The sequence below is a fragment of the Dendropsophus ebraccatus genome, chromosome 8 (assembly GCF_027789765.1).
Source record: "Dendropsophus ebraccatus isolate aDenEbr1 chromosome 8, aDenEbr1.pat, whole genome shotgun sequence".
Classification (NCBI taxonomy): Eukaryota; Metazoa; Chordata; class Amphibia; order Anura; family Hylidae; genus Dendropsophus; species Dendropsophus ebraccatus.
In genome coordinates this window covers 83,909,192-83,981,280 of record NC_091461.1, presented here as the reverse complement: position 1 = coordinate 83,981,280, position 72,089 = coordinate 83,909,192, and the positions used below count along the sequence as shown (strand labels likewise).

Here is a 72,089-nt window from a genome sequence, read left to right as displayed (position 1 = left end):
CTGATGTTTTAAAGCGACTCTGTACCCACAATCTGACCCCCCCCAAACCACTTGTACCTTCCGATACCTGCTTTTAATCCAAGATCTGTCCTGCGGTCCGTTCGGAAGGTGATGCAGTTATTGTCCTAAAAAACTACTTTTTAACTTGAAGCCCTGTGCCAAACGGGAGTATCTGTGCCCTAACTTTGCACACCCTATCTGTCCCTCCTCCCCACCCTCTTCATTATTAGGAATGCTCCAGGTAGATTGCCTCCTATTTCCCACCTGTGGCAGCCCGGCACATGGGCTGGATCGTTAAAGGGGATAAGAACGCCGGATAAGAAAAACTTGTTTTCTATTAAAAGTACATTAAAAGTTATATAGATGTGTCTGTACAATGTATTACTGCATCTGTATGGTTCTGCCACACTGGTAGCTGATAGAAATCCAGGAAGTGAAAAAAAAAATGGCCTCTGTGCCAATCCACATTGTCTCCTGCTCCTTCTGCTCTCCCAATTCCACCTGCCAATTCCACCTGCACAAAAAACAAGGCATAAACATTATATCCCATCCCATGTTAGATAGTATCGAATAAGGCCCTTATTGTGGGGCTCAACTTTAAAGATAAAAGATGCTTCATCATAATATGTGTGTGGAAAGGAAAAGGGGAAAATTTTTTAAAAAAAGTTCTTTGCTTTATTCCAATATCAGCATTACAGTTAGAGAATAGAGCGTGCTGTGCGGTTGTTACAGGTAGAGAATACAGTGTGCTGTGTGGGTGGGACCACAATGAAATGATAAAGTACTGCAAATAATTCAGTAACACGATGAAACTGCAATGTGTGAACACAGCCTAGATGTTCTACAACAGCTTTGGGTGGGGAATAGGCAGGGTGGAGGACTGTGATGGAACAGCTGAGGGAAAGCATTGCATTCTGGAACCTGTAGTACTGAGTACATCTGCTCAACCAGGAAATTTTTGGTAGTTTCAAAACTGGGATAGTAAAGGTAAGTAATGCTGTATGCTTCTGCAGAAGTTTAATTTTTTTTTACCTCTACCTGGAGTTCTCCTTTAAGAACCTGTGCAATGTTCAACATGGAGAAAATGTTCCAGTGGCATTCCTAATGAGAAAGAGGGTGGGGAGGAGGGACGGAGGGGTGGTGCACAGATAGTCCTGTTTGGCACGGGGCTTCAAGTTTAAAAGTATTGTTTTAGGACAATAATTGCATCACCTGCCGAACGGAACACAGGAAAGATCTTGGATTAAAAGCACCTACCCGAAGGTACAAGTGGTTTGGGGCTGACCGGTTTCATAGTTTTTCTTGCTTGGCTGAGGTATCAGAGGTCCGTTTGGGTTGTGCACTAACTAGCTAAGCTGGCTTCTCTTTCCTATTTTTGATCAATAACATTTGACATATCTGATGACATGTCAAAAGTTATTTTCAATGAAAGGTACCTTTTAAAGCCCAGTCGGTTCTCATTCTCTAAACTAAATCTAAATTTAGCCTGAAAACACACACACTGCAGTTTTTGTGGCAAAACGTGGTTCCAGCAGAAAAGAGAAGTATAAGTCCCACTTTTTTTTTTTCCATCCATATTCCCCCCCACCCCACCCCCGTGATTTGCATTGAGTACCTCTCCTACTGCAGCCCGAGCAACACGTGTCATCTCGCAGTGAAATCGCCATATCCTTTGCTGCCCTTACCACACCTGCACCACCGAGATGACACCGGGCACTTGGGCTGCAGTCGGAGCTGCCCTCAATGCAACATCTCGGAGGGGGGATATTATGATGCCAATCTAGGAGAGAAGAGGGGGCCCAATGGCCATGAAGCCCCATCTAGGTGACATTGTCCACCAAAGAACTAAATTTTAGATAAAAAAAGAAGACCCCAACACATTTTACAAAGGTATATGTGGATTGTTCTGTATCTAAGCTTGTTTATGGTGCAGAGAACCACACATAGATATTGATAATAATGTTGTGATACCTCCCAGTATATGGCAAAAGGGACACTATAATTATAGTATTGGAGTTAATACTCCATCCCCCCAGGATGCCCCTAGTGTTTTAGTTGAGACCCACACAGGGCCATTAACCCACTATACATCCTGTATTTCTTCCCATTAAAATGTAACCTTTATAAGATCCTGTTAAAATCAGAAAAGATACTGTAAGTGCACAATATAAACATTTGAAAACATGTCCACTAGGTCCTAAGCAACTAAAGTTTAGCCCAATCCAGGAGTGTCTTAAGGCTACAAATGAACAGACCAGTCCAGGGAATGGCATATGATTACAGTTCCACCATTAAACCACTCATTCGGTGGATACTGTCCTAATTGAAAACACAATGGCCATAGAAAATGCCGTCTTCCTACTGCGGAGGACTGGACCCGGGTATGTTCTGGCACGAAGGGTCAGTGGCGTAGCTACCATAGAGGCAGGGTAGGCAGTTGCTATGGGGCCTGTGCAGGAGGGGGGCCCGAGGGAGAAGGTAAGAGTGTGTGTCCTTCTGCTTAACCCCTTTTGTACTGCAGTGTGTAAGTGACCCACTTTTCACTTACATGCTGCAACACAAAAAAGGGTTAACAAGCAGAAGACAGATCTGCTCTGCTTCACTGCACTGATAACCTCTGACCTCTGTTCTCCATCTGACAATCAAGTAGGAAAGGAAAATGTGCAGAGGTCAGGGATTATCAGTGCACCAGCAGTAAAGCAGATATATATGTGCATATATATATATGCGCAGTGCTTTGTGTTGTGCGTAGGGGAGGGGGCCCCCAAATTTTTGCTATGGGGCCCCGTGAATCCTAGCTACGCCCCTGCGTACAGTGTGTTGCATCCTTTGATGTCAACAGTGGGCGCGTTGTGTGGTGGATCTCGTGACATCACTAGTGGGTGCCATGTCTAAAAGAGTCATCTGGCTCCTCATATGATGTCATTGTATGGTCTCCCACTATTGAGTGCCTTATGCACCTGTTACAAAGTTATCTCTCATGTTAAAGTGGTGATGAGGTATAGTTTCACCACTAGGTGTAAGTGGTATATATTTGTATGTATTGCACAGCTGAAGTCATTATTGGGTTAATGTTGTTGTTCTTGTACCATATGTTTGGTATTGACCAATAGTAGGTGCCCTCTCTCTCTCAACCTATCCCTGGTCTCTACACACTCACCCCCTGTAGGAGGAGTTAGTTAGTTCCGTGTGGGAGGAAGTAAGTTAAGTGCTGTCTAGTCTAGACACAGTAGTGTATAAATTCAGCAAGAGACGAGTTTTTTTACAACTACTACTATATCTACTATGCAGTGCTAAGCACTTTAAAGGGAGAGGTCATCAAGGAACACCCTATTGGCTAACAGTACTTAAAGCAATTTGCTTTAAGTTTTTTATATGAATAGACTGTCGCAGGCATGGGGCTGTAAACTGAAACTGCTGTTTATGTACTGTACTTGATATGTAATTGACATTTAAGCAACATATGTACTAAATCTCTGATGGTACCTCTTTTTGTTTTTGTTGTATTTGTTGTTTGTATATTAACCCCTTCACGTCAGCCATCTGTATATATACGTTCCTTTTGCACATGCCCCGTGCAGTAGGAATGTACATATACGTTCCGGCTTTGACGGGGCTTTGTGATGAGAACGGGATCGCTGCAGGGACAGCGATCCCGCTCTCATCTGTGTACAGCACCGAAGATAATGAGGATCAGCTGCGATTCCGCAGCTGACCCCCATTAACCCCTTAGTGACTGCCGAAACGGCGGTCACTAATGGGCCGGTGCCGCCGCTGTATTTCATCTCCCCCCACCGTGAATCCACGGTGGGGGGAGATGAAATAAGTAAAAATCAGACCACAGATCAGCCCCCTAGTGCCCCAGTCACTAACCCCCCCTCCCGCGGCGGCCATCGGATCTAAGATGGCCGCCCGATCACTGTGAACAGACTAATGTCTGTTAGGTAGCGGAGAGCATGGGGCAGTCATCGGGACCCCCCCTGTGGGGTCCCGGTACAAGCGATCAGCGGTATATACTATATACTGCTGATCGCTTGTGCCATGTGCCGCCGGCAATTTTTATCCCCTGTCACCATGAATGATTGGTGACAGGGGATAAAAAGTGATGTCCCCCCCACCCCCCAAGTCGCCCCCCACCCCCCCCTGTCACCCCAGTCACCCCCCCTTCCCCATATACTCACCGGATCCACGGAGCTCCTTCCTCCTCGGCGTCCTGGCTGGTTATGAAGTGCGCATGCGCTCCACAACCAGCCAAGCTCTGAAAATTTAAAGTGACAGAGACCAATTTGGTCTCTGTCACTGAACTATGATTACTGTGATAGAAAATATCACAGTAATCATAGTAATACAGTGAAAATAAATGTATAAAGTACAAAAAGTGACAAACATACAAAAAAATAAAACACACACTTTTTATTATAGTAATAATTGCAGTTTACTCCCAAATTACCCCTAACCCCCCCCCAGATTACCCGTAACCACCGCAGGTTGCCCGTAACCACCGCACGTTGCCCGTAACCACCCCAGGTTGTCCGTAATCACATCAGATTGCACGTAACCCCCCAGATTGCCCGTAACCACCGCACGTTGCCCATAACCACCGCACGTTGCCCGTAACCACCGCACGTTGCCCGTAACCACCACACGTTGCCAGTGACCCCCTCCAGATTGTCCGTAATCACCCCAGATTGCCTGTAACCACCCCAAATTACATGTAACCACCCCAGATTAGCTATAAGCACTTCACTCTATCCGTAACAATTCTAGATTGTCTGTAACCCCTCCAGGTTGCCCCTAACCACCGCAGGTTGGGCATAACCACCCCAGATTGCCCGTAATCATGCCAGATTACATGTAACCCCCCAGATTGCACGCAACCACCGCAGGTTGCCTCTGACCACCGCATCTTGCCTCTGACCACCGCACGTCGCCTCTGACCACCGCATCTTGCCTCTGACCACCGCACGTCGCCTCTGACCACTGCACGTCGCCTCTGACCACCGCACGTCGCCTCTGACCACCGCACGTCGCCTCTGACCACCGCACGTCGCCTCTGACCACCGCACCTTGCCTCTGACCACCGCACGTCGCCTATGACCACCGCACGTCGCCTATGACCACCGCACGTCGCCTATGACCACCGCACCTTGCATCTGACCACTGCACCTTGCCTCTAACCACCCCAAATTGCCAGTGACCCCCTCCAGATTGCCCGTAACCATGCCAGATTACAGGTACCCACCTCAGATTACCTATTAGCACTTCAGTTTATCCGTAACCACAGCAGGTTGCCTGTAACCACCCCAGATTGTCCGCAACCACCCCAGATTGTCCGTAACCACAGCAGGTTGCCTGTAACCATACCAGATTGTCTGTAACCACAGCAGGTTGTCCGTATTCACCCCACGTTGCCCATAACCACCCCAGGTTGCCTCTAACCACCCCAGGTTGCCTCTAACCACACCAGGTTGCCTCTAACCACCCCAGGTTGCCATAACCACAGCAGGTTGCCTCTGACCACCCCATGTTGACCGTATCCACCCCAGATTATCCGTAACCACCCCAGATTACTCGTAACCACCTCAGACTGTCCGTAACCACCCCAGACTGCCCGTAACCACCCCAGACTGCCCGTAACCACCTCAGACTGCCCGTAACCACCTCAGACTGCCCGTAACCACCTCAGACTGCCCGTAACCACCTCTAGATTACCCGGAACCACCCCAGACTGTCCGTAACCACCCCACATTACCTGTAATCTAATTTTTTTTATTGTATTTTAGTAACTGCGCTCAGGCCCGCATCTGCCATGAGGCGAAGTGAAGTCTTCGCCTCAGGCGGCAGCTCCCACGACCCTGCAGGGGGCGGCACTGGCCGCCCCTGCACAGTGAGCTTTCATGCATATATTATATGCATGACCGCTCACTGACTACAGGAGCAGAGAGATCAGCCATAGACTGATGTCTCTGCTCCTGTATGCGTATTCCGGGGCGTGCCACGCTAATAGCGTACCGCCCACGGAATATACGTGCAGAAGCAGGGACTCCAGTGTGATGCCGGACTCCCTGCTTCTGCACTATAGGAGCGCCCCCTGCTGTCAGCTGTGTCTGTGTCCTTATTAGGAGGCACACACAGCTGACAGGAGGCTCAGAGCAGGGAACTAAGAGTTCTCTGCTCTGTGCCATTCACTTCTAGGTCGCAGGCTGTGTTAGTGCTGCGATCTAGAAGTGATCTGGAGCAGCCAGTGATGTCTTCCTGGTCAGGCTGCTCTATCTGTGATCAGCCTGACCAGGAAGCATCCAGGAGGCCACAGGGACTGCGTGGGAACGATTGGTGAGGTGAGTAGCTGCTGGCCTGTTTTTTTGTTTTACTTTGCTGAGATGGGGGGGACACAGGAGATGAATGATACAGGGGGTGATTGTGGGGAGATGGGGGGGGGGGACACAGGAGAGGAATGATACAGGGGGTGATTGTGGGGAGATGAGGGGGACACAGGAGAGGAATGATACAGGGGGTGATTGTGGGGAGATGGGGGGACACAGGAGATGGAGGGACACAGGAGATGGATGATACAGGGGGTGATTGTGGGGGACACAGGAGATGGATGATACAGGGGGTGATTATGGGGAGATACAGGAGATGGGGGGACACAGGAGATGGATGATACAGGGGGTGATTATGGGGAGATGGGGGGACACAGGAGATGGATGATACAGGGGGTGATTGTGGGGAGATGGGGGGACACAGGAGATGGAGGGACACAGGAGATGGATGATACAGGGGGTGATTGTGGGGAGATGGGGGGGACACAGGAGATGGAGGGACACAGGAGATGGATGATACAGGGGGTGATTGTGGGGGGACACAGGAGATGGATGATACAGGGGGTGATTGTGGGGAGATGGGGGGGACACAGGAGATGGAGGGACACAGGAGATGGATGATACAGGGGGTGATTGTGGGGGGACACAGGAGATGGATGATACAGGGGGTGATTATGGGGAGATACAGGAGATGGGGGGACACAGGAGATGGATGATACAGGGGGTGATTATGGGGAGATGGGGGGACACAGGAGATGGATGATACAGGGGGTGATTGTGGGGAGATGGGGGGGACACAGGAGATGGATGATACAGGGGGTGATTGTGGGGAGACACAGGAGATGGATGATTCAGGGGGTGATTGTGGGGAGATGGGGGGGACACAGGAGATGGGGGGACACAGGAGATGGATGATACAGGGGGTGATTGTGGGGGGACACAGGAGATGGATGATACAGGGGGTGATTATGGGGGGACACAGGAGATGGATGATACAGGGGGTGATTGTGGGGAGATGGGGGGACACAGGAGATGGATGATACAGGGGGTGATTGTGGGGACTTGGGGGGACACAGGAGATGGATGATACAGGGGGTGATTGTGGGGAGATGGGGGGACACAGGAGATGGATGATACAGGGGGTGATTGTGGGGACTTGGGGGGACACAGGAGATGGATGATACAGGGGGTGATTGTGGGGAGACACAGGAGATGTATGATACAGGGGGTGATTGTGGGGAGATGGGGGGACACAGGAGATGGAGGGACACAGGAGATGGATGATACAGGGGGTGATTGTGGGGGACACAGGAGATGGATGATACAGGGGGTAATTGTTGGGGGGACACAGGAGATGGATGATACAGGGGGTAATTGTGGGGGACACAGGAGGAATATGAGGAGATGGATGATACAGGGGGTGATTATGGGGGGCACAGGAGGAATATGAGGAGATGGGAGGATTATGGGGGGCACAGGAGGAATATGAGGAGATGGTGAGACACAGGTGGGGGGGATTATGATGAGATTGGAGGATTATGAGGAGATGGGGGACACGGGAGATTATGACTACAGGAAGAGATAGGGGGATTATAACTGCCTGGGGGGATTATGACTACATGAGGAGAATGGGGATTATAATAGTGTGGAGATGCAGAAGGGATCTTCTAAATTGTGGAGCCTAAAATGTCTGTCCAATAGATGCTGCGGGAACAAGTCATGGCTAACAGAAGTCTTCATGATGGAGTCGGATCTGAATGTAGAAGAAAAGAGAAAGTGAACAACTCTGATGAGAGAAGACGTCACTTGTGAGTCACTGGATGTAACTGTACCCTGATCACTATACTGTCACTGTGTGGGGGTAATGCTGGACTCTATACAGTGTTTTTTATTCAGTAGCACTACTGGTGGTATTGATCAGTCAGTGGTGGAATTTTTCCCTTGTAGTGGCAATATTGGTAATAGTATTTAGTCACTATGGAGTGCTGATATGCAGTCATCATGTGGTGGAATTATTTGGTGTTTATATGATGTTGATCTCAGTTGAGGGGGGGGGGGCTATTTCAGTTCTCGCCTCAGGCAGCAGAAGAGCTAGAATCGGCCCTGACTGCGCTATTCTAATAACTGTTACTAGCTGCGGTTTTGCTCCTTCCCTTCTGAGCCCTGCTGTGTGCCCATACAGTGGTTTATGCCCACATATGGGGTACCGTTGTACTCAGGAGAACCTGCGTTACAGATTTTGGGGTAGATTTTTTCTCCTGTTCCTTGTGAAATTTAGAAATTTCAAACTAAACCAACATATTATTGGAAAAATTCAAGTTTTTCATTTTTACTGGCCAATTTTGAATACTTTCCTCTAATACCTGTGGGGCCAAAATGCTCATCCTACCCCAAGATGAATTCTTTGAGGGGTGTACTTTCCGAAATGGGGTGACTTTTGGGGGGATTCTATTCTGTAGACACTACAGGGGCTCTGCAAACGCACCTGGTGCTCAGAAACTTCTTCAGAAAAATCTGCAGAGAAAATGCTAATTGGCACTCCTTCCCTTCTGAGCCCGGCTGTGTGCCCATACAGTGGTTTATGCCAACATATGGGGTACCGTTCTACTCAGGAGACCCTGCGTTACAGATTTTGGGGTGAATTTTCTCTCCTGTTCCTCGTGAAATTGAGAAATTTCAAACTAAAGGAACATATTATTGGAAAAATTCGAGTTTTTCATTTTTACTGTCTACTTTTGAATACTTTCCTCTAATACCTGTGGGGTCAAAATGCTCACCACACACCAAGATGAATTCTTTGAGGGGTGCACTTTCCAAAATGGGGTGACTTATGGCGAGATTTTACTCCGCTGGCACTACAGGGGCACTGCAAACCCACCTGGCGCTCAGAAACTTCTTCAGCAAAATCTGCATTGAAAAAGCTAATTGGCGCGCCTTCCCTTCTGAGCCCTGATGTGTGCCCATACAGTGGTTTATACCGACATATGAGGTACCTTTTTACTCAGGAGAACCTGCGTTACAAATTTTGGGGTACTTTTTTTCTCTTGTTCCTCGTCAAATTGAGAAATTTCAAACTCAACGAACATATTATTGGAAAAATTCGAGTTTTTCATTTTTACTGTCTACTTTTGAATACTTTCCTCTAATACCTTTGGGGTCAAAATGCTCACCACACCCCAAAATGAATTCTTTGAGGGGTGCACTTTCCAAAATGGGGTGACTTATGGCGAGATTTTACTCCGCTGGCACTACAGGGGCTCTGCAAACACACCTGACGCTCAGAAACTTCTTCAGCAAAATCTGCATTGAAAAAGCTAATTGGCGCTCCTTCCCTTCTGAGCCCCGCTGTGTGCCCATGCAGTGGTTTATGCTCACATATGAGGTACCGTTATACTCATGAGAACCTGCGTTACAAATTTTGGGGTACTTTTTTTCTCTTGTTCCTCGTGAAATTGAAAAATTTCAAACTAAAGGAACATATTATTGGAAAAAATTTGAGTTTTTCATTTTTACTGTCTAATTTTGAATACTTTCCTCTAACACCTGTGGGGTCAAATTGCTCATCCTACCCCAAGATGAATTCTTTGAGGGGTGTACTTTCCAAAATGGGGTGACTTATGGGTTTTTTTCTCTCTGCTGACACTACAGGGGCACTGCAAATGCACCTGGTGCTCGGAAACTTCTTCAGCAAAATCTGCAATGGAAAAGCTAATTGGCGCTCCTTCCCTTCTGAGCCCCGCTGTGTGCCCATGCAGTGGTTTACGCCCACATATGGGGTACCGTAGTACTCAAGAGAACATGTGTTACAAATTTTGGGGTGCTTTTTCTCTCATGTTCCTTTTGAAAATGAGAAACTTTAATCTAAATGTATATATTATTGGAAAATTTTAATTTTTCTTTTTTTTACGGCCTAATGGTGAATACTTTCCTCCAGCCCCTGTAGGGTTAAAATGCTCATTATACCCCTAGATTAATTCTTTAAGGTGTCTAGTTTCCAAAATGGGGTCACTTATGGGGGTTTCCAGTATACAAGCCTCCTAAATCAACTTAAAATAAGAACTGGTCCCTAAAAAAATCAGTTTTGGAAACTTTCACGAAAATGTGGTAATTTGCTGATACATTTCTAACCCCCGTAACACCCTAAAAAAATAAAATATGTTTATGAAATGAAGCCAGAATAAAGAGGACATATTGGTAATGTGACTTAGTAACTAATTTATGTAATACAACTTTCTTTTTTTAGAAGCAGAGAATTTCAAAGTTCATAAAATGCTAATTTTTTCAATTTTTCATGATATTTTGATGTTTTTCACAAAAAACACACAAAGTAGTGACCAAATTTTGCACTAATATAAAGTGCCATATGTGACGACAAAACAATCTCAGAATCGCTAGCATACGTTAAAGCATCACTGAGCTATAAGCGCATAAAGTGAGACAGGTCAGATTTTGAAAAATGAGCCTGGTCTTTTAGGTGCAAATTGGCTTGGTCTTGAAGGGGTTAAATGAAAGAAAAGAAAGAATATAATTTTTTTTTTTATATCTATTCCAGGCTGAGGACCACCAGCAGCACGGACCATGCACATCTGGAGCCCAGTAGACACCCTCAAGGAACAGTAAGTATGTGTGCCTGAAATCCTCCTTTGGACCCTACAGGTGGTAAAGTCCATTAATGCAATATTTAATGTGTCTTTGGTGGTAGTTGGTCCTTTGGATACCCCAAATATTGAGATCAATAGATGCAGTAGTTGTTATATCCAGACTTCATGGTGGAGCGTGCTAAGAAGAATGTTCAACCGCATACCCGGATCCTCAAGGAAACCATCCCTGTGCCACACATTAAGGGTACTATTACACGTAACGATAATCGGCCCGATTCGGCCGATTATTGCTCCGTGTAATAAATACAAGGATCAGCCGATGACAACGATCATCGGATGATCGTTGATATAGGTTTGAACCTATATTTGTCGGGCGCCGACCACACACCGCTACGTGTAATAGCTGTGCGCGGCCGGCGACTAGCGATATACATTATTTATCTACGCTCCAGGGCTGCTCCTGCGGTCCGCTTCTCCCCGGGTCCCACACGCTCTAGCTTCAGAGCGGCCTGTCAGCTGACAGGCCACTCAGCCAATCACAGGCCGCGGCGGGACCCAGGGAGAAGCCGACCACAGGAGCAGCCCTGGAGCGTGGATAGGTAAGGTATATAGTTTAAGCAAGGGCTGCAAGGATTTCGTCCCTTGTTAAACAATTATCGGGCCGTGTAATAGGCCCAGTAAACGAGTGCCAATCTAGCAGATCAGCGCTCGTTTACAGGTACTATCGGGCCCCCATTGGCCCGTGTAATACTACCCTAAGGTACATACCAGAGATTATCCCATGACTATGTGCCTCCCTTCTATAACCACTGGACCCAACTATACAATGGATAGACCATTAATGCGTAAGCATCAGATAATACACCTACTCCTAGTTGCATCTATAATGGATAATATAGATTGTGTACACACCTATAAAGACCGCATCATAGACGGTGGTGTATACATCTAAAGAGTTGTTCCGAACTACATCCTGGGTCCCTACGATGACCGTGCATTCAAGAGTGGATCAGTTGTGTGTAGTCCTATCTCTGTTGTGGGCCTACTGGATGGCGGCATACGGGAGGAATGTATAAACCAGAAGGGAGGCCGCTTGACCCGTGGCTCTATTCATCCCTATAGCGGATGGAAAGAGCCGAGAGCGCTAAAAATAGGCCACGAGTCAAGCGCCGTACCTGCTGCTCTATTCGGGAGCAAATTCTCCTCACATACTAACCCGCCTTGGTGGAGTCTGGATATTCTATCTGTGATTCCCGGGCAGTGGAACGCATATACAATTTTTCCAAGCCTCCTTTTGAGTGCATCTGAAATTACTTGCGCATGCGCTGTACTGGGGTATATTCTGTTTGGGGTTGTGATGCGCCTTATTTATAAATCTGCCCCCTGTGCAGTCTAAACATGTTGTCTCGACTTTCTGGCAGTGCAATGCATATTATTTTTCTTATTTATGAATCCACCTGTGGTGTAGTTTGGTTATTTTATATGTGACTAACGGGTGGTGGAACGCACTTCATCCAAGCCTCTCTCTGAGTCCCGAAATCCCTTCCTGCTTTTGGATTTTTTGCGCCGTACTGTTCTACTGTTCTCCACACGCCGCTGCAGCCATCTTTCCTGGTGTTACATGCATGGAGATTCTCCTAATTGGGGTATGTACTTTGATGCTACCAATCTGCTCACACTTGTTGATTATCATTTATAAATTTTGTATGATATATGCCTTACTCCCAAACACGTTACCCTTGAGAAAATCCAGTTAGTGGATGGAACGTGTGGGGTTCTGACTCTGAGACCCTGAGACCCTCTGTTTTACCCCGGTTTTGGGGATATATTGTGTCCTTTACTTGCCAGCCTAGCATGTAGATTGTGTTTAGCACCTGATTCTAGCACTTTTGTGCACTTTGTTGATTTTATACATTGCATATGGTTGTGTATTTATATTTTGGAATTATTTATGCACTTGCACGTTATGCTTCTTTGGCAGGAGTTATACCATATACAATACCATGAATTTTGGGGCATACTGTTGTAACCAGAGGTCTCTCTTGTATACAGTACAGTTTTTTTTTACTCTTGATCATTGGGAAGATTTTCATTGTTTTTAGGGGATGTATTCATTTAGTTTGGGATTTGTTATGCTATATCATTTTATTTGTGATTCCTAATAAAGTATAAATTATATGTTATCGTTCTGGTGTGCCCACCATTTTTTTTTTCTATATACAGTGGTGCCTTGGATTACCAACATAATTCGTTCTGGGACCGTGCTTGTAATCCAAATCCACTTTTAAACAAAATCAAATTTTCCCATATGAAATCACTGATATGGAGACAATTTGTTCCACATCCTAAAAATTGTGATTTTTTTTTTATTCTGAATAACATGTAGAACAGATAAAACAAACAATGAGAAACAGCTGAATATGTGATATTATAAATTACTGTACAGTATAGCAATCAGCATGTGGAGTATAATGTATTGTAACTGCATAAACCTGGAAATACAGCAGTAGTTTGTAGATACAGGATGGAACTGCAGATCCCCATAATGCAGTAGTGTAATACAACAGGCTAGAATAGAGAAGCAGGGCTGCTGTTAGAGGTCTGTGTGCTCACATGACAGCAATGGGGAAGGAGTGTGTGTTCAGCATGGACCAATCGGGAAGTGAGAATCACAGAGCTGTGCAGTAGGACAGTGACAGAAACTTTTCTATACAGCAGTGTGAATGGCTGTAAGTGTAAGTGCAGGCACATTAAAGCAGCAGTGTGTATAGCTGAGTGTGAGTTCAGGTACCTTATAGCAGGAATGGAGACGATGGGAAACACAAGGGCTGACAGATCTGCCATGACTTGAAAGGTGAGGGAGACTTCCTGGGTCAGAGTACAGTGTTGTAGACCACGCTATGCAAGCCATGCCCCTCCCGTACTCCCGCTTTTACCCAGTACAGGGCTCTTAAACCAAAGCAATGCTCTTAAACCAAGTTACAATTTTAAAGAACTGTCAGCTCTTCTTGCAAAACGCTCTTAATTCAAGTTACTCTTAAACCAAGGTATCCCTGTAATTTGTTGTTTTGTTAGCTTTATGGTTTACAGCATTTAATAATGTTGTTGCGACTTCCGGTTCCGGCGCGTATGGGATGGCAGCAGTGTGAGTGAGCTCCTCCACCCTCCGCTCATAATATCGCTCCCCGCTCTGACTCCTGACATTACCGGCCCAGCCGGACCACATCTCTGACTTCTCTAAGTGCCGAGGAGTCGGAGGCACCACTTCATTAAGCGGGGAACCAGTTATACACCTCCCCATAAGCCCTCCTTCATTTACCTCACAGCTCTGTCACAGGGACACCTAAGATGGTGCCGACACGAGGTGCTGCTGCTGAGGCTGAGGAAACACATACCTCACAAACCCCAGTGCCGGACCTCTGTGACACCATAATACCAGGACTAAATATGTCTTGCAAGGCACTGGCAATTCAAGTGTCCAAAATGATATTAAATGACATAAAATCCTCTCTTGAGGCCACTATAGTTTCCTCCCTAGCAACCATACAAGGAGATATAGCAACACATACCTCACAGATTACTGAACTTCAGGAGAGAGTCAGCTTGTTAGAAGATGAAATACATTCTACAAAAATAAAACTACAACAGAATATGAATGTCACAGCTTCATTGCAAACAAAGACTGATGATCTAGAGAACCGCTCTAGGCGCAACAATTTACGTATTATAGGTTTACCTGAATCCATTCCAGCCATGCAATTACATGCTATATGTTCTCTAGAAATTCCCCAAGCCTTGGGTATCCCCGGTCACATTACTGTGGATAGAGCTCACCGTGTGGGACCCCAATCAGCGAAACAAAAGCAAGATGCAAATAAAAAAGACCAGAAACCCAGACAAGTGATTGTCAAGTATCTGAATTATAATGATAAAAACAACATTTTACAAAGCTTTAACCTCTTAAGGACCCATGACGTACCGGCACGTCATGGATCACTGTCACTTAAGGACCCATGACGTACCGGTACGTCAGCCCTTTAAACGGGCGCCGCGGCCGGCCGGGTCCCGATCGGGGGGAGATAGCCTGCTATAATACATAGCAGGCCATCTCTCCCTGTCGGCATGGAGGGTTGTTAACCCCCCCCATGCCGACGATCGCCGCTATTGGCTGATAAGCCCATAGCGGCGATCGGAACCTTTCCGGGCCATCGGTGGCCCGATGACCCGGAAAAAAATGGCGGTCGGTGCTGTCCGAGGACGGCACCGACCGCCATTACTGTAAAAAGTAATGGTGGTCACGGTACCACCGTCCCGATCGCCGTGAACGGCCGGCCAGCCGGCCGGCCGTTCACGGCGATCAAAGTCCCCACAAGTAATAAATACCTGCTCCGGACCCCTCAGCTAGGTAGCTGAGGGGTCCGGAGCAGGTATTTGTACATTACTTACCTGTCCCGGGGTCCTGATCGGCGTCTTCCGGGTTCCCGGCGTCCTCTTCATCTTGTCGGGACTTCGGCTTCTTCCGTGAGTCCCGATCGTCTGTTTCCGGCTCCAGCGTCGTCTTTTTTCGTATTTTTCCGGCTCCAGCGTCGTCTATTTTCGGATCTTGCTCTCTGCTGCCCCCTAGCGGCTGATAAGTGTAATACACGTATCAGCCACTACAGGGATGTTCAGAATGTAGTAAAAAAAAAATTTTTTTTCCCAATTTTTTTTTTTTTCTATTTTCCGCACCCTATCGCCGCTGAGTGTTGATCAGCATCGCACGAAAGTGCGCTGCTAATCAGCAACTCCTCCTTTTTGGCGTAGGGTGTTTTTTTTTATATCCTACTGCCACGGTCTGCTGATAAGTGCCGAACATAAGTGCGGCATTCATCAGCAACACCATTTTTGGCGTAGGTTTTTTTTTGTATACTTACTGTAAAAAACACGTAAAAAAACACTACATTACACCACACTACATTGAATAAAGTTTGACACTACACCACTACATACCCCATATACCAATCCCCATATAAAGATGGCCCCCAGGGTGTTTTCGGTATCGGACGCATACGTTATTATTGCCTCCGACACCGAAACAGCCAGTGGGGATGAATGGGGGGTCCTTTGTTCCTCCATTCATCCTCATCCTCCTCATCATCCAGTGACGTGTCTGGGGGTAGCGTAGTGTACGCTGCCCCCCAGACACGTCTTTTCCACCAGTACCGTCCCAATAAGAGATGACGGTATGGCGTGAAATTCTACAAACTCTGTGAGAGTACCTCAGGGTACACTTACAGATTTAGGGTACGTGCACACTGCGGAATGGCGAAGGATAACCCTTCGTGCATTCCGCAGCTGGCACCCGCCGGCGGACTGATGCAGGGGCGCGTCTCCGCCCGTGTCATAGACTCTATCCTATGCATGGGCGGATTCCATCATCCGTCATTCCATCAACACGTTGGACGCAGAGCGGAATCCGCCCGTGCATAGAATGGAGTCTACGACACGGACGGAGACGTGCGCTTGCATCAGTCCGCCGGCGGGTGCCAACTGCGGAATGCACAAAGGGTTATCCTTCGCGATTCCGCAGTGTGCACGTACCCTTAGAGTGTATGAAGGAAGGGACACTCGAATCCAGCCCCCAGATGCCCCCTCCCCCCCCATCCTCGGAGTTAGTGGGGACATCGTCCGGGAACTGATCTTCCCACTGCTGGATAAAGGTCACCACCTGTACGGGGATAACTTTTATACCAGCACCCCCTCTTCCGGTCCCTCGCTGCCCTGTAGCTTGCGGCACGATCCGAACATATCAGAAGTAGTAATAGCGCCCTAATATTTAGCAGCCATGGAGCGGACCCAGCGCTTCTGGATATGAAGGACCCCCTATCGCACCAGGGCAACATTCTCCAGGTGACGTCCCCCACACTGGAGAACGGGAGACCCCAGAAGAAGTGCAGAGTGTGGGGTAACAGGGGGATCAGGAAGGACACCATTTTCCCGTGTGACACCTGTCCTGATCACCCCGGCCTTAGCATACTGGATCGCTCCAAGGCGCACCACACGTCATCGGAGTTCTACATTATCTAAATTCCGTCCCTTATTCCTATTTCAGGGGTCACGTTGATCCAGGGATTATTCTGATCGCCATTATGGAGTCGGGAAGGAATTTTTTCCCCTGTGATGAGGCGACTGTCGTCTGCCTCACAAGGGTTTTTTTGCCTTCCTCTGGATCAACACAGGTTGAATTTGATGGACACCTGTCATTTTCAACCTTATAAACTAATAATTGGCCTAATACCCCCAAATAAATTAGAATTGTCCCTTTTCCCCAGCTAAGTAGGTATGGCCGCCATTCCCATTAGAGGATGCCATGATGCAATTACAAAGCCTCTGTGCGGCCAGGACAGTAGAAACCCCCCACAAGTGACCCCATTCTGGAAACTACACCCCATAAGGAATCTAACAAGTGGGGCAGCGGGTATATGGCCCCCTGGTGACGGCCACATTTGGGACGTGAAAATGAAAAAAATGGTATTTTTTATTTTCACGGCACATGTTCTACACATGTGCCCATCACTAGTGGGGTCCATATGCTCACTGCACCCCTTGTTAGATTCCTTATGGGGTGTAGTTTCCAGAATTGGGTCACTTGTCGGGGGTTTCTACTGTTCTGGCAGCACAGGAGCTTTGTAATTGCGACATGGCCTCCATCCCCCATTCCAGCCTCTAAATGGCGCTCTGTCCTTTTGGTGACTTGCCCTGTGCCCATATGGCAAATTATGTCCACATGTGGGGTATTTTCGTACTCAGGGGAAACTACCCTACACGTTTTGTGTTCATTTTCTTTTTTAACCCCTTGTGGAAATGGAAAAAAAATCAAGGCTAGACCAACATTTAGTGTAATTTTTTTTTAATTTTTACTCTAAATCATTGATCTTGTCTTGATTTTTTCATTTTCACAAGGGGTTAAAAGATAAAAAAAAACACAATGTGTAGAGCAATTTCCCCTGAGTACGGAAATACCCCACATGTGGACATAAAGCGCCATGCGGGTGCAGGGTAAGCCTCCAAAGGGAAGGTGCGCCATTTGAAGGCTGGATTTGGATGGAATGGATTTCGAGGGGCCATGTTGCATTCAAAAGGCCCCTGTGTTGCCAAGACAGTTAAACCCCCCACAAGTGACCCTATTATGGAAACTACACCCCTCAAGGAATGTAACAAGGGGTGTAGTGAGCATATGGACCCCACTGGTGACGGGCACAAATGTGGAACAATGTGGCGTGAAAATGAAATATTAAATTTTTTACACTATAATGTTGGTCTAGCCTTGAATTTATCATTTTCACAAGGGGTTAAAAGAGAAAAAAAAAACACAAAATGTGTAGAGCAATTTCCCCCGAGTCCGTAAATACCCCACATGTGGACATAAAGCGCCATGTGGGCGCAGGGCAAGCCTCCGAAGGGAAGGAGAGCCATTTGGATTTTAGAGGTTGGATTTGGCTAGAATGGATGATGAACGCCATGTCGCATTTACAGAGCCCTTGTGCTGCCAAAACACTGGAAACCCCCCACAAGTGACCCCATTCTGGAAACTACACCCCTCAAGGAATCTAACAAGGGGTGCAATGAGGATATGGACCCCTGGATGACGGGCACATTTGTGCCATGAAAGTGAAAAAAATGAAAATTTTCACTTTCACGTCACATTTTTCCACATTTGTGCCCGTCACCAGTGGGGTCCATATGCTCACTGCACCCCTTGTTAGATTCCTTGAGGGGTGTAGTTTCCAGAATGGGGTCACTTGTGGGGGGTTTCCAGTGTCTTGGCAGCACGAGGGCTCTGTAAATGCGACATGGCCCTTGAAATCCATTCCAGTGAAATCCAGCTTCCAAAAGCCAATTGGCGCTCCTTCCCTTTGGAGGCTCGTCCTGCGCCCGCTTGGCACTTTATGTCCACATGTGGGGTATTTCCGTATTTGGGAGAAACTGTGCTACATGTTTTGTGTTTTTTTTTTCCTTTTATCCCTTTGTGAAAATGAAAAATTGAAGGCTAGAACAACATTTTAGTGTAAAAAATACTTTAGTCTTTTTTCAAGCCATATTGTTTGGAAAATCTGTGAAGCACCTGTGGGGTCCAGATCCTCACCGCACCCCTTGTTACATTCCTTGAGGGGTGTAGTTTTCTAAATGGTGTCCCTTTAGGGGTGTTTTTTAGGTTTTGGCACCCCAGAGCCTCTGCCAACCTGAAGTGGTACAGTCAAAAATGACCAAAAATAACGGAGCCATTGAAATTCACTAGGCGCTCCCTTATATCTGAGGCTTGTGGTTGCGTCAAATAGCGCAATAGGGCCACATATGGGGTATTTCTATAAACTGCAGAAACGGGGCAATCAATATTGGGGTGCATTTCTCTGGTAATAGGTTTATAATTATGAAAAATATTGGATTACAATAAAATCTCTGCACAGAAAATTAAAATTTTCAAATTTCTTACACACTTCGCTTTTATTTCTGTGACTCCCCTAAAGGGTTAAAAAACTTTCTGGATGTGCTTTTGCAGAGTTTAGGGGGTGCAGTTTCTGAAATGGGGTGCTTCGTGAGGCTTTGTAACACACAGTCCCCTCAAATACACTTTAAACCTGAACAGTTCCCTAAAAATATCTGATTTTGAAATTTTACTGAAAATTTGGAAATTTGCTGCTAATGTTTTAAGCTTCCTATTGTCTAAAAATAATGAAATATAGTTTAATAAATGCCGCCAACATAAAGTAGACATGTTGCTAATGCTATTTAATATATAATTTATGTGGTATAACCATTTTCTGTATAAGCAGAAAAGTTTTAAAATTGTGAAAAAATGCATTTTTCACAATTTTTCACGCTATTTTGGGTTTTTTCATAAAGATTCGTTATAAGTATCGACTCCAATTTACAAGAAATGTGAAGTACAATATGTCACGAGAAAACAATCTCAGAATCAGCCGGATAGGTAAAAGCATCCCGAAGTAATTAATGAATAAAGTGACACTGGTCAAATTCATAAAATTTGCTCCGGTCCTTAAGGCCATTTCAGGCCCGGTCCTTAAGGGGTTAAAAAATCTACAGTTGATGTTGCAATTCGTGGCCACAAAATCCTCATGTTTAATGACTACTCCGCAGCAGTGGTTCAAAAACGTAAAGCTTTTGCACACATTTGCTCAACATTGGTGAAAAATCAAATACGATTTGCTCTTCTTTATCCTGCCATACTGAAAGTTTTCAAATCGGATGGTTCAGCCTCTCTTTACAGTTCTCCTGAGGAAGCCATTTCTTCCCTTAAAGACGTAAAGGGTCTCACTCCACCTATTCAAGACAAGCACAAGAGACGACGTTTGGATAGTCCTACTGACACGGTAGAAAAAATGGAATGATTATGAACTCCGTCTCTATTCTGTTGGACGCTATGCTGCTCATTAAAACTGAGTATTTTTTCTCTATTTAGCCCTATATATGTTGACTAAATACTATATTAGGGACACCTTGTTACTACATTATTATTTTCTTTAGTCTAGGTAGTAATGCATTTGGTGGTGTGTGTGTGTGTGTGTGTGTGTGTAAGTATGTATTTATGTATGTATGTATGTATATGTATATATATGTATATGTATATGTGTGTGTGCATGTATTTGTATGTATATGTATAATTCCACCTTGTATGGTTTTAGGTTTAAGTACAACTTCTTTAATTACTAATCATTATATACTGGCTCTCCCTTTTATTTTATTTTATTTATTTGCTTCCCTGTGACAACTCACACATTTCTCAGGAGGGTAGGGATGTGTATGTCTTTTTGTTGTATTTTAATATATACTCTTTTAGTGGAGCGGAGGTTGTTGTGACCTCTCCACCAGTTATTTCTTTCTCTTTATTTTTTTCCATAATGCGGAGTTTGCGAATGCTCCGAACATTGGACAATACGAAAAAAGTCCACATCTCACTTTATTCGCTTAGTTTATATTGTTAACTGTTTTATTCTTAGGTATATCACCTTTAGTTTGTCTGAAAATGCTACATGCTATCCTCTTTTTCTGCCTGAAAGGGTTACCCACTATGTTATTGTGCTTCCAGGGTCTCTTCTTAACACCTCCTCTTCTATTAATATTTCATGAAATTAATCACTTGGAATGTTAAGGGACTACGTTCCCCATCTAAGAGGACTTCTATACTTAAACATCTTAAGAGACTTAGGGCCGATATTGTATTATTTCAAGAAACACATTTAACTGAATCGGATTATTTTAGACTCAAACGTTTTTGGGTGGGTGCTGTTTATGGTTCACCAGCTATTAATCGTAAAGGCGGGGTAGTTATTCTTACACATAAAAATTTAACCTGTACGGTATTATCTCAATATCAAGATGATGAAGGCAGGATATTTCATCTTCTTATTGACACTCCAGCGGGCAAATATAGCATATATAACGTTTATGGTCCCAACACTCAGAGACCTGATTTTTTTCTAAAAATTGGAAAACCTCATTCTGCAAGATGACAATAATCTTAAAATAGTTGGTGGAGGTCTAAATACTGTTCTTAATACAACTGAAGATAGAAAAAGAACTAAGACTAAACTGTATATACTTCATCAGATAATATTTTATCCAACTTCCTTAATTCTACCTCCCTATCTGATTCTTGGCGTCCTCTATACCCAGATGGTAGAGAATACTCTTTTTACTCTCACTCCCAAACTGCCTGGTCAAGAATAGACTACTGTTTAGTGTCACCGGACTCTCTTGGCAGAGTAGAAGACTCTGAAATTCATGATATAGTAATTTCGGATCACTCCCCTGTTAGTTTACAATTAAGAGACATTTTTCAGAAGGGATCCGATATTATTTGGAGATTTCCTTCTCATTTAGCTAGTGATGAATCATTTATCAAACTATTAAAAAAATGGTGGTCAGACTTTTATTCTACCAATGCTCAACATACACAACCCCCAATACTTTTCTGGGAGACTGCAAAAGCAGTTCTAAGGGGCCAGATAATTTCTTATGTGGCTGCCCAGAAACGTGAAGCACAATCTTCAACTTTCCCAAGATCTGCGCTCTACATACACTCTTTTCCTGTCTTCCCCTACAGATGACAATAAATCTAAATGGACAGCAGCTAGACAAGCTTTCGAAATTGCACAGGAAAAACTCAATGCTATATATAGATCAATACACATCCCGTTTATTCCGCTATGGTAATAAATCAGGGAAAATGTTAGCTAACCTTGCTAAAGGACGTAGACCTACTACACATATCCCTGCTCTCAAAGATACAGCGGGTAATATACAAAAAGATCCTAAAGTCATATCACAACTTTTACAACAATTTTACCGCTCACTATATTCCAAAGATAGGCTTGATCTAGCTGCTGGTAAGAACTTTCTAGAGTCATTAACTCTACCTTCTCTTGATACCCCTTCTCTTGATTCTCTCAACGCCCCAGTCACATTGGAGGACATTACTGCCACTATCTCTACACTTAAAAATAACAAAGCTCCAGGCCCTGACGGCTGTAGTGCGGAATTTTATAAATCTATGTCTTCTGTCATCTCCCCCACTCTTCTTTCTACTTTCCAAACTATTCTGACTGACCATCACATGCTGCCCTCGGGAGATACTGCATATATCAAAATACTACACAAACAGGGGAAGGATCCGACATCTCCTAATTCGTACAGGCCAATCTCTTTAATAAATGTAGACCTAAAATTGTTGGCAAAGATTATGACCAATAGATTGGCAGACATCCTACCATCACTAATAGGCAGCCATCAAGTTGGCTTTATAAAAGGACGTTCTGGTGTCACTAATATAAGAACAGTACTAGCGGCCCAGTCTGGTGTCCAATCTGGGGGTCGTTCCAGCCACTCTCCAGGTCTGTTGGCAATTGACGCCGAAAAGGCTTTTGATAATATCAGCTGGGAGTGGCTGGACATGACCTTAACAAAATTTGGTATCACAGGTCAATTCAAAGATTTTATTTCCACAATATACACATCTTCGAAAGCTAGACTTCATACCCCGGGTTTCCTTTCAGATAGCTTTCCCTTACAAAAAGGTACCAGACAGGGTTGCCCCCTATCCCCTCTATTGTTCAATTTGGCGACGGAGCCTCTTGCTAGATATCTTATTTCTTCTGACTTTTTCTCAGGCATACGGGTTGGTTCCCAAGTCATCAAAGTTACATGCTTTGCTGATGATACTTTAATATATTTAGATAACCCAGATCTACATGTTCCGGCAGTATTAGATGCCTTAAAAATTTTTGGTTCCTTCTCTGGGTATAGAATCAATATTCATAAAAGTCAACTTCTTTACCTAACTCCACATAAGAGGTCTACTTCGGGTCCTGCGGGGGTCTCCATCGCTAAATCCTATATTACTTATCTTGGAATCCAGATTGGCAGAACTCCCTCCTCACTATATTCCCTGAACTATCGCCCTATAATTAAGAGAATAAAACAAGATCTCCAGAGATGGGAATCTCTACCATTGTCAATTCTAGGCCGTACCCACTTAATCAAAATGATGTGTTTTGGAAAACTGTTATATCCAATGCAAACAATACCCCTTTTACTCAAACATTCTGACGTTTCCCTACTCCAATCATATTTCACTAAATTTATTTGGCAATCAAAGAGACCTCGTATTGCCTATTCCACTCTCTGTCTCCCTACTTCTAAAGGTGGCGCTCAATGCCCAGATATTAGATTATATAATTTAGCCGCTCTCTTTCGCCATGCTAAAGATTGGATTATGGACACGTCATAGTTTTCCAATATTTTAATTGAGAAAGCTTTAGCAGCACCTTGGCCTTTACCCACCCTGCTACATGCTAAATTACCAGAACTCCCCCCAGAAATTAAGAGAAGTGTTATCTTTAAAGATACCATTGCCACATGGAAAGCGATACGAAAATTATATGGTTTACCCTTTTGCCTATCGAAAAGATTTCCTCTGTGGCATTCACCACTTTACCCACCTGACTAATTGGACTACTCAGAGTGGCAGAGTGCACATGTTTCTTCTGTTGGGGATTTGCTGGATACTAATTCCAGCACTTTTTTTTATCATGGGATATCGTCAGAACTTGATTTAAATTGTCTTCATTTAATTTACCTCAATACGATTCTATAATTGAATTTCTTACTTCCAGAGTACGGGACATAGCATAAGCAAAAAGTGATATAGAATTTGATAATCTATTCCCAACACCACCGGTACATAATTCTTTATCACATACATATGGAGAACTTAGATCACGCTCTCAAAAGAATTTATCTAGACAAATTTTTTTTAAAAAATGGTCCTCCGGAATTTTTTCAGAGGATCTTACCCAACAAATATTGAGAGGATCTCAACTAGTGCATTCTGCCACTCCCAATGTGGTTCTACGTGAAATACATTTACGCTTTATACACAAGGCTATATATGCCTTTAATATTCCTTTTTCCAACTCCCGCACTTCTCACATAAACAGTTGCCCGAAATGTTCACTTCCTAAAGCAGACTTGTTTCATTGTGCCTGGGCCTGCACGCGAGTGCAGGAATTTTGGGACTCTGTGCGGCTCTATCTTTTGTCCACTTGGGGCCATGCCATACCACTTCTCCCTCTTAGTTATCTTTTTCATTTTATTGATATAGACTCTACTACTCCCTCTCCTAAATTACTTACTTCTAAAGGAATTCATTTAACTCTATTAGTTTCCCTGAAATGTTTATTAAGACACTGGATACTCTACCAGACATTTCTGAGGTAATCTCTACTCTGAAGGAGATCTTTCATTGGGAACTTTTGGATGTATTGCGCACCAAAGAAAAATCAACAAAAACATTTATGTCCAAATGGACACAATTTCTAATTCATGATTTTACTATAGAAGAGAGAGACTCTGTCATTAATCAATTTAAGGACACTGATTGGTATTGCATGGCCGCCCAAAAGGGAACTCTGGGAGCACTCCAAATATCTTAAGCTTTTCCCTTTCTCTATTAAAGACAATTCTCTCCATTCTATTGGTAGCATATTTGAATATCTGACATCTATACCATGTTTTAAGGTGATATTATAGGTTACTGTTTTTCTACCTATGTTTTTAGTAAGACTACGTTGTATTGTATATTATAATATCTCTTTTAAGGTTATTACAAAGGCTCATAGTATCTGTATGATATTGTAAACATACAATCCTTTGTTGCCTGTGAGCGACTTTCTTTTTGAATATGTAATGAATTTTCAATATGTATGTTCAAATATTACATAAGCCACTAATAAAATATAGTTAAAAAAAATAATGTTGTTGCACAAGTATATATACAGATTTATAAAATATTCAATATATAAATTGTTTTCATCTGTGGTTTTTACTTGTAGTTTGTATTATATTATTTGAAAGAGTATTTCTACATATTTTCTATTTGTAGAGATACAACAAGTGCTCTGTCTTTAGGGCATTGTGGGTTATCAGCCAAACCCTAGGCAGCCTTCTGTAAATAGCCAAATCATGTCAAAGCTCTTTAATCCCCTGTAGTTAACACATAGACACTTTGCTGCAACAGCCAACATCACAGATAACTTCAATCACTGAGGTTTAACCTTTTCTTTGTCACTGGCACTAATAACTGCCCCTAAAAGTGGTTAGATAAAGGGAAGATAGGCATAAAAAAGGTTCCCAAATCTGTTGTGTGTGAGTCAATTACACCCTGCCAGAGAGCTAACAAATATGCAAAAAGAGTCCATGGAGCCTCATTTATTAGTCTCTGTACACAGACTAGCCAGATATCCCTCCAGGGAAAGACCTAGCCACGAGGTGGCTCCTGTAAGGAGACCACCAAAATCACCAGGGGTACTCTGGCAAAAATCTTTTTCTTTCAAATCAACTGTTTTCAGAAAGTTATATAGATTTGTAATTTACTTCTATTTATCAGCTGCTGTATGTCCTGGTGTGGTGACACAGTGCTCTCTGCTGCCACCTCTGTCCGAGACAGGAAATGTCCAAAGCAGGAGAGGTTTTCTATGGGGATTTGTTATTGCTTTGGACAGTTCCTGTCTCAGACAGAGAATGCACTGTGTCAGACTGAAAAGAAAACACCACCTCCTGCAGGACATACAGAAGCTGATAAGTATGGGAAGACTTCAGATTTTTAAATAAATTACAAATCTATATAATTTTCTGAAACCAGTTAATTTGAAAGAAATATATTTTCGTCAGAGTTACCTCTTTAAGTGTCCCTTTCAGTCAACATCCAATTCAGTTTACAGGTCTAAGTATATGACAAGGGAAATGCCAAAGCCAGGTATCTATTCACAGACAGCTGTTTCAGGGTGTTGCCCCTCATCAGTGTTGAGTAACATTTTGGCTAGGCGGGAGCAATGCCTAGTAGACCACCACGGTAAAATGATCACTGATCTCAGATAGACCAGCTAAAAAAGACACTGTAGGCTGCTAGTAAATGCCCTCAACTCAGTGAAAATTTAGGTGCATTGCCCCCAGAGAGCTGGCACTAACAGGTATGATAGATTGCAATACAAAAGTATTACAGTTTATTTTGTAAAAGATAAAATACAGTTCTTAAAGGAGAAGTCCAGCAATTTTTTTTTATTAAGGTATTATATTGCCCCTCAAAAGTTATACAAATCACCAATGTACACCTATTACAGGAAATGTACATAGTAGTGCTTTTTTCCCTGCACTTACTACTGCATCAAGGCTTCACTTCCTGGATAAAATGGTGATGTCACGACCAGACTCTCAGTGCTGTGCGGGCTGTGCCTGCTTGAGAGGATGATGGCAGGGGGACACTGAGGGACACAGGGCACTGGAGGGACACTGAGCATCCCCCTGCCATCATCCTCTCCAGCAGCCACAGCCCGCACAGCTCTTGAAGTCGGGTCGTGACATCACCATTTTATCCAGGAAAGTGTACGTGTAATAGGTGTAAGTGTAATAAGTAATTTATAATTTGGAGGGGGGCAATACAATACTTTAATAAGAACTTTTGCTGGACTTCTCCTTTAAATAAAAGGCTATATTCCCACAAGATCTTTTTAGGTAAAAAAAAAAACATATTTTTATAATAATGATGGCATTTATTAGTCATCATAACCATCATTATAAATAAACAGCTGTTCTTCACCTAAAAAAGGATACAAAGCCAAAAAGGGAGAAAGAGCTTCCGAAGGCTGTAAATCAGATTCAGTTTAAAACACAGGATTTTTTCAGGATTTTTACTGCACCTGAAAAATAAACTGAAGCCTGGTTTCCAAAGGACATCCTGTCACAGGTAGAGAACAGTGCAGTAATGTGCTGCATTGTATTGTAGAGAAGAAATAATAGACAGCCAATCGCTGCAGACACTTACAGGCTAAGGGCCCTATTCCACCGGCCGATCAACTATGTAAACGAGCGCCGACCTGCTAGATCAGCGATCGTTTAGCAAGTGCTGCAGGGACATTGTTACCGATGTCGTTGCAGCCCTTGCAGCATACATTACCTAGCAGGGCTTCTCCGATTGGCTGAGCGGTCTGACAGCTCAGTCAGGTCGCACCGAAGCTGAAGCTGCACGCGGGACCTGGGGAGGAAGGCAGAGCGAAGGGGAAGCCCTGCTAGGTAATGTATGCTACTTCTCAATTCGTCTTTCGCCCACCGCGCATCGCTATTCCACACAGCGATGCGCGGTAGGTGACCGATGACATTAGATTTGGGCCTAAATAAACGTTTTGTCTATTCCACTGACCGATAATCGGCCAAATCGGTGCGATTCAGCCGATTATCGCTCCGTAGAATAGGTCTCTAATACAGGCCTCTGATTCTTCTCGCTAGTCACATTTACCTCAGATCCTGACTGTCTGTAGCACTGTATGGTTAGTATTAGGCAGAATTGAGGGATTTTGTTTAGCAGCACATGCCAGAAGAGGATTTAAAGTTGGTCAATAAATACTGTGTACAATAAAATGGTACCAACTACAAATTGTCAAAAGAACAAATCAATTTAATGATTTGGCTTTTGAATTGAACCAGTGGTTCATGGACGTTTCCACATCCTTTAGTTCACAGATAAATATACATGCCATAGGAACACAACATGATCCAGTGTCACAGAGTGTTTGGAGAGAGATGCCCTTTTCCTCATGGTTGAGTAATGGATCATCTGTGTACATTATGTACTAACCTGCAACTGCATTATCTAACCTCCCCAAGTACTACATTACTCCTATCACAACATCCTTGCCTTTTGTACTAATGTAACATTTTCTCCCTTTTTCCCGTCTTTGTATATTTTGTATGTTTATTAATTTATGTATAACTCAGTGCTTCCCAACCTTTTCAACCTTGGGGCACCCCTCGGAAAAAAAAATTACCTCGGGGCACCCCTACTAAATAATGTTCTACAAAATACGAAAACCGTCATTCAGTGACTCACAGGTGACATCTTCTTCGATCTGAGGCATCACTTTCCCTTTTCCTCTCTATCCAGGCCAGAACTCCATGATGATTTCTTCCAGCTATGTTTCATCTCTTCAGAACCTGCGAAACAAACATCTTAGGCTCCCCACATTTCTAGCTACTTCCTATCCTTTCTCCCTCCTATAGGCTCCCATACAGTGGTAACTGCGCTGTTTGGTGTTATGTGCAGTAAAGCGAGTAGGAATGTGGGTTGCCCCCTGTATGTAGGATCCCCTGCTGTGCCGTCATATACTAATAATGCCTCCTGATGTGTACCCTCATACAATAATAATTCCCCCGATGTGCCCCCTTATACTAATAATCAGGGTCGGACTGGGGTATCTGGGGCCCACCAGAGGAAAGGATCCTGGGGGCCCACCAGAGGAAAGGATCCTGGGGGCCCACCAATGAAGAACCAGTGAGTAATGGCAAGTTTGTGCAGGTTCTAAAGCTGGGGGCCCGTCGGTGGATCCTCTGGTCCTCTGGTGGGCCAGTACGACACTGCTAATAGTGCCCCCTGCTGTGTACCCCTATACAATAATAATGCCCCTGCTGTGCCCTCATTTACTAATAATGCCCCCTGCTATGTAATCCCATTAAATAATGCCCCCTGCTGTGCCCTCATTTACTAATAATGCCCCCTGCTGTGTTCCCCCAATCAAATAATAATGCCCCCTGCTGTGTACCCCATCAAATAATAATGCCCCTGCTGTGCCCTCATTTACTAATAATACCCCCTGCTGTGTACCCCGATCAAATAATGCCCCTGCTGTGCCCTCATATACTAATAATACCCCCTGCTGTGTACCCCATCAAATAATAATTCCCCTGCTGTGCCCTCATTTACTATAATGCCTCCTGCTGTGTACGCCCATCAAATAATAATGCCCTCTTCTGTGCCCTCATACACTAATAATGCTGCCTGCTGTGTATCCTCTTACAATAATAATGCCCCCTGCTCTGCCCCTTGTAATTATTGCCCCCATGATTTGACCCCCATACTTCTAAGACCCCCACCTGCTGTGCACTAATAGTTAAAAAAAAAAAAACCATACTCACCTAATCCGGGCTGTGTGGCTGCAGAGAGCAGCTCTCCTTCCTCTTCTGGCTCCATCTTGCGAGCCACAGGGACGGAACCTCCGGCAGGCGTGATGATGTCACATCATTACGCCTGCCGGAGAGGTCACGTCCCGGAGTCCCATAGGCTGCTGGCATAATGTGACGGAGGCCTATGGGATTGAATGTAGGAGCAGCATCCCATAGCAGATAGCAGCAGTCTGCTGCTGCCGCTCCTATTACAGTATGTGGCAGCATTTTATTTAGGGGCATAGCACGTGAAACTTATATTGAGGGGGCATGGTGTATAAATTTGTTTAGAGGGCACATTGTGTGCGGCAGTATTTTAACCAGGGGTACAAAATGTGGCAGGATTATATTTAGGGGTGCATCGTGGGACAATATTATATTCAGAGGCCACAGTGTGTGGCTCTATTATGTTCAGAGGGCACATTGTCTGGCACTGTTATATTAAAGGACAACTCCGGCGGGGGGGGGGGGGCTTTGAAACCCCCCAAAGCTAATGATAATCGCTTTGTGTAATAGGGCCTTTACCCTCTCTGTAGTGCCTGTCGCCTCTCAAAATTCGACCCTGCCGAGCTCTGATCACATTCTTCTGTTCTTCACCATTTTCTGGTTGGGTCGTTCAAAACTCCTGCCCCTCCATGCAGCGGCTCAGCCTGCTTGGAGCTCAGCAAGCTGTGAGTCATCCGCTGACACTGCAGATGGGGCTGGAGTGTGTCAGATGGCAAGCATATCGGAGCATAGGGAAGCGGAGCCAGACCAGTAATTAATGCACATTACAAGGTTATATAACTTTGTAATGTGTTTTAATTGCATGGTACAATATGTGGCAGTATTCAGGGGGCACAATATGTGGCACTCTTCTTTTCAAAGGGCACAGTGTGTGGCACTGCTATGCCCTGGCCCCTAGGGGCACTCCGCAGTATAGATGGTGCTAACAGGCAGGAACCGGGGCATCTGTAGGATAATGTGGTCACGGTGTAGGCACGAGGGTGATACAGCTGGAAACCGGGCTCCTGACCATGCGGGAATACTGGGCATGTGATTCTTCGTTGTCAGGGCACCAATTATCACACCAATGCCAAGGTTCAGAAACAACGGTAGTTGTATATTTATTGTAACGGTGGTAACTAGTAGCAACAGTCTCTCCGGATGCATCCGGGAACAAGGCAAACTTGAATAAAGCAGAGTAATGGGTGATGCTGCAATAGGCTGTGAGAGTAGCGTGCTGAATGATGGGAGTAGTAGTGAAACTGAAGATGAGATGCTGGGTGGAATGAGACTTGACTGAAATACTTGCTGTTGATGATTAGAGAAGATGATTATGAGAGGAATGTCTGAAGAACGGCACCCAGATGAGAATCTTGAGACTTGAGACAGGAACACAGCCAATGGACTGGAGCAGCAGAGCACACGCAGGCCTCTCTCTTAGCAGGTAGAGAGGACAGACAGAACTTGTCTCCTGAAGGTGGAGGACAAGACTGACTGACAGGAACAGCAGAGCAACACACCCTATCCCCTCTGGGGCAGCAGATAGACTGAGGTAGAACAGGAAGTCACATGGTAACCCCAGCCAAAAGCTCGATGACCATTGGAGTTACCATGGAAGCAGGGCACAGTCACGTGACATCCAGCCATTGCATCATCACACCATTAGGCATATACAGAGAAATATACATGAGAAGTACCATACTTGACCACTGGGAGGCGACATAATACCATTAGGCACTGATAACTGAATATACATGCAATAAATGAATGAAATAGCAGACCTAAATACTGCAGGGGTGACACAATACACGCAGTTTGCAGTGGACCATAGCTTTTCAGAACAGAACTGGTTATAATAAAAGTGTGAGCATAAGAAGGGCTGTTCTGGGACACTGCATACCTCCCTACTAGAAATGAGCTGACCTCGGCGAACCACAAGCTGAGGTAGATGTGGCTGAATGAACATAGAGGACCAGGACAACAAGACAACTGGAAGGAATGTTAGTGTGAGTGAATATGTAGATGTGTGTTTCCCACGCTCAAGGCACAGGTCACAAGAGAAATTATGAAGAGAAAGAAAACCCTAGTGGCAGGACTTCACCTAGGGGTGCCTAACGTACTCTGGTTACAGGTAGTTAGTGCGTGGACCATCTGACATGGAAGTCAGGACTACTTAACTGCTGGCGGGGACCCTCAATATTCCAGTCAGTTTGACAGTAGGTTTCCAATGACAATGAGTTACCCTACTGGAAGGAGAAACGTGAAGACCTGTGTACTGCCTTGGGTGTCTGTGTGAAGTGACTTGGACACCTGGAAAAGTGTGGGACTGAGGCCCCGACAGAGGTCTCCCCCTTAGGGCCAGGGCCCGAGGACAGCGGAGTCGGTCCACCCACAATCCGCTCGCTGTCCGGCGATGAGGACCCCCCCCGGTAGAAGAAGCAAAGTCAGCGGTGCTGGAGTGACCGGGTCCCGGAGAAATGCTGGTCTCAGGTATGGGCCCCTCATTCTGATCAGCAGAGGCCGGGATGGAGGCCCGGCTAAGACTTCCGTCGTCCGACGGGGCAGCGCCCCAGCTGGAGTCGCTGTCGGATAGAAACGGATCCAGCAGGCATGCTGGATCGAGCGCAGGAACAGCTGTGGCAGGTGCGCACTCCTTGCAGGACGCCATCTTGCTGCGCACTGGCGGTCCTTTGAGGACCTGGGAGGAGGCGGAGCGCAGCGGCTGAAGTTCCGGCCCAGCAGTCTGCCCGGCAACAGTGACGTCATCTGGCACAGGCAGCCAATGAGGAGCAGTCAACGCAAAGTCTATATCGCCGGTCGATTCCCGCGCTTTAGCAGCATGACGGTTAACCCCCTCCTCTCCGGGGTATGGCGCAGTTAGAAACTGAAGAAGACAGCGGCCATTTTGTGGACAATCTAAGTCCCGAGGCACTTCAATTACACCCATGGTGATATGGCAAAGTCTCTTTGGGGTTGCGGCACACTCTTGGGGGCCACACACTGCGATCGCTATATCCTGTTTGTGACGCCAAATGCTATGTCCTGGCCCCTAGGGGCCACTCCACAGTATAGATGGTGCTAACAGGCAGGAACCGGGGCATCTGTAGGATAATGTGGTCACGGTGTAGGCACGAGGGTGATACAGCTGGAAACCGGGCTCCTGACCATGCGGGAATACTGGGCATGCGATTCTTCGTGTCCTTAGTCAGGGCACCAATTATCACACCAATGCCAAGGTTCAGAAACAACGGTAGTTGTATATTTATTGTAACGGTGGTAACTAGTAGCAACAATCTCTCCGGATGCAACCGGGAACAAGGCAAGCAGCAGAGCAGCAAGCAGCAGAGCACACGCAGGCCTCTCTCTTAGCAGGTAGAGAGGACGGACAGAACTTGTCTCCTGAAGGTGGAGGACAAGACTGACTGACAGGAACAGCAGAGCAACACACCCTATCCCCTCTGGGGCAGCGGATAGACTGAGGTAGAACAGGAAGTCACATGGTAACCCCAGCCAAAAGCTCGATGACCATTGGAGTTACCATGGAAGCAGGGCACAGTCACGTGACATCCAGCCATTGCATCATCACACCATTAGGCATATACAGAGAAATATACATGAGAAGTACCATACTTGACCACTGGGAGGCGACATAATACCATTAGGCACTGATACCTGAATATACATGCAATAAATGAATGAAATAGCAGACCTGAATACTGCAGGGGTGACACAATACACGCAGTTTGCAGTGGACCATAGCTTTCCAGAACAGAACTGGTTATAATAAAAGTGTGAGCATAAGAAGGGCTGTTCTGGGACACTGCAGCACTATTATATTATATTTCGAGAACAGAGTGTATGAAGTTTATGAGGACTTTATCTCTACGCAGTGCCGCAAGTCTTACAAGCTTTACAAAGCTCAATAAATTGTATGGCCTGTTAGAATAATATGGCTGCTTTCTTCCAGAAGTAGCTCTTCTGTCCTCAGTTTGTGTTGCTGCACAGGTCAGTTGAAGTGAATGGAGATGCATTGTAATACCACATACAGCCTGAGGACAGGGGTGGTGGTGTTTTTCTAATTCTTGATAACCCCTTTAAATTTATGATAGTCGCCCACACATTCCTGTTTACACAGGAAAATGTGCAAGTGACTATCAATTATTTTAACGCTTGGATAGAAACAGGTGTGTGTTGGGGGGTGGCTTTTACATTTTCACCTCAGGCAGCAGAAAACCTAGAATTGGTTACAATTGCTGGGTTTGCTTACAATTCTGGGGGTACATAAACAATCAGAGATTACAAAATTACATCATTATAGAAACAAGAGGAATGAAGACCCTGCTAGCAATGCTTATAATCTATGGCCAGCCACGTTCAGATGCTGTAAGACAGCAGCCCACACTGCAGTACCGGACGGATGAACATCACTTCTTTTGAACTGAAATACAAACACATTCGGGTGTGCTCTCCAATTAACCATAGCATACAATGTAAAGTGTGGCTGGAGCTATACTTTACATTGTCTGAACAATCAATTGTTCAGATAATGTCAGTTTTCTGTGTGACTGCATGGAATCCCAACTGGAGTGTAAACAGTGTGCATACACTCCGTCCAGGATTCCATAGAAAACAATGGGAATTCGCAATCGGCAGTAACGTCTGTTTATTGAAAATATACAGCGTGTGAACGAGGCCTATGAGTTATGGGGTTGAGATAAAAAGCTTTATCTGTATAGTGGTCCAGTGGCCATCCAATCTGTGTGTGCAGATACAAAGTACATGAAGCTTTGAAAGTCACAGGGCTGACTGAAAGGGGGGAGGGATAGTCATGTAAGGACTCTTATAATCCTGCATGTAAAAATAAATCTTTAGGACATGCTTGAAACTCTGGATGTTGGGAATTAGTGTTAGCGGTATTGGATTCCAGAGAACTGGTGCAGCAAGAGCAAGGTCTTGGAGAAGGGAATGAGAAATTCAGATTTTGGAGGATGTTAGTTTTAAACCGTTAGAAGAGGATTTTGTACTGTATTCTGAATTTGATGGGTAACCAGTGTAGTGAGCAAAGGCTGGAGACCAAGATGAGCTTCTGTATTTAGGATGGACTGGAGAAGGGAGAGCTTAACATCTTGTTTCAGTAGTCACAGCAACAATAAATCAGAGCAACAGTGAGATTTTTCGCAGTGTCAACTTTAACCCCTTCCCGCATCAGCCAGTAACTCTACGTCCTGATGCGGGAGGGCCACGGCAACTCTGCTCTGTACCACCGCGATCCCGGGTGCTATCTGTAGCTAATAATACATTTAAATGAAGCTGTCAAAACTGACAGCTGCATTTAAAAATATTATTTCTTCCTGTCAAGTTCGGAGATTTCCCCCCCCCCCCCCCCCCACGATGCGATCGCGGAGGGGAGATTCCTTTTCCTTACTGGGCCGGGCTCAGCGTCACACTGATGCTGATCCCGGCTCAGCAATCGATAAATCTGGTCTGGTGCAGACCAGAGTAATGCAGCAATGATCTAATCGATCATTGCTGTATTAAGTATACTGCAGTGATCTCTATGGGAGATCACTGCAGTAATAATAAAAGTCCCCCATTAATAAAAAAAATCCCCTCCCCTAATAAAAGTCTGAATTACCCCCCTTCTCCCATTTTATAAATAAAAATAAATAAATAAATAAATAAACATATTTGGTTTCGCTGCCGGCATAATTGCCTGAACTATTATATTATCACATTCCGGATCTTGCACGAGAAATGATGTAAGCGCAAAAACACAAGATTGTGCAGTTTTTTGTCAGATCAAATCCAGAACAATTGTAATAAAAGGTCATCAAAAAGTCACATATACGCAAGCAAGGTACAGAGAGAAAAAAAAACAAATCATGGCGCAAAAAATGACACCTCACACATAGACCAACGGATAAAAGTGTTATAAGGCTGGGAATAGAGCAATTTTAAACACATTTATTTTTTTTTTAAGGGTATAAACCCACACACCGTATATGCAGCGTATTTACTGCTGCGATACGCAGCAAACTTGCGGCAAACTCGCAGCAGATTAGATCTAAATAACTGAACACAGCATCAAATCTGTACCAACTAATCTGCTGCGTATTTGTTGCATATCTGCTGCTTATACGGTGTGTGGGTTTATACCCTAAAGGTTTTAATTATTTAAAAGCAGTCAGATAAAATAAAAGTTATATAAATTATATATCATTGTAATTGCACTGACTTGAGGAACATAGATAACATGTCAGTTTTACTATAGAATGAATAGCGTAAATGCAAAACCCCCCAAGATGAAAACAAATTCCTTTTTTTTCCATTTCAAATAATAAGGGCTTATGTGGGTCTGTATGTAAAAAAATAATGCAAACACGAGGAAGAAAAAACATAAATGCGAAAATTAAAATTAGCCTAGTTCTGAAGGGGTTAAGAAAATGACAGATTCTGTAGATGTTATGGCGCAAATGACAAGATCATGCAAGTGACTGGATAAAGTGTTTAAACAAAAGGTCCTAGTCTAGCGTAACCCCAAGACAGTGATGGTTTTGTTTAGGAGTTAGTGCCACAAACAGATGGAAATGTCAGGTATAGGTTGTTTAGTAGAGAAGGAAAAAACAAGCAGCTCAGTTTTAGAAAGATAGATATTAGGAGGACATTATGTTAGACATAGCAGATGAATAATCACTGAAGTTTTGTGAGAGTTCAGGGGTGATGTCATGGGAAGAGGTACATAGCTGGGTGTCATCAGCATACATAGATAGGGAAAGCCAAATCTGCAGATAGTTTGTCCAATAGGGGCTGTATAAAGAGAAAACAGGAGAGGAACCAGGATTGATCCCTGAAGAACCTCAGCATTAAGGAGATGAGGAGAAGAAGTAGAGCCAACATATTATTTTGTACATAGTAGGAGTAGTCATAGGTAGGATGAAAACCAGGAGAGAGCAGAATCCTTGAGGTCAATAGAATGGAGCATACTGACACTTTAATAAGAGCAGTTTCTGTGGTAGGTAGAGTGTAGAAACCAGACTGTAAGGGGCAGAGTAGAAAGTTCTCAAATAGAAAGCAGGTTCGATTAGAGTGAAAGAGAAATTAAATTTTTTAGTCAGGTGGGTAGTGACAGCAGGTTAGAGTGACTGCAGTGGATGTGAGAGAAGGAGAGGTCGGAAAGATCACTGGTAAAGTTAGAGACAGAGTGGGAAGAACACCAGTTTAAGTAAGTTCCAGTGATTGTGTGTAGGGGAATCAGTAAGTTTGAGAAAGAAAGTAAGAGGTAGATTGAGAAATTGAACAGTCAATTGAATGCTGAAATCACCATGTGGAGTCTAGCAACTTTAGAGGATAGGAAATGAGGGAGCCAGGTAGAAACGTGGTCAGGAGGTGAGCCAGGGTGTCGAAAACAGACACCTTTAGGGAAATTGGCTGAAAGAGTCTCATTGTGGACCTTGAAACAGGGGAAAGAATGTGAGAGGCAGATGAAGAGATTGGACAGTCAATTGAATGCTGGTCACCCATGTGGAGTCTAGTAACTTTAGAGGATAGGAAGTGAGGGAGCCAAGTAGAAAAGTGGTCAAGAAACTGTTGAGGTGAGCCAGGGGGTCGTCAACAAGCACCTTTAGGGAAAATGGCTAAAATAGTCTGATATTGTGGACTTTGAAAGCGGGGAAAGAAAGTGAGGGTGCAAGAAGAATGACCTGGAAGGTGCATTGTGGGGAGAGAAGTACTCCAGCTCCTACATCATGCTTATTTTCGAGTCTAGGGGTATGAGAGAGGTGAAGCCCACCATAGGTTAGAGCATCAGAGGAGGCAGGCAGTTGTAAGCAAGTTTCAGTGATAGCCATCAGATTGAGGGATGAAAAGGTCATAAATGTCTGTAAGTTTGTTACACATACAGCCAGAATTCAAGAAAGCACAGTTAAAGGACACAGGAGGTACAAGAGAAAACATACAGTGAATCTTAGTCAAATTGGCAGGGTGTTTTATAGAAGGCAAATAAAGGCAAGACGTTACTGGAGAAAGAAGGTCGTCCAGGGTTAGGACTGATATCACCCACTGCTTAAAGCTAGAGAATAAGTGGGGACAACAAATGGCTAAGTGACTTTTCATATGAGCTAAAATACGGCCATAATTTGCCCTGTTATTTGAGACTTTGGGATTTTACTGTTGCCCAATAAATGGCAGAAATGCAGCCACAAGATAAAATTAAAAGGCCACAGAATAGGCCGCATGCAAATGCAAAACGAGTGAGACTTTTTTTTAAGGTTCAAGGCGAGCCATAGAAATGGTGTGTGAACATAGCCTTAAACTTACATAATCTCTTTTTATCTACCCTAGTTACTGTCCCCAGGATACTGTGGCATGACTTTTTCAAAGTTATTTGCTGCAATATCTTAGTAAATCTCTAGCCCAAATAACCCTTAACCTAAATAACACTTTTTTCCTGATGTATTTCCTGTAAAAATACATCAGAGATGTCAAGGACATTGAGGGTGTTGTAGAATGAGGTTCAAAAAGGCTCCTGTTTTTTCAGGGCAACTGTCCTACTTGCCAAAAAGGGTGCAATAGGGCCATTGTGGAGGGAGGCTTAAGAATACATACACTATTTTTTTATTTCCTTCCTCTTTCATTTTTTTCATGTTTAGTTGCTATCGATCTCAAAAACTAGGTATAGTAATGGAAGAATGTCCCTCTGTCACTCAAAAGCACCCTGCAATTGTGGGCTGCCAATATGTTACAATAGCATCTGGACAACTGGGAACATCTTTTTGACATGTTTATCTAGACCTATGATGAGAACAACAGAGCTGTCATTCTGTCGTTCTAACCCTAAAGAATTAAAACATCCTTACCTTTATAGCACACCATGGAGGGCACACCATTTATTATATAATATCTAAAAATAGGGATAGGAGATAAGTAGCAGATTAAAGGGGTTCGACCGCTGGGACCTCATGTGATCTTCAGAACTGTGACTTGTGTTAAATGTGCACCACCACTATTTATTGTCTATGTACTATAGCTGCTTTTAGAGCATAACTGAATACACCGCTCAGCTACCTTTGGCAGCTTCCATAGAGAATGAATGGAGAGGCAGCAGCATGAATGCTGCTCTATTCATAACATATGTATCAATCCCCCATTCTGAAGACTGTGGGGGAGTCTCAGCAGTCAGATCCCCTGTGATTTCATATATAACCTCTATCCTTGGAATACCCCTTCGAGTTATAACCATTTAATGGACATTGTATAGAACATTGTTCTCTCCTATATCAGGTGTATACTGACTTATAATTATGTCAAAATTGTGGACCCATCCCTTCACTTACTCTTATTTGTCTTTCTGTCGCTACATCCCTCTTTTCCCTTTATTTTCACTTTTTATTTTTACATCTTGAAGAAGAAAAGTAAATATTGTACTCTAAAAAGTAAATTTTCTTGTAATTACTGTTGCTCACTGTAGAAAAAAAATGCTTCCTGTTACTAAAACTGCTCACAAAATAAAACATATGTGCAATTCTGATTTAAGGAAAATGGAGACCAAGACCTAAAAGGGAATCTGTCAGCTGTAATTCACATTCCAAACTGCTGACATTGTTAGCTAGCTGTACGGTCAAGGAGACACATGGTACCTTTCATTTATCTGTCTGTGCTTCCAGGATGTAGAGACATACTTTTATTCTCTGATACAAGGAGTCACAGAGGCTTTTCGAAGCTCCTGAAAAGCTACAAGCTGAATGCTCCCTCTTCCCTGCTTGATTGACACCTGGAAGCAGAGTCCCAAGCAGGGTAAGGTATGGGAGGAGGGAGTAAGGAGGTGTTACAGCTTGTTGCACATCAGGAGCTTGGGAAAGCCTCTTTGGCTTATCTTACTATGTATTAAAAGCATTTTTTGTACATTCTGAAATCACAGACAGATATATGAAAGGTACCAGGTGGTTCCCTGATCTAACAGCTACCTAATAGTGTCAGCAGATAACAGATTCCCTTTAAGCCAGCTGAATTATTCTTGTTTGTATATGCATGTACTACTGGCATTCTCATACCAACATTATGTAGAAACACATAGATTTGTTTGTGAATTATTTACAGAGATAAAGTGATGGTAACAAGTGACATAAAGCAGAACTGTTTTTAGCTTTCTAGGGATAGAGAATCAAGGTGACAGCTGGCAGGGTGTGGGGGTGGCTAAGGAAGATGGATAAAGCCAGCTAATCCTGAATAAAAATAGACACCCATCATGCCCTGTTCTAAGTTAAAGGGCGAAGAGACTCTGAAGAGAAGTCACTATTTGATAGCAGCTGGAAGGTTGTCATTTATTACTTAGTAATCCTTTCAAAGAGATGGCAGAAGAACAGCCCCCTGTCCTGGCAGAAAAAGAGCAAGAAGAAGCTACGACTCCAGAGTTTGCAGGAGAGAGTACAGTTAATGTAGAAGAAGATGGGATACATGGATGTAATACAACTCTGGAAGAAACTGCTGTGTTAGAAAATAAGACTGAAAAAGATAATGTACAGGATGAGGAGCACAAAATAGATGAACAAACAGCAGAAGAAAATACAAAAGAAGAAACAGAAGATACAAATTCAACAGACACAAATGTAATGGAAAAAGGAGAAAAGGAAGATATATTACCATCAAGTGTTGAGGTAACTGAAGATTCAGTGAATTCAGATGGAGAAAAAGCAAATGAAGAAAGCTCCTTAACCCAAGATGAAACTGCAGATGATGGGTTTAGTCATAAAATAGAAAAATCTGAAGCTGCAGCCAGTAGCCAGGACATGCCTGCTGCCATTGATGTGGATGGTAAAAGTAATGAAGAGCAGACACCACCTTGTACCAAAGATAATGCAGATAAAGTAGACAACAGCAAGTCTACAGTCAGGTAATGCCCAGTCTCATTATGGTCAAGGCAGAGGTTCAGTAAACGTATGACTGTCTTCTTTCCTGTTGATTACTTTACACAGTTTTGTATCATCTACAAAAATATATATTTTGATGTGCAATCTACCTACAAGGTTAGAAATAGGTATATCAAAGAAAATACAGCCAAATGCTGAGGCCTGTGGTACCCGATTAACATTCTGAGTGTGTACCCTTACTAACCTATTACTGATTCATTTATTCGCCCACTTCCATACCATGATTTGTCTTCTTTGGTTTCAGATTTTACGGTAGCTTTACGCTTATTCTAGGGTTAGACAGGTTACATATACTGAGGAATTCACTTCCCTCTGTATTTTACTTGAAATTTCATTTCTGTCTTTGAATACTGTGGAGAAGAAAATGTTTAACCTCTTCAGGACCAGACACATTTTCTTTTTGTATTTTCGTTTTTTCTCCTCACGTTTTAAGAGCTAAGTCTCTTTTATTTTTCCATCTAGAGAGCCGTATTAGGGCTTGTTTTTTAGTAGCAGCTGTTTTTAGTAGCAGCTGTACTTTATAATGACACCCTACATTTTACCATAAAGTATACTGCAAAAACAGCACAGCTCTGGGAGTCGGCTTGTGACATCACCATTTTATCCAGGAAGTGAAACCTTGATGCAGTAGTAAATGCAGGGAAAAAAACACTTTATGAGCATTTCCCATAATAAGGGTATATTGGTTATTTGTATAACTTTTGGTGGGGCAATACAATACTTAAAAAAAAAATTCCCACGAAGCCCACCAGAGCACACAATTTCCTGTAGTGTCTGAAGGTTTACAGCTGAAGCAGTTTATCTAAATATGAATAGGATCTGTGCAGATTATTATATTCATTCTACTTATACAGTATATAAGCTAATCCTATGATTGGTTTTATTTTATCCTTACATATACTGGCCTGGCAGAGGCCAGTTGGAAAACTTTTTTTTCCCTCCATTGGGCTGTGTCGCATTGGGATCTCTGCGGGGCATATGGTTGGGTGTTATCTGACAAATGCCATGTCTTGTATTTACGTTTGATGTCTTTGATGTTCTGCATCGATTTGCACTGATTTATAATGTTTTAGGGTACAAACCCACACACCGTATGCACAGCAGATACGCAGCAAAAACGCAGCAGATTTGGTGGTGCAGATTTGATGCTGTGTCCAGTTATTTAGATCTAATCTGCTGCGTATTTGTTGCGTGTTTGTTGCGTATTTGCTGCGTATCGCAGCAGTAAATAAGCTGCGTATACGGTGTGTGGGTTTATACCCTTATACTGCTCTATACTGTTCACCCTGTTGAAACTGTAATATAATGTTCATGCCTGTAAAGAGTTAAAGGGGTAGTTCACAAAAAAGAATTTCTTTCAAATTAACTGGTGCCAGAAATTTGTAATTTACATCTTTTAATAAAAATCTCAAATCTTCCAGTACTTATCAGCGGCTGGATGTCCTGCAGGAAGTGGCGTATTCTTTCCAGTCTGGAGAGCAGGAGAAAGTTTTCTATGGGGATTTTGTACTGCTCGAGACAGTTCCTGACATGGACAGGGTTGGCAGCAGAGAATGGCCTGAATAACATGGACTGGAATTGAATCAGAGCCATACTGTAAACCATTGCCTGGACTGTCCCTCGCTCTCACCCTGTTCTGTCCCTTATATCTCATAATTTCATGTATTCAATTATATATGTGTATAATATAAGTACAAACTGTGTTGTTACTATACTAGATTCCATTTCCATCCTCTCTATCTTTTATTTTTAATTTTAGTTTATTTATTTTATTCACATATACACTCAGCGGCCACTTTATTAGGTACACCATGCTAGTAACGGGTTGGACCCCCTTTTGCCTTCAGAACTGCCTCAATTCTTCGTGGCATAGATTCAACAAGTTGCTGGAAGCATTCCTCAGAGATTTTGGTCCATATTGACATGATGGCATCACACAGTTGCCGCAGATTTGTCGGCTGCACATCCATGATGCGAATCTCCCGTTCCACCACATCCCAAAGATGCTCTATTGGATTGAGATCTGGTGACTGTGGAGGCCATTTGAGTACAGTGAACTCATTGTCATGTTCAAGAAACCAGTCTGAGATGATTCTAGCTTTATGACATGGCGCATTATCCTGCTGAAAGTAGCCATCAGATGTTGGGTACATTGTGGTCATAAAGGGATGGACATGGTCAGCAACAATACTCAAGTAGGCTGTGGCGTTGCAACGATGCTCAATTGGTACCAAGGGGTCCAAAGAGTGCCACGAAAATATTCCCCACACCATGACACCACCACCACCAGCCTGAACCGTTGATACAAGGCAGGATGGATCCATGCTTTCATGTTGTTGACGCCAAATTCTGACCCTACCATCCGAATGTCTCAGCAGTAATCGAGACTCATCAGACCAGGCAACGTTTTTCCAATCTTCTACTGTCCAATTTCGATGAGCTTGTGCAAATTGTAGCCTCAGTTTCCTGTTCTTAGCTGAAAGGAGTGGCACCTGGTGTGGTCTGCTGCTGTAGCCCATCTGCCTCAAAGTTGGACGTACTGTGCGTTCAGAGATGCTCTTCTGCCTACCTTGGTTGTAACGGTTGGCTATTTGAGTCACTGTTGCCTTTCTATCAGCTTGAACCAGTCTGCCCATTCTCCTCTGACCTCTGGCATCAACAAGGCATTTCCGCCCACAGAACTGCTGCTCACTGGATGTTTTTTCTTTTTCGGACTATTCTCTGTAAACCCTAGAGATGGTTGTGCGTGAAAATCCCAGTAGATCAGCAGTTTCTGAAATACTCAGACCAGCCCTTCTGGCACCAACAACCATGCCACATTCAAAGGCCCTCAAATCACCTTTCTTCCCCATACTGATGCTCGGTTTGAACTGCAGGAGATTGTCTTGACCATGTCTACATGCCTAAATGCACTGAGTTGCCGCCATGTGATTGGCTGATTAGAAATTAAGTGGTAACGTGCAGTTGGACAGGTGTACCTAATAAAGTGGCCGGTGAGTGTATATTCAAGGTCTGTTTACATTTCTGTAGGCATTTGATACATTTATTGCACATTTTAGTGATTATCACAATGGCTCATATTCAAACAGTTTAATTCTCGATGTGTTTACTGTGCGTTTTCAAGTTTTTTGTATTTTTGTTTCACCTATTAGCTAATATTTGGTTGACGCATGTGTGTGTTCATTATACTGGCACACATTAGAAAGGTATACACATGTCACCATCAATATGGTATCCTATGATGATCCATGCCAGATTTAACGTATGACCTGGTCATTTTACCTTATTCCACTTTATCCAGGCATTCTTTCTCTTCCCCTCCCTTCCTTTTCATTTTTCTATATATAAAGGTCACTGAGTAGCAATACAATACTTTTTTTTCATTCTATACAAGGCTTCAGACTCAGGATAGGTGAGAGGAAGCTTCCACCACATTAGTAACCTTGTTATACAGCACTTGATACAGTTGTTGCAACAACAGGATACCAGTTGAAAAAGACATAGAAGTCATCACTACCTTTATATATAGCTAGGCCCACAGATAGTTGATAGATAGATGTGCATCAAGGTATAGTGAATGTGATGTCTCATATGGTGGTGCTCTCATGGAGAATAAAACAGTCCATGAATTCACAATCACAGGTGTAGAAATAAATCATGGACACAACTTGCTTTTATTTCTTCTTACAAAACATCAAAGTGGCAGGTAAAAACAGGAGACGCCATACCCATGTGTTATGACAGCTGTTTCATGCGCCTCCACGTTCTTCTTCAGATATCATAACACATGGGTATGGCGTCTTCCATTTTTACCTGCCACTTTGATGTTTTGTAAGAAGAAATAAAAGCAAGTCTACGTTATGTGAGTGCCCATGATTTATTTCAGCACTTGTGATTGCAACAACAGGATAAACTCTGTTAACAGTGCATTAACTCTGTGTACACTCTGTAAACAGATCGCTGACAAACCAGCCAAGGCAGAATTGCTATTTTTTATAAGCCAGCTTGCTGTAAACAGTTACTAGCTGCTGAGGAGATCCAAACGTATTTGCATCTGTATCTGTACACTAACTGAGAGTTATTTCTATGGCACTTACTAACTTTTAACTGGCAATTATACCACCCTATCAATCTGCTATACGACAAATTTGCTATTTATCCTACCATCCATATTATAATAAGAACTATATACTATAACCATTTACTTTGCTGTATTGCATCAATGCATGTGTAAATACATGTATTTTTTTCTGCAAGGGCCAAGCAGTTTTTTTTCTAAAAGCATATTACTGTATTCATGCTAAATCTTGTTTGGGATACAACCAGAGATACCTGCAAAGCTTTACTAACTTTTAATTTATTGATTTAATCAGTTTTAATCATATTCTTTAATCATATATTTAGCTGTTTTTACATCCAAGTGTGCACTATATAGGCAGTTTGGGGGAGATTAATCAAACATGGTGTAAAGTGAAACTGGCTCAGTTGCCCCTAGCAACCATATCAGATTCCACTTTTCATTCCTCACAGACTCTTTGGAAAATGAAAGGTGGAATCTGATTGGTTGCTAGGGGCAACTGAGCCAGTTTCGCTTTCCACCATGTTTGATAAATCTCCCCCTATGTCTTTTATGTGCATTGGTTTAGCACTCAGGTCTATATGGTGGTGCCCACTATTTCTTTCTTAGTTTACTATATAGGCATTTATCTAAATTTTCCCCTTTTTTACCATTTAAAGGGAAAATACCAACAGGTTAGAATTCTCTAATCTGCTGATATGTCCCTATATAGCAGTGCTTCTCAAACTGTGAGGCGGGCCTCACCAGTGAGGCACCCCCTAGTTGTTGGTGAGCCCCAGCTGGGGAGCCAGTTTGATATGCACAGTCCTTTTGCTGTTTGCAAATATATATCCATTTCAGCAACATTATTAATTTATTTTGTACTTGCTTTATTAGCATATGGCGCTTGGGAGATGGGTGAAAGCTAGCCCTAGCAGTATTTCAGCTTTTAAATGTACTTTCACCACAGATGGTGAGGCCCAGGCACCCTCTTAGTCAGTCCGGTGAGGCCCAGGCATTGCCTTCGTCTGTGCGGTGAGGCTCCAGTAGAAAAAGTTTGAGAAGCACTTGAGAATCTACTGCTCAGAATTAGGAAATCTCAACTGTTTTAAATGAGTCATATCCTGTCTGTGCTATGGAGAGGGGAGAGGGGAGGAGGGAGATTAGTTGCCAGCATAGAGCAGAGAACAAAGTATTACACAGCAGGGAGCCACTGAAAGCCCCTATTCAGAGGTTAGAAAGGTCAGTGCTGATATCAGGGAAGAGAGAGCCTGGTGATGTAGCTGTAAATTAACTATTTGTTGTCCTGTTTTAGTGCCTCATCTCTCCCCTCTCCATAGAGAACAATGAAGACATGGGGGGGAGAACTTCAAACTGCTTTTTCATGATAAAAATGCATTTTTCAGCTAATAAACCCAATTACAAAGTTTCTTAAAATCGCTTGTGACTCCTGTGACCCCAAACCACTTGTACCTTCGGATAGCTGCTTTTAATCCAAAATCTGTCCTGGGGTCCGTTCAGGAGGTGATGCAGTTATTGTCCTAAAAAACAACTTTTAAACTTGCAACCCAATGCCCAACCGCTGGGGCTTAGAGAATCTGTTCCCTAACTTTGAACCACCCCTCCGTCCCTCCTCCCCACCCTCTTCATCGTTAGGAATGCCACTGGAAAATTTTCTCCTGTCTGAACATTGCACAGATGCCTTAACGATCCAGCCCATGTTCAGTATTCACACAGCTGAGGAATAGGAGACAATCTGCCTGGAGCATTTCAAATGATAAAGAGGGCGGGGAGGAGGGACAGAAAGGTTGTGCCAGCCTAATGCATACCCAATCTAAGCCCTGGCCGTTGGGCACGGGGCTACCAGTTTATAAGTTGTTCTTTAGGACAATAACTGCATCACCTGCCGAACGGATCGAAAGATCCGCTGCTGATCCCTTCCTGTTGGTTTCTATGAGAGGCCATGCTTGCAGCCGGATTGACATCCCCCTGCAAGTATGTAGCTGACAGCCCCGTTAACTCCCCCGGCTGGAGCATTCTGTACCGGCTCCACGCACCAGCTTGCTTCGGAGGTTCCCGACCGGACATCCCGCTCAGCCAATCAGTGAAATGCCCTGCGGCAGTGCACTGATTGGCTGACAGTGACGTCCAGCCGGGAACCCCCCGAAGCAAACCAGAGCCTCGAGCAGGTATGAAGTATCGGCTACAGGATCGTCCTTAATGCAGCCGGCAGATTAACAGTGTCTGTTGCTATGGAAAGGACGCTGTTAGACATAGTGTGAACATAGCCTTAGGCTGAGTTTTTAATACTTTTTTAATGCTATGTGAACAGAGTCTAAGAAACAGAGAGGCATGGTGGATCTACAGTATTTATCGAACTGCTCCCAACCTAATGGACTGAACTATAACATGGAATATTTGTTGCAGTATTGATTGTATCCTCATGGCATTATGCTTGTGTCTCCTGTTTATAGTTTTTTGTTTACTTTGTATGTAACTTGAATTGTGTCACATGGTGGGTGTGTCCTTGTTTACAGATGGGATTAACTTTTCCTTTCCTTTTGTATTAAAGCATCAACACACTGTACTGCAGATAGCTACAAGTGTCAGTGTGTACCCAAAGCACTTTAGTCATGTGTTTTTTTTCTGCAGTTTTCATGCATGATTTTACCTGTTGGATTGTCTCTGTATAGCCACGTAATTTTTTTAAGCATTATTAAATAAAAGTGAATGTTTTATTAGAGAGTTGGTTAAGGGGCTTTTATCTTATCAATATTAGAGATGTTATTAAAGTCTATAGAAAAGTGGCCTACACTGTATATAAAGTGGCCTACACTGTATGTAACATGGCCTACACTGTATATAAAGTGGCCTACACTGTATATAAAGTGGCCTACACTGTTTTCATTAAACAGTCTTTGAAGCCAGCCCTAAAATGAATGGACCTGAGTTGTTATACCAGACTCATGGCAAGCACAAAAGCAGCACTATTTTTGGACAAAAAAATAGCTGGCTTGATCCTTTAATTGTGAACAGTTGCTTTATAGTTGCCTGCTTTATATACAAAATTAAGAATTTACTGATAAACCTTTAATGTCCATTTCTTTCTCTCAGCTCTGCTAAGGATGGCATCACTCCAACTCCAGGTAAAGAGACTACACGTGAAAAAGAACAACAGGATCGGAAATCTGAACTACCACGTTCTAGGACCATGCCAAAGTCATATGGAAGAGCCACAAGGAAAGACATTACTGAGAAATTTGGTGGGTGAGTATAATAACATTAGTCAGGGGGAGATAATTTACATGATTCCCTAAAGTGTCACTGTCGTGTTTTGTTTTGTTTTTTGCAGAAAACAATAGCACAGGTGATTTTAAGAAACTTTGTAATTAGGTTTATTAGGCAAATATGCCATTATCTGCATTTAAAAATACTTTTCCCAGGTCCCCCACCCTCGTCTCTCATTCACTGCTCATTATCAGTAAATCTTGACTCTTTTACTTCAGTCGAGCCCTGTCTGTTCTATGGAGAGGGGAGAAGGGAGGAAGGAGATTAGTCACCAGCAGAGAACACAGTGGGACCTGTGTGAGAGCCGTATTCAGAGGTCAGAGAGGTCAGTGCTGACTTCATGGGAGATGTGATGTAGCTGTAAATTAACTCTTTGTTGTCCTGTTTTGGTGCCTCATCTCTCTCCACCCCTCCCCTCTCCATAAGAGAACCATGAAGACAGGGGGAAAGCTTCAAACTGCTTTTTTATGATAAAAATTTATTTTTCGGCTAATAAACCCAATTTTAAAAGTTTCTTAAAATCGCCTGTACTATTGGTTTCTGCAAAATAAAAAAATTAAATGACAGTGACACTTTAAGAGGTTTTCTGAGCATTAGATAGATTTTACTATGTAGCCCTGGCTGTCTTGAAAATGACAAAGCTGTGTTATTACCTGGGCCAATCTCTTGCTGCTTCCGGATTCTCAAACGCTCAGTCTCCGTAGCTGTCCTCTTCTGCACTACTTCTAGGGAAATGCCATGCGAAGAGGAAAAGCCATTTAGCATAGACAGCATAGACATCAGCCGCTTTGCAGACATTTCCTGTCCACTCAGCACGTCAGTAGAAGTAGTAAAAAAAAACACTCCAGAGGCCAAGAAAACAGCAGCAGAAGGAGAGTAAGACAGGTAAGCATACCACTTTGTTATTTTTAAGGCAGCCAGGCCACATAGCTCAGACAACCCCTTTAAGTTGTGCCAAGTTTTGGGGACGTAGGGAAAAAATGTTGTTTTTGAGGCTGTGAATAGCTAAAATTGTAGCCTTTTTTTTATTTAGACGGTTTCCCCTCTTTTTTCAGCCATAATTGTAGTTGTTTTTGTTATAACAAAAAAAAGCCACTTTAATTATCCGACTGAAACGTCTAAAGTGTTTATAAATTAAAGGGACACTTTAAAAGGGTATTCCACTCAAACATCAATTTTAATGTTGCTGCCGATGGTGAGACTAACACTTAATTTCCTACTTGTTATTATCTATTCAGTCTCCTTCCCCCAGTTCTCAGCTGTTGCTTTCTGCTGAAAACACAAAAATCTGTGTGTGTGAGCCTTACTCTCTGTCTCCCCCTCCCATCTGAGACAGCTGATGTAAACAAGTCTCTGACTAGCTTTATCTGCAACATTGTAGCTTCTTTGTAAAGTTGAAAGAATTAGCAACTTGACCTCAGAATAACCCTGCCAGCATTACAAAGAAGCTACAGTGTTGCAGATACAGCCAGTCAGAGACTTGTTTACATCAGCTGTCTCAGAAGGGAGGGGGGAGGGGGGGAAGACAGAAATAAAGGCTCACACCGATTTTTGTGTTTTGGGCAGAAATCAGCAGCTGAGAACTGGGGGAAGGAGACTGAATAGATACTACCAAGTATGGAATGAATTGTTAGTCTCGCCATGGGCAGCAACATATGAAAAGTTATGTTTGAGTGGAATACCCCTTTAGGCTGGGTTCACACTACGTGTATTTCAGTCAGTATTGTGGTCCTCATATTGCAACCAAAACCAGGAGTGGATTAAAAACACAGAAAGGATCTGTTCACACAATGTTGAAATTGAGTGGATGGCCGCCATTTAATGGCAAATATTTGCTGTTATTTTAAAACAACGGCTGTTATATTGAAATAATGGCAGTTATTTACTGTTATATGGCGCTCATCCACTCAATTACATTAAGTTGTCTTGGTCACATGACACAAAGCTCGGAGAGAACACGCTAAGTGACAGATTCTTACAGAGCATTCTCCTGATTGTTCAGGGTTTGAACATTCAGACCCCCAACTGATAAAAATCTTTAAGATATCTCTGTGGCACCGCAAAAGATTTTTTTTTTTGTTTTGTTACATTGCCTAGTGTAAAAAATGCATGAGGTGTTTTCCCATAGGAATTACAGGATATATTTTACACAAACTGTGCTGAAAGTGGGGCATTTGAAAACTGCCGTACTTCTGCACCTTAAAGCGACTCTGTACCCACAATCTGCCCTCCCCAAACCACTTGTACCTTCAGATAGCAGCTTTTAAGCCAAGATCTGTCCTGGGGTCCGTTCGACAGGTGATGCAGTTATTGTCCTATAAAACAACTTTTAAACTTGCAGCCCTGTGTCAAATTGGGTGGCCTAGAGTGTTTGCGCCCAAGCCTTGCACCGCCTCTTCATCCCTCCTCCCCACCCTCCTTACCATTAGGAATGGCCTGGGCAGTATTTTTCCTATTCATCACTTGTCTGAACACTGTCTAGGTGCCTTAACCCCTCAGTGACTGCCGTTTCGGCTTTTTAAGGCGGTCACTACTTGGCTTTATTCTGTCCCCGTCGGCTTTTTATGGCGGGGACAGAAAAAATGGTACCTGCGCTCCTGCATGATAGCTGATCTCCTGCTGCAACTACCTGGAGCAGTAATTTACCACTCTGAGTATTTTTAACCCCTCATATGCCGCTGTTAAATCATGACAGCGGCATGCATGGGCGTAACTACCACTGTAGCAGCCATAGCGTCTGCTATGGGGCCCGCCACATTAGGGGGCCCAGTGACCCACTCCTGCAATACACTGGGCCCTTTAAACGGTCATAATTTGTAGTCGCAAATGACCTCCTGGGCTCTGCAAATGTCCCTATTAACTCCAAGCACTCTTGATGAGTACTTGCAGTTATGACTACACTTGATAGTTTAGTAGTCAGTTGGGGGTGGGGGCCCAATCAAAAGTTTGCAATGGGGCCCAGACATTTCTAGTTACGCCCCTGGCGGCATGTAACGGGTTCCGGTCAGGTGCAGTACTACACTCACCTGATCTGAAGTCCCATGGCGAGTTCCGGGCCTCCGATCGTCCCCATGACAATGACGATTGCCAGGCTAAAGCCTAAACAGAGGCATGGCTGTGTAGATTGCCTGTCAGATCGATGCTGACATAGGCAATACACTGCACTACAGTAGTAGTGCAGTGTATTGTAACAGTAATCAAAAGATCACTGCCTAGTATACACTAGTATACAGTAATGTGAAAAAAAATTTTTTGCACCAAAACGCACACACAAAAATCGCCCCCCCCCATAATAAAAATGCATTATATTCCTTATACATAATAAAACATAAAACCTATATATGTTTGGTATCGCCATGTCCTTAACAACCCAATCTATAAAACTATTTTATTAATTATATCGCATGACATGTTGTAAAAGAAAATAAAAAAAAAAAAGCGCTAGAATTGGTGTATTTTATCAATCAGCTTCCAAAAATACGTCATAAAGGAGATCAAAACGTCATATACATGTAATACTTGGTATCAATAAAAACTACACATCTTCCTGCAAAAAATGACCCCAAAGCCAGCTCTGTTGCGCGAACGATATGAACGCTATGGATCTTGCAATGTGGTGACAGTTTTTATCCTTTTTTTTTTGTAAGATAGTTTCTATTGTGCCAAAATGGTAATAATAAAAAAAAACCTATGCAAATTTGGTATCGACATAACCGTAGTGACCCAGAGAATACAATAATTATGTTATTTATTTTTGCCGCATGCATAATAGCGTATGTTTGATATTTAAAAAACGGGAAAAATAAATTATAATTTTTCTAATTTGTGGGTATAGAGTCGCTTTAATACATGGAACTTGTACTTTGTGGTAAGCATCCAAATTGTAAAAAATCAAATGTGCAAACTTGCAACAAGAATCCCTAGAATGGATTGTATGGAACTCTTGTTACTCACCTCAAAACCTCCCAGTTAAAAGGGTACCAATGTAACTTTAAAATCTACAGGGGATGTGAAATTAAGCATGTTTGCAATTTACATTACTTTTTTTTTCTAGTTCTCATGCTTTAAAACAAAGCTATACTTTCATTATATCTAGGTCCAGTCTCCTGAAAGCAGCTCTTTAGTCTTGTGCTGGTTGAAAAAGATACTAAACAGGATGTCCCTGTCATCTGTGTGTGGACAGAAAAAGCAGTCATTTGGTGGACGAATTGAGCCGTGAAACTTTACTGGTCGGGACTTACTGTATTTTGGTTTCTTTTTTTTTCAACCAGCACAAGACTTAAAAGCTGCCTTTACTGAATTACAAGTAAGTATAGCTTTTTATCTGTTTTTCCAAAAAAACGGATGGAAAAACAGATGCATTTGTGTGCATATGTTTTGATCCGCTTTTCCATTGACTTCCATTAAAAAAGCGGATCAAAACGCATCCGTTTTTTCTAATAAATAACTAAATAAGGTCAGCTACATTTTTGTGTACGGAAAAAATCGATGTGTTTTGATCCGTTTTTTTAATTTATTTTTTTTATAATAGAAGTCAATAGAAAAACGGATCAAAACAGATGCCGGCAATTGCATCCGTTATTTTATCAGTTTTTAAAAAAAAAAAAAAACGGTTGAAACAAACAGATTGCAAAAACGCAGTGTGAACCCAGCCTGATTTAAATTCACTTCTAATCTACATGTTTAAATAAAAGTGCTCCATTTTAATATGGGGAAGTACTGGGGGTGGTAAAATTACCAAAGCTTTTTAATACTTTACCACTGATGTCAGTAGATGCAGAATACAGAGTTTACCAACAAGAGGGGAGAAAAATATTTAGTTAGCAGGTTAAAAAGCTGAAATTGTGTTTGTACCTAATGTTAAGGGCCTTTTAAATAGGGCGGATTATTGGTCAAACAGGCTATTTATTGCCTATGTAAGGCCTCTCTAAAGCTGCCACTGGCATTAATCATTGCAGACAGCACTTACAGTTGCTGCTTTAAAGGGGTGCTCTGGTATCATAAAATAGTTTTTAAATAAAACTCACCCCAAAATATTTAAATTCCTAATATAGTGTTACTACTAATAGTGGCTTTAACGTCTTTTCCGTGCTTCACCACTGACAGGAAATAAATAAGAGGACTACAAAGTTTGTATTTTGCCGACTTCCCCCTCTGTCCTATAACAATACAACATGTCACAGGAGGCTTGGCTGGAAAATCACAATCTAAACAGACAAGGAGTAAAAGAAGCTGGTCCTGAAACTTCACTGTGCAATACTCTGCAGTGAAATAAGATGTTCCGCAGCTTTGGGCAGGGCACTGGCAGAAGTGCTGGGTTAGGGGAGTAGGCAGGGTACAGGGACTATGAAGAACAGCTGAGGCAAAGCATTGCATCCTGGGACTTGAAGTACTGAGAAACTGCTCAACCAGAAGGTGCAACCACAGAATGCATAACAATTTATGTTTGGTTGTTTCAGAACTGGGGCAGACAGGTAAGCAATGCTATATGCTCCCAAAGCATGTTTCGTTTTTCACCTGATGTCGGCATACCCCTTTAAGCAGCTTGCAGTCCAGGTGCTGACTGCAATTACTTAGGAGCCTCGAAAGATAGGTGGCTAGTGTAGTTCGTCAACTGATTACCAAGGTTTTTTGCCCTTCAAGATTACTGTTAGGCCTCATTCACATTATGTCCACAGTCAGAGAGCGCAATCCGCAAAAAAATCATCTGTACTGTGTGTGCAATCCGTAATATTTTAAATTAAGGTGATTTTGTGGATGTTAAAAACACAGATCCCATAGATTTCTATTGCTTAATTGTTCTGCATTGCGGATCTGTAAAACTACACATAGAGTAAATAAGGCCTTTGATGACATTTCTCCCTTTATAAAGAAAGGATGTGCTGCCAACAGCAAGTGAAAGGGACCTGTGAACCGTCCAGCAATTGTTTAGGGTTTGTATTATCCCTGTCTTAAAGAAAAACAAAACACTTTTTGACAAGCTAAGGTAAAAGATATTTTGATTGGAAATGCTTTTTAAATATATTAGTAATGTTTTAAGATTTCTCCTACAGGGTTGCCAGTTCAGGGGTTCGTGTTCAACGATCGACAAGCTGTGGTGCAGGTGCTGTGAAGAACATGCTGCTAGAATGGTGTCGGGCAAAGACACGGGGACGGGAGGTAAGAATTCATTTTGAGGTCTTCAGTTTTATTCACAGTTTATTCAAAGTAAACTTTTTTACCCTTCTAAGGTATTATCTAGAGATGAGTGCAACTCGAGCATGCAACTCCAGTCCTATCATTTGGCATATGGCCATATTTTGATAAATACAGCCATAAATATTGATTGTGTTCTTTATTTGTGGCTTTAATTACCAAACTACATACATACTTTTCCTTCAAACTGTTGTATGAAGATACCCTAGGGCTATGTTCACACAATGTTGTTTTTTGACTGTATGTTTGGACGGCTCTATTTTCGTCTCATAATTAGGTGTTTTTTGTTTTGTTTGTTAGATAATTTGTTTCTTTTTTTGCAAGACACTCTGGGTACATAATTTAATTGATACCAACAGGTTTTGATTTTTCGCATGCAAAAATGGTCAGAAATGAAAAAACGAAAAACTTTTTTCCAAATGTTTTCGTGCTATGTCTTAAAGTAGAAGTGCGGCGTGGGGGTGTTGGTTGTTAGAAAAACATTTCCAGCAGGGGGTGGGGATAAAATAAAAAAAGACACTATGCTTAACGCTCACAGTGCCTGCTCTGTGTCGCATCACGGAGCTCCCCCTGCCCGTAATGATCAGTAATATTTCCCCCCCAAAATGAATTCACTACTTCTCCTGTGCACAGCAATGGCAAATATATGTACATTGTGTAATGTATGACATTAACAAGACCCTGTTTTAAATTTAAAGGGGTTATTTAGACTTGGAAAAGAAACATTGTCACATTCTTCCAGAAACAGAAGCACTGTTGTCCTCAGTTTGAGTTTTGCATCTCAATTCCATCGAAGTGAATGGAGATGAATTGAGCTGGATTGCAAGAAAGTAGCTGTGTTTTTTTTTTATTCTGGATAATCCCTTTAAATGTGTTGGCTTCTCTTAGCTTTAGACACAGCCTCTTTACAATCTTCCAAATGCAGAAAAGCAAATAGGGACAATGAAATGCAAACTAGTACTGACACTGTATAGTTAGTAAATAAAGCAGAGTTGAATGTGCGAGTTACGTGGTTGTATAGTCATTATAAGATTTGTTTTTGTGCAAATTGCTATAGTAGAGAACGCTAGAACTTTAGACACAATGCAGGCTAGGTTCACATCTTCTGTCACACTTTAGAAACTTGCCAAAAGGCCTATTGAAATGAATGGGCATATTGTGACTTTGTACTGTCCATTTACATATCGTCACCATGACAGGACCACCTGAGAGATTGCTCTTTGACCATAAACAGAGAGGTTAGAAGAGGCCCTTCCCCAATTCCACCTCAATGTTTCCTGTTCATGTGCAGTATTGTTCACAGAGAGGTCTCTGCATCCATGCTGTCAGGGAGGAACTGGAGGAATCTGAAGTTTCTTTACCTGACAAGCCAGGCTGGTCAGGTCCACTTTGGTTTCCACCTGCTGCCTGGACCCGGTTGCTCCCTTAGGGGCTTGACTCCTGGCATCTTCTATGTTGCCTCTGGGCTTATAGGTTGGGAGAAGTCTGGCAATGTATGCCTTCTGGATTCCTGGGGTTTATAGTGTCCGAGTGGCTGCCGGATTTCCCATTGTTGTTTGCGGCATGTTTGTGCTCCGTGGAGAGGGCAGGCGGCACCTTTGATGCGATGTTACGACTAGCCAGAGAGAGGTCTTCTGTATGAGACTTCTGCTATCATGCAGCTCAGCATGGCTAGGAGAATCACTGAAAGTGGTGTTTTCTTGGCACCAAATCTGAATTCACATCTGATCTGAGGTCTGCTTTAGAGGAGTCTTTGAAGCCGTCAGTCCAGGGAGTACTTGACCCTTGGTGGTACACTTTCTTTTTTATTTATGTCTTTATGCTTCTAATGGGTCATCCTTCTCTCTCTCTTTGGGAGACAAGGAAGGGTCCAGAGGGTCAAATCTAAGGCTAAAAAGTGTGGTGTGTGTGCTAAAGTGCTCTCTGAATCTTACAAGAACCTACTTTGTAAATCCTGCAGCGCTGAAGTATTAAGCCAGGAAAAACAACACAAGCCTACTGTTGCGTTTAGTTATCCACCAAAAAATCCAGACAGCCCTATCTTCTTTTATGCCTAGACCAGCAGCAACTCCTACTCCTGCCAAAAAGCAGCAGTTGTCTGTTGACAGACAGATTTTTTTTTCTTTCTGACCAAGCTGATACCATATTGCTTGCAGTGTGTAGCACTTTGAATATTGAAGATCCTGTGGAACCTAAAGGTTGCCGTACTCCTTATACTTATATTGTCTATGGTGTATGAGGCCTCCACAATAAGCCACCAACAGATGATGTTGGTGGTGATAGCGGCCGGCCGTGATAAAAAAAAATCATAGTTCAGAAAGAGATAAGCCACCCTTTGCTGGCTAAAGACAAGGCTAAGTGCCCTTTGCTGGCTAATTGATGATGAAGGAAACATTCAGTGCCTAAAGCAGCTCCCGGCTGATTAGTCATTTAATTGCAGCTGTCAAAATTGACAGCTGCATTTAAATGGCTTTTTTCCCCATCTGTGGTGGTCTAGTGGCGGGATAGACTCCCCCCACCCCAATCCCCAATGTGCTGGTACATCCTGCTGCAGGTAAGGTAGTTCAGAGGGGGGCCGTAAGGCAACCAGTTTAGGATTGAAATTGGCTTATTTACCATATTCTTGTTCACTTTAAGGCCCCATTCACACGTCCGTGTCAGTTTTTACTGTCAGGAAATCCTGATCAGGAGACCTCAAATGTCATCAGGATAGTATCAGGATTTCCTGACAGTAATCCGTTTTTACCATCAGGAAACCATCAGGAAAAACCTTCAGGATTTCCTGATGAGATGGTCTAGTATGCCAACATAAATCACAGGTACCCACACAGCCCTAGTGTACCTGGATGGCCACAGGCTGCAGAACTACAACTCCCATCATGGCCTGCCAGCAGAGCCATGATGGGAGTTGTACTTCTGCAACCTGGATGGCCACAGGCTGCAGAACTACAACTCCCATCATGGCCTGTCAGCAGAGCCATGATGGGAGTTGTACTTCTGCAACCTGGATGGCCACAGGCTGCAGAACTACAACTCCCATCATGGCCTGTCAGCAGAGCCATGATGGGAGTTGTACTTCTGCAACCTGGATGGCCACAGTCTGCAGAACTACAACTCCCATTATGGCCTGCCAGCAGAGCCATGATGGGAGTTGTACTTCTGCAACCTGGATGGCCACAGTCTGCAGAACTACAACTCCCATTATGGCCTGCCAGCAGAGCCATGATGGGAGTTGTACTTCTGCAACCTGGATGGCCACAGTCTGCAGAACTACAACTCCCATTATGGCCTGCCAGCAGAGCCATGATGGGAGTTGTACTTCTGCAACCTGGATGGCCACAGTCTGCAGAACTACAACTCCCATTATGGCCTGTCAGCAGAGCCATGATGGGAGTTGTACTTCTGCAACCTGGATGGCCACAGGCTGCAGAACTACAACTCCCATCATGGCCTGTCAGCAGAGCCATGATGGGAGTTGTACTTCTGCAACCTGGATGGCCACAGGCTGCAGAACTACAACTCCCATCATGGCCTGGCAACTCCATCAGAGCATGGTGGGAGTAGTAGTCCTAAAGGGGTAATCTCACCTGTCCTGGATCCTGCTCTGTCCGGGCAGCGAGGTTGAGGTCCGGGCAGAGTGCAGTGCAGAGATCCGGGCGGCGGCAGCGGTCGGAGGTCCGGAGCATGCGGCGGGCCGGTGGTGAGTTTTCCGGGAGGGGGGGGTGCGGGCGATCGGAGCGGGCGGGCAATCGGAGCGGGCGGGCGGGCTGGCGAGCGGAGCGGGCGGGTGGGTGATCGGAGCGGGCGGGCAGGCTGGCGATCGGAGCGGGCGGGTGGGCGATCGGAGCGGGCGGGTGGGCGATCGGAGCGGGCGGGTGAGCGGAGCGGGCGGGCGGGCGGTCGGCCCCGTGGTGAGGTCCTGGCTCTCTACCATTCCGGAATCACGGGCACTTTCCTGATATACATCAGGAAAATGCCCGTGATTCCGGCGCTCCCATAGACTTCTATGGGGGCGTCCGTGCCGGATTTCCGGACGAAAATAGGACAGGATCTAAAAAATCCGGTCCTATTTTCCGGAACGGACACCCTTCCGGAAAAATCCGGAAGGGTGTCCGTGTCCAATGTTAGCCTATGAGTCCGGAAATCCGTCCGGATTTCCTGATAGGAAATCCGGACAGATTTTCCGGACGTGTGAAGGGGGCCTTACTGATTTCTTAATAAAAAGAAATTATAATAATAATAAATTATGTTGAATTTAATTCCCCCGTGGATAGGGGGTGCACAATTTCAATTTTTTTTTAATTACTGAAAAATTGCAGCAAAAAATCATCAAACCCCAATCCCCAGAGTCCCAGGGAATAGAGCCCCCTTAGGGACTTGATTAAAACTTTGCTTTTATTTAATCAGTTAAAAGAACAATGATGAGTATAACAAAAATGTTAAAAACACGTACTTCTGTGCCCATACACTAATCCAAAGTGCACCCCCAAAGCCCCTTAGGCTATGTTTTTTTTTTTTTTTTAAATTGCGACCGCTAGTGCACATATTTCTTATACAAATCAGTGACAATAACTGATGTGTTATGAGTTCTTGATGCACTTTGAATTCGTGTATGAGCACAGGAGTATGTGTTTTTAACATTTTTTGTTACGTTTTTGTCATCCCTATTCTTTTAACTGATTAAATAAAAGTGAACTTAGTCAGTTCCCCTAAGGGGGCCTCTATTCCCCAAGCCTCAAAGTTTGTGGAACTCGTGTTAGTGGTCATATTGGACCCCCGACCTCTGACTAGGAGAAATTGTAATTATTGTAAAAATGTGTGAAATAAACAAATGTAAAGGCAGTGTGCAATATTGCCTCTTACTTGGAAGGCCCTACCTCTTAGTGCATTATTACACAGAGCAATAATCTGCCAATTATCTCAGGATAAGAAGCCCTGTTATACACTACCTTTACTTTAGTAAGAAAAAAGGTTCTGACAGGTCTGCTTTAAATTGCATTGGACCACAGATCCAACACTACCAGTCTTGCCTCTGCAGGTACACGGACAGTGTCTATTACAATTTGTAAGTGGTTTTATTGTTATAGGTTATCTGTGTATATATACACAATGATTTCTTGACCTTATACCCATTTTGCTATGCTCTGTATATATTACTGTTTTACTGTTTCTTTTCTATCCTGTTTTATAAGGGTGTGGATATCCAGAATTTCTCAAGCAGTTGGAGCAGCGGCCTTGCATTCTGTGCCCTAATTTCGGCTTTCTTCCCTGATGCATTTGACTATGATTCTCTTGACCCAAAGAATAGAAGAGAGAACTTTCAGCTGGCATTCAGTGCAGCAGAGTGAGGAACATATTACAGAATATTTGAGATTACATGATTGCATAAAGGGGTGGGCCAGCACCACAAAAAAAAAGTTATGCTCACCTGCCCCAATCCCCCACCATGTCTGCACTGTAGTCCCATTAAGCAGCACTTTCTGCTTTTGTTTTGACGCATGGAAAATACCTGCCCAGCCAATCAATGGCCATAGTGGTAATTTAATTCCACAAATAATTGTCTAGACAGCTCACAGTTATATCTGTCTCTCCACTGGGATCAGGCCTGTATCTGTAGGTGTCTTTAGCCACTCACTGTGGACACAAATGTTTTCATCCACTGACTGCAAGTTTGAAAATATTGAGCAAGTGAGTGAAGTGTGACTTCTTTTATTTCCTTCTGGCTTCTAAGCAATCCAGTAGGTGTTGTATCTGACCTGAATGAAAAGGAATCAGATGAACAATATTACTATCATTACCAAAATCGAATATAGGACAGAGTTTGCTAATACATTGGCTTCTTATATTACTTTGTAATATAAGCTTATTAAGAAAAAGTATTGTTTTTTTATTTACATATATACTTCAGTTGATGGCAATCTAAGCTATCTAAGCTCTGCAGTTTACAATTCCCTGCTTTGTTTTAGTGCTGTCACATAGTGCTTAGCTGAGCACCCCCCCCCTCTTCCCGTGTACTGTATATTCTTGTACAGTACTCAAGGAGGGGGGGAGTGAAGGCTGCCCGATACGATCACTGTGTATGGCAGCCTCTGCACAGTGAGTGTATGAGTGTTGAGTGCTCGCTGTGCTTGCTTCCAGTACAGTGAACAGTGATGGAATTCACCTTTAAGTCCCCCCCAGGCCGATTGGGCATGGCATCTTGTAGCTGGTTCACATCCATCCAGCTACTGGGTTTCCGTTATATACCAGTTGATAATTGGCCCATGTAAAAGTTCAGGCAACAAGAGATATGCAATTATGCAATGCAACAGATATGTATTTAAATGACTGCACAAACAATGCAGTGATTGTTCTTGCAGCCCAGCTGCAGAAGGGTCTGTAAGGACCCTGTCTGGCTTGGAATGATGACCTAAGGGTTGTTTGTCCTGATTTTCTGGGTACCCAAAGTAGTACTTTTAGTACAACTGCAATTTCTTTAGTCAGAAAAGAGATTTGTCTAGTTTAATGCTTCCAATAACTCTCTCAAATGTTTTTTTTTTCTCTGCAGGAAATTTGCAGACTGTCCCCCACTCTTGGATGTTGAAGACATGGTTCGAATGAAGGTTCCAGACTCTAAATGTGTTTACACATATGTGCAAGAGTTATACCGCAGTTTGGTTGCTAAAGGCTTAGTAAAAACCAAGAAAGCATGAGTTTCTTAAGAACAAATGCATAGAAGGTAAGGACATACTGTATTTGTTATATTACGTTAAGTATTAAAGTTTTTCTACATTTTAAAATGTTCTGTACAAAAAGGCTCTGCCTCTTCAGTCACTTAACCTCTTAAGGACGGAGCCAATTTTCGTTTTTGCATTTTCGTTTTTTCCTCCTTGTGTTTAAAAGGCCATTGCACTTTTTCACCTAGAGACCCAAATGAGCCCTTATTTTTTGCATAAAATATGCTGCGTAACCAGATAAAAATTATTGGGGGGGGGGGGGGTTGTTTTTACGCCGTTTGTCCTATGGAAAAACTGACATGTTATATATGTTCCTCAGGTCTGTTCCAATAAAACGATATGCAATTTGCAGAACTTTTATATTATTTAAATGGGTTTTAAAAAAATAAATCCTTCTACGGCAAAAAAAAGTTTCCTAAAATCGCTCTATTCCCAGGCTTATAGTGCTTTTATCCTTTGGTCTATGGGGCTGATTGAGATGTCATTTTTTGCGGCATGATGTGTTCTATCGGTACTTTGATTGCGTATATGCGACTTTTTGATCGCTTTTCGTTACATTGTTTCTGGATTTTGTGCGACCAAAAATGTGCAATTTTTGCACTTTGGCGGGTATTTGCGCTTACGCCGTTTACCTTGCGAGATCAGGAATGTGATAAATCAATAGTTCGTGCGATTACGCACGCGGCGATACCAAACAAGTTTATTTATTTAATTTTTATTTATAAAATGGGAAAAGGGGGTGATTCAGACTTTTATAAGGGGAAGGGGTTTTGTATTTATAAGAACACTTTTTTTTTCACTTTCACATTAATTTAAAGTCCCCCTGGGGGACTTCTAATACAGCTACACTGATCTCTCATAGAGATCAGTGTAGCTGTATAATACAGCACTGATCCAGCAGATCGGTGCTCTATTGCTTTGGTCTGCTGCAGACCATTGCAATAGAATACCGAGCCAGGATCAGCGTCATTACGTCGCTGAGGACCGGCCCAGTAAGACCAAGGGATCCCCCCTCTGCGATCTCATTGCGGGGGAGATCCCGCCACTGGACCCCCAGGGATGGGCCACTCACACTAATAGCCGCGGTCCCGTGCTGCAGATAGCAGTCAGGATCGCGGCAGTTCACAGCGGGGTCGCGGCGCGGCCCCCCTCTGAACTCCTTTTGCGGGCATATGCCGTACGGGTACGGCATATGTCCCTTAGAGGTTAAAGGGGTTATCCACCTAAAAGCTAAAAAATGAAATGCTAGCTGGTCTTACTCATTAAGTCCTCCTGAGCATTTTGAGCCATCTCCTGTCTTTCTAGCTGCTGCCACTCCTGAGTTACAAATTTTCTAAAAGCCGATCTTTATCCAAAATGGCGCCAAAATACATTTCCCATCATACATTTTCCTGGTTGGTCGGTTTGTGTACTCACCCTTTTTCTTCCTGCCCACTGCTGTCATTACTATTGCACAATAAACACAGGACTTTATTTTTACTGACTTTGCATCGCATCACTTCAATATGTATTCCATAGCGGTGGAGTACATATTGAAGTGGCGGATTATAATGTGGGCGGTTTGGGCGGCTGCCCGGGGCCCGAGGCTCCGGGGGGGCCCATGCCACGCCGCCCACATTATAATGCCGCCCGGGAGGCCCCCTTCCCCTCGCCACTGCACTCTTGTGACCGCAAGCATTGTTTCGCTTGCGGTCACAAGAGTCTCCGGCTGATGCGCGGCTGCTGGGGGTGTCCCGTCCTCTCCCTGGCAGCGCGCGCATCACACAGCTCCTAGTGCCACCTGGGGCCCTGACTTCCGGTACTGGGAGCGCACGTTAAAGACGCTCTGTGTACCGGAAGTCAGGGCCCAGGCGGCACTAAGAGCTGTGTGATGCGCGCGCTGCCGGGGAGAGGACGGGACACCCCCGGCAGCCGCGCATCAGCCGGAGACTGCAGAAGGAGAGAGGATCGACGGGGAACGCAGGGTAGGTGAGTTCTATTTTGTTATTTTTGTGTTATTTACTGACTGGGGGGGCATCTATAAAGGGGAAAAGAGGGGGGACCATCTATAAAGGGGGGAAAGAGGGGGACCATCTATAAAGGGGGAAAGAGGGGGACCATCTATAAGGGAGGGGGGAGAGGGGGACCATCTATAAGGGAGGGGGGAGAGGTGGACCATCTATAAGGGAGGGGGGGAGAGGGGGACCATCTATAAGGGGGGAAAGAGGGGGACCATCTATAAGGGAGGGGGGAGAGGGGGACCATCTATAAGGAAGGGGGGAGAGGGGGACCATCTATAAGGGAGGGGGGAGAGGGGGACCATCTATAAGGGAGGGGGGAGAGGGGGACCATCTATAAGGGAGGGGGGAGAGGGGGACCATCTATAAGGGAGGGTGGAGAGGGGGACCATCTATAAGGGAGGGAAAGAGGGGGACCATCTATAAAGGGAGGGGGGAGAGGGGGACCATCTATAAAGGGAGGGGGGAGAGGGGGACCATCTATAAAGGGAAGGGGGAGAGGGGGACCATCTATAAGGGAGGGGGAGAGAGGGGGCCATCTATAAGGGAGGGGGGAGAGGGGGACCATCTATAAGGGAGGGGGGAGAGGGGGACCATCTATAAGGGGGGGAAGAGGGGGACCATCTATAAGGGGGGGAAAGAGGGGGACCATCTATAAAGGGGGAAAGAGGGGGACCATCTATAAGGGAGGGGGGAGAGGGGGACCATCTATAAGGGGGGGGAAGAGGGGGACCATCTATAAGGGAGGGGGGAGAGGGGGACCATCTATAAAGGGGGAAAGAGGAGGACCATCTATAGAGGGGGAAAGAGGGGGGCCATCTATAGGGGGGGAAAGAGGGGGACCATCTATAGGGGGGAAAGAGGAGGACCATCTATAGAGGGGGAAAGAGGGGGACCATCTATAAGGGGGGAAAGAGGAGGACCATCTATAGAGGGGGAAAGAGGGGGACCATCTATAAAGGGGGAAAGAGGGGGACCATCTATTCCAGGCGCATGGTGATGAAGGGAGATTTTAACCAAACATATTAATTGTGGTTTGGCTTTCTTTCCTGTCCACTGCTGTCATTACTATTGCACAATAAACACAGGACTTTATTTTCACTGACTTTGCATCACATCACTTCAATATGTATTCCATACTAGCTGATGATGTAGCAGAGCTGACACGCGTATTGTGTAGCTATGTGCTGCATAACGGGCATCTGTTTGCTGGGGGGGTGTAGTGTATGTTTAGATCTCTGCTTGCTGACTGTGAATTGAAACATTCTAGTTCCATCCAGACTCTAAAAACATCCATAACACTTACAATATACAGAGCTGTGACACCAAGACAGGTACATATGCCTGCATTCACTGACAGCATGCAGAAATAGAACTATAACATATTTGTATTACAGAAACCTAGGCTCAGGGACACATGTAAGTCTATGGAAGCAGCACTTCACATGGACACGATGCAGATAATGTCTCCTGGGGTCGGGTTACCAAGTCAGTAGACAGCTAACCCGGCCCCAGAGAGGAGATCACATGTCCTGTGTCTACAAATGGAGGGGGGAAGAGGGAGAAGTGTGTTGTCAGAGTGGACACAGATGAGATGAATTTAGACATCCAGAGCGAGTAAATATGAGGGGAAAAAAACAGGGAAAGGGTGCAAGATCCTTGTACTGTATCTTAGAAACAAGGTGGTATTGGAAAGGGGGATCATTTAGAATATTGCTTTTTGTTACCCAGATAACATAGTTAATAATTTTATGTATTGAAATTCCCTAACAAAGGTTTGATGTAAAAAATGTTTTGTTAGCAGTGGCAGAACTCCCATTAAATTGTAAATACCTGACGCTTAGGGTACTATTACATGGCCCGATTGGGGGGGGGGGGAGTTAGCTTTAAAGAGAACCTATTATCTAAATTTAACTGTCCCTGTTGTAAAAGTTCCTCTCTCCCTAAGTCTATTTCTCTCTTATCTAATCCATCCTAGCGGCGTAGTAGGGCCGGTCGCGGCCATCTTGATAATGTCCCTTGCGTTCCAGTGGTGCGTTCCACAGTAAGAACTGCAAATATAAGATACTGCAAAGGCAGTCTGTATCTTCATAAAGTCTATTCCTAAAGATACAGACTGCAAAGGCAGTCTGTATCTTATACTTTACACAGTCCTCTGTAAAGCCGGGCAGCCGGGGTGCAGTAAAGCCAGGCGCCATCTTGATGATGTCACGCGTTCCGACAGTGGAACGCACCACTGGAACGCAAGGGACACAATCAAGATGACAGCACCCGGCCTTACTGCGCCGCTTGGATGGATAAGGTAAAATATAAGATACAGTATGCAAAAGCAGTATATAATTTCAGAGATAAACTAAGAGGCTCAGTTAGGACATTCATACATAGCGATCTCGCACTGTATAGCACGAGATCACTGTGTATTTACAGAGCGGCGGGCAAAGGGTCATGGGAGCACTTCCCGCCGCTCGGCATGCCGGGAGTTTCCTGTTGCGCATCGGCTCTTTTTGAAAAGAGCCGGTGCGCGACATTGATGGGAAATGTAAACATATTAAAAACCCGGCAAAATTTTTTTTTATTATATTTACAAAAATTTATTAAAAAGGAAATCTTATTAAATGGAGCAATAAAAAAAAACAACATTTGGCAGAGAAGGCAGAGCTACTGAATGGGCTGTTTAGCTTTGCATATACAAAAGATGTAGGGACTGCCTTAGATAGGGATATTGATGGTAATACATCATAAAATGTACTGAACTCTCTAAATGTAGATATAGTCCAAGTTAAATGACATAAAGTGAATGTGAGCAAAGCTTCTGTACCAGAAGGAATACCGTACATCCGTGAGGTTGTAGAATTCAGTTTAGTTATTTCTCTACCACTTATTATAATGTTTAGCAATTCAATAGTAACTGACACATTGCCAAGAGACTAAAACAGAAGAGTGCAACAGACAATGCTAAGACATTCTGTACAAATAATATAAATATTTAGTGCCAAGAGACTGGCACAAGACAAATGAGGTTCTGACCTTTAGAAAGGGATCTGCATAATTTTACTTAAGACAGAAGTTGTCAAACCAACCCTTATATGTTTTTATAAAGAGGTGAGTAAAAGCCTGGATGAAGGGGGTGGGGGTGACTGGTTATGGTATCTGGATTTTGCTAACATGTTTGACACTGTCCCTCATAGATGTCTGATGGTTAAATTAAAGAAGAAGTCCGGCCCAAAGCTAACTTATAGTATGTTATTGCAACATAAAAGTTATACAAATCCTCAATAGACATTTATTACTGTATAAGTCTTGGCTGGGCTGGGCTGTGCATTGGCAGCTTCTGTGTACTGGGCAGTACTGTGTTGGAAAAGACTTCAGAAGAGAAGGATTTAGGGGTAGTGATTTCTGACCGCCTTAAAATGTCACCAGTGCAACCAGGCAGTGGGGAAAGCAAATCGTATGCTGAGGTGTATAGCTAGAGGTATAACCAGTAGGAAGAGGGAGATTGTGATCCCGCTGTATAGCGCTCTAGTGAGACCACATTTGGAATACTGTGTCCAGTTCTAAAAAAGCACATTGAAAAAATAGAACAGGTTCAAAGATGGGCCACAAAAATGGTAGAGGGTGTCAGGCATAAACCATCAGGAAACACTTAAGGATTTTAATCTGTATAGTCTGGAGGAAAGAAGGGAATGGTGGACATGATTGAAACCTTTAGGTATGTTAAAGGACTAAGCAAGGTTCTGGAGGGAAGTGTTTTTAGTAAAAAACTGAACTCAAGAACAAGAGGACACAGTGAGAGGTTAGTTGGGGGAAAGATCAGAAGCAACATGAGCAAATATTACTTTACTGAAACAGTAGTAGATACTTGGAACAAACTTCCAGCAGATGTTGTTGGTAAATCTACAATAACAGAATTTAAACCTGCCTGGGATAAACATATACCTATCCTAAGATAATAAGAAAGGAAATACTAAAAGGGCGGACTAGATGGACCCAGTGGTCTTTTTCTGCCAACAATCTTTTATGTTTCTGTGGTGTGTGCGATCACAGCAGCCTGCCGAACATGCTTGAACATGCTGATTTCTGGAGACCTGTCCCACCTGCATTGTGCTGTCAGCTGGATCCCCCTGCAGTGTCTGTCAGTCCCCCAAGTGTGTGCCGCCGCTGCACAGCCAACCCCCCACCTCAGGGACTTTTACTTTGTGTCGTGACTTCACCATTTTATCAAGGAATTGAAGACTTGATGCAGTAGTAAGTGGAGGTAAAGAAGCATTATATGTGCATTTCCTGTAATAAATGTCTATCGAGAATTTGTATTTTGCTCCTTATAAGCCCCTGAAATAGTTTCCCCACAATGGATCTTAACTTACTGGTCTATAGTTACTTGGGGAAGTCCTAGAGCCCTTTTTGAAGAATGGCACTACATTTGCCTTACACCAATCCCCCAGCTCAATACCAGTCACCAAAAAAAAACACTGAATATTTTGTTCAAGGGAAAGGAAATTACAGAACTTAGTTCCCTAAGAACTCTTGGGTGTAATCCATCAGGTCCTTGAGCTTTGCTTACATTTAGTTTATTTAATTTATGTTGGACCATAACTATAGTGAGCCAGTTCAGTTCTTCATCTGTTTCACACAGTAACAGTGCCTTCTGTGTGCCCCCATATACACAGGCTCCAAATAGTGGTCAGGCCCCTTTTGGTCTCCATATAATATTAGGCCCCCTCTGTACCCTATATAGTACTGGGCCCCATCTGTGCCCCCATATAGCAGAAGGCCTCCTCTGTGTTGTGTGCCTATTTAATATTAGGCCACTCTTTTGTGTCCTTCTATAGTAGTTAGGCTCCTCTATGCCCCATATAGACGCCCCCCCCCCCCGTGCTCCATGTACACTCTATATGCTCCCATATAGTATAGGCATCTCCACATACATTTAGGCTCCTCCCTCTGTGCCCGTATAAAAAGGACCCCATGTCTTCATATGGAGTAGACTACCCCCTTCATACTGTATAGGTCCTCTTTGAGTCTGCATTTAGTATAGGTTCACCCACTATGCAGCCCCAATATATAGTATAGATACCTTGTCTGTGTTCCTGTATAGTATAAACCTCACTGCCTCCATATAGTATAGTTAGTATCCTCCTCCAGCTGCAAGAGGTAGTAGTGATATAAAATATCATAAAATGTATTTAAAGAATTATGCCAGCGACATAATGCGTTTCAAGACCAGTCTTTTTATCAAGTGTCTAAAGTGTCACTAAAGTGTAATTCGACCCTTGATAAAGAGACCCTAGCGGTTTCGAAACGCGTTGTGTCGCTGGCATAATTCTTTTAAAAAATGTTATGATATTTTTTATCGCTACTACCTCTTGGACCTGCATCTGTTTGGCTGTGGTGTTAAAAAAAATTGTAATCATTGTGCTAAAAAAAAAATAAAAAAATTACATTAACATGAGTATTCGGACCCCTTGCAATGGCACTTAAAATTTTGCTCTGCCCTTATCCCCCTCCCATTTGCCAGTGGTCTGGCTGAGCTCCAAAAATCCTGAGTGTAAATGGGAGAACCTTACAGAAGGTCAACCACAACTGCAGCACTCCACAAAGCTGGGCTTTATGACAGAGTGGTCAGAAACAAGCCTCTCCTTGGTAAAAAAAAAAACAAAAACAAAAAAAAACAACAACATAAATTCCTGCCTGGAGTTTGCAAAAAAAGGATTCTCTGATCTGTTTAAACCAAGATATTTTGCCTCAATTCTTAATCATGCCATAGGACACAAGGCACTGCTCATTACCTGCCAGTAACAAAAACAATACCATCACTATAGTAAAGCTTAGTGGCGGTGGTGGTAGCATCATGCTGTGGGCTGTTTTTAAGTGGCTGGGACAGGGAGTCGGGTCAGGTTTGAGGAAAGGCTCAAGGGAGCAAAGTACAGAGATTTAATCCTAATAAAAACCTGAAAAACCCTGAACCTCAGGGCATTATCCAAAAAAGACAATGATCCTGGGCACACAGCCAGGACAACACAGGACTTGATTAGGGACAACTCTGTTTATATCCTTGAGTGGCCACAGACATCTCTGGAGAGACCTTACACTGGCGTCCACTGACCCTCCTCATCCACAGTGAAATCCACTGAGATTCCAGGTACTGTCATTCTCTACAGGTTTACAAACTCGCAGTTTTCAGCCACAGTGCACACCCAGATCTATTTCTCTCTGCTAAATGTCACAGGTTATTACCTATTTACCCAAAGACCTCAGACTTATTTCCAACATCCCCAGTTTTAAGCGTGCCCTAAAGACCCATCTCTTCAGGCGTGCTTATAACATTTCATAATCTTGTCTCCCTTTGCTATCCCTTCTCCATCCTCTCTATAACTTCTTTGGTGCTAGGTACACTGTCCTTGTTATCTGAGCTTAGAAAATGGCTTGTGACTGGCTTGCCCAGCCGCCTATAGGCACTTAGAGATTCCATGTACAATGACTGGAACATTGACAAATAAAGCACTTGTTGCCTCTCGTGTTACTCCCAGTCATCCTAGCCTGTAAATTCTTGAGAGCAGGTCTCTAATTTGTTGTTGTAATTTATTCATTGTATAATTTAATATATAACCTGTAATGTATTTATATATATATTTAAATAAGCGCTGCTGAATCTGTTGGCGCTATACAAATAAATATTATTATTATTATTATTTAAAGCACCCACATCCATCTTTGCCTGAGAAAAGGTTTCTTAGTGATCTTGTGACAGTGTTGCTCCTATGTTCGATCCCAGCTTGCCTCTGACATCAATGTCTGATAATCTATACCTAATTGCCTTAGTCAGTCTGTTTACTATAAACTTGAGCTGCCTTCCATAACTATTCTGCCTAAGAATAATTTCAGTGGGAAACACAATTTTTCAGATATTTCACTTTAACCCTTAGGGGACACAGCCAGTTTTGGCGTTTGACACAACCAGATTTTTCAAATATGACGTATCACATTAAGCATCAATAACTTTGGAAGGCTTTTACTGATCCTTGTGATTCCAAGATTGTTTTTTTTGTGACATATTCTACTTTATGTTAGTGGTTTAAGTTGGGTTTATAGCTTTAGACTTTTTTTTGTGAAAAAAAAAAAACAGCATTTCTCTACATCTGAAAGTCTCTGCCAATAAGGAAAATAGTAATGTTACATCAATAATTTATTAATTCATATCTAGAAAATGTTTACTTTATATTAACAGCATTTGGTGAACATGCTTTTACTTTTTAAGGATGTTAGAGGTTTTAAATGTTTATTAGCAGTTTTCAAATTTTTCATGAAAATTTCAAACTGAGAAATTCTTTAGGCACCAGTTCAGTTTTGGAGTATATTTTAGAGGCTTGTATACTAGAAACCCCCATAGTTTACCCCATTTTGAAATCTTCACCCTTACAAGTATTCAAATTTACATTCATACAGTTTTTTTTAATCCTTTGGGCATTTCACAGGAATACCTGCAAAGTAAGAGTGAAAAGTTCAAATTAGCATTTTCTTTGCAGATATTCCAATGTAATCCTATGTATTTTTTACCATACCAATTACTGTTACCGATCCAGCAATGCTGGCAATTACCGATGCTGGACCCCTTTTGGGGGTCCAGTGACAGATACACTAAGCCGTCGGCTATTAGCTGACAGTTGAGTTGCGGCCCCCGGTCACTGTGCAAAAATGAGCATCTGAAGCAGGTCAGTTATAGTACGTCCTCGTGCTGAAACTAATCACCTACAAGGACGTATTATAACTGACTGGTGCAGCTAGGGGTTAAAGAAAAAAACGGAATATTGTGAATATTAATAGTACATAGTAATATACAAAAAACATTTTTGCCTAACTGTTGTTTATATTGACAGCAACATGTGCTTACTACTCATGGACTGGCACTTCATGTGCATTTTATGTTGCTATAAACACATTTCATATTCACACGAGACATATTCTTATGTTCTCCATTACTCATCTGCCATCTGCCAGAGTACTTATTCTTAAGCAATGATTCTTTTAATAGCAATCTGTATTATCTTCTCTTCTGTGCACAGATTCCATGAACACAGATCTTCAAGAAGACAGCCACTTTAATGTCGCCTAAGCATTTGCCAAGGTGTCTGATTGCCTCTATTCTGTCCTGAAGAGAGAACACAATATACAAAGAGATGCTTTTATTTTTAAATAAATATATTATAGTTACATGTGTGTGCACCATGAGTATCATTCTTCTTCTAAGATAATACCACCATCCTAAATTCAAATTACCAATTGAACATTCATTTTCTGCAAACCCAACTCACCCTTTGTTAGGGAGTCATCCTGACCTGTAGCACCTCTATCTACGCTCCTACATGATGACATGTCTGCAACAGGGAAAAAAACATGCGAGAAGCCAGCTGGCCACTCAAAGACCACGAGACAATATTACATTACCATAATCCACAGGCAGTCTTTATTTGTAACTTGGTCCTATAAGAACTTTTGGGACAATCCAATCAAAAATGATAGGTGTTACTATGGAGCTGGACCCTTCTGCAGATGAAAAACTCTTTTTTTTTTTCCAAATATTTTTATTGGATTTTCAGAAGTTATAGTCAAAAACAATAAGGTGCCATGCAAGACACAAACATTGCAACACATATAAAACAAAGATATAGAATAAATATATGCCGGCAACGGGATCGTAACAAGAGGATCAGGATATATGATGAGACCCTTAAGAGTACAGAGTGGCCATCATATCATACCGGGAAAGGTACTCGCCGCACAGTATAGTAAAAGGGGTCAGTAAGAACAGTGTAACAAAGAAAGAAAATCAATGTGGAAGTTGTAAGGTACCCTTCAATGACTCCGTACAGTACCATTTTGTGAACTGAAATGGCTTCACTATGTCATGAATTGCCTGTGGATCATAATGCTTCAAAATAAAGGGTCTCCATTTCTGGAAAAACTTCTTTGTACCAGAGTCTTCATGCCTCTCCGTATCTATCTTATCGATACCAAAAAAGAGCTTCTTCTGTGCCACTACCAAATCAAGGTCAGGTACATTAGGCAATAACCAATTGGTGAACAAACACCGTAAAGCAATCAGTAAAGTGATGTGCACCAATTGTGCTATTGCCCTGCCATCTGATGTTGATTCGGGGGGTCTCAATTGGTGAAATAAGAGTACCTTCGGAGCTAAATCAAGCTTAATCTTGTAAGTGGTGTGAATGTAAGTAATCACCATGCTCCAATAGGAGACTGTGGAAGGGCAAGTCCACACTCCATGCCATAGGTTGGTGAGGGGGGAGTGACATTTAGGACATTCAGTGATTCTATCGGGGAAGGATGGTGACAGAAGGATATTGAATCCATACAATGCTGAATGTGAGAGATTAAAGTATGTCTCCCGCCATCGCTCATTTATAATACATTTCCTAATAACCGCCCATTCTGACAAAA

General features: G+C 43.3%; 1 protein-coding gene across 1 annotated transcript; it reads left to right on the top strand.

Annotated features, from left to right (window-relative positions):
• The first annotated feature begins 39,690 nt into the window (after window positions 1-39,690).
• Window positions 39,691-70,844, top strand: SMTNL1 (smoothelin like 1). Its single transcript, XM_069980798.1, has 6 exons — window positions 39,691-40,346; window positions 47,555-47,707; window positions 53,782-53,887; window positions 59,116-59,267; window positions 60,471-60,641; window positions 70,697-70,844. The coding sequence occupies exons 1-5, from the start codon at window positions 39,805-39,807 to the stop codon at window positions 60,613-60,615; spliced, it is 1,098 nt and encodes a 365-aa protein (XP_069836899.1). The 5' UTR covers window positions 39,691-39,804; the 3' UTR covers window positions 60,616-60,641; window positions 70,697-70,844.
• Window positions 70,845-72,089: the final 1,245 nt, after the last annotated feature.

Excerpts from the sequence above, each read along its gene's own strand:
- SMTNL1 (XM_069980798.1), top strand. The coding sequence starts at position 39,805 with ATGGCAGAAGAACAGCCCCCTGTCCTGGCAGAAAAAGAGCAAGAAGAA. Across the intron at positions 53,888-59,115 it reads CAAAGACACGGGGACGGGAG|GGTGTGGATATCCAGAATTT; the intron begins GTAAGAATTCAT and ends CTGTTTTATAAG. Across the intron at positions 59,268-60,470 it reads CTGGCATTCAGTGCAGCAGA|GAAATTTGCAGACTGTCCCC; the intron begins GTGAGGAACATA and ends TTTTCTCTGCAG.